Here is a 72,089-nt window from a genome sequence, read left to right as displayed (position 1 = left end):
TGGGAAATTTCACTCAAGACATCTTGAGAAAAAAAGTTTTTCAGAACCTATCTGCATCTAAAAAATCAATAGAAAACCTGGTAAAGGAAAGAAGGCAGAAAACAAGAAACCAGAAGAGAAGCCTTGAAGGGAAAGAGGACCCTGAGTACAATCTGGGGCCTTCTAAAGAGGTGACACAAGAAAAAAAGTGTTGAATTTAAAACTGCTTCTCCTGAAAATTATGTTTTTAAAAGTTTATGTATCTTTTCTTAGAATCTATGAAGGCTAAAATTATGAAATATTGTATACTTGTTCCTATAAACCCACTACATTTTGTCTCAAGAGTAAATTTTGCATTTCTGAGTGAATGATGAGATATGGAGCAAAGTGCTTGGAATTTTGCTTGAATTTTTTTTATACAAGGGTGAGTCAAATGAAAACCTTAAATTTGTAATAAGAAATCGAAATTTCGCGCCGTTATCCTGTAAGTTGGTAAGCGTGCTACAAACAGCGTGCAGAATGGCCTGTAGGTGGCAGCATAGTGCAGGTGCACACATACCGTCGCAGTATCAGTATAAAGATGGCCACCCCACTTGCGACTTGCACCGGGTAAGAACAGCGTTCTGTTATTCGGTTTTTGCGTAGTGAACGTGTGAAACCTATTGGAATTCATCGACGAATGAAGGTTCAGTACGGTGATGCATGATTCTCACAGCAGCAAGTCCACAAATGGAGTAGGAAGTTCGCAAATGGTGTGACTTCAGTGGATGATGCTCCTCGTCCAGGTCAGGCACAACAGTTGAAGCAATAGTGAAGGAAAATCGCCGCATGACACTGAATGACATTGCAGCATATTTACAAATTAGTCATGGGTCAGCACACCACATGGTGCATGATGTGCTCCAGTTTCACAAAGTGTCTGCAAGATGGGTGCCACGGCAGCTGACTCCTCAAATGAGATAACGACGTGTTGATGCTTTTGAAGAACTTGTAAAGACAACAGTGATGAATCTAAATGGAATTTTTATATTTTATGAAGTTGCCAAAGACCGTTAATAGTTATAGTTCATTACTGATAACGTGATGTAATATCTTTAAAATAATTCTTTTTTGTTTATTCTTTGGTAGCAAAGATGTGATGATTCTGAGATGGCTGCTAAGTAGAAATCAATAAAGAAGTCTAAGCAGGCCAAGTGGCGTGTGTTCTTGGTGATTTAAAATTAGCCTAAATATCGTCAAGCAACGTCTTTTGGGAACTGCCGCAAATATTACGTTACAGCAGTTATATTTGGTGACCCCGACGTGATAAGAAGAAGATATGACGACAAACGGGAGCGGTTCCGAAGATCGCCTGGAAGCAAACAAAGTTAGCATCAAAATTCCGCCTTTTTGGAGTGAAAAACCCGAAATTTGGTTCTATCAAGTAGAAGCACAGTTCGGCATCTGCAAAATTGTCACAGAAGAAACTAAATTTAACCACCTAGTGTCGCAATTAAAACCAAAATACATCGAGAATATTTGGGACATTATTTGCGGCACAGATGCGAATAAATATTCGTTGGCTATGGAACGTCTACTGAATATTTTTAAAGAAAGTGAAGATAAGCGTATTAAGAGATTAGTTACTGGAATTGATTTGGGAGACCAGAAACCTAGTCAGTTATTACGCAAAATGCAAGCTTTGGTAGGTGTAGATGTGTCAGAAAAAGTCCTAAAGACACTTTGGCTAGAAGAACTTCCAGATTCTATAAGGACCATTCTAATTGTTAGTGACGAGGGACTTGAAAAGGTGGCTATAATGGCTGATAGAATAACAGAAATAAATTCCCATAACGAATTGTTCGTCACAAAAAGTGGTGCTTGTAGTCAACAGGATGTTTCGATAACCATGAAAGGCTTGATGAGAAGAATTTCGGGGCTAGAGCAACAAATGTTCGCGCTGTCAACTGGTTATCGAGGCAGGTCTCGTAACAGAGGCTGTGAGCGTCAATGTACAAGAAGTCGCAGTAAGTCTCGAAATAAATACAACCCCAAGGGCAAGGACTGTTATTACCACTTTCGCTTTGGGCAGAACTGCAAGCCCGAAAAATGCACACCTCCATGTAGCTGGACTGAAAAGGGAAACGCGACCTAGCAGCTGAATTAGCGGCAAGTTCTGCTGCCCAAGTCCATTGCCGCAAAACCCGCTTATTTGTAACCGACAAAAAAAACGGGATATCAATTTTTAGTCGACAGTGGGGCGGATGTTTCTATAATTCCCGCTCACGCAAATGTTAATGGTAATTCACCATATAAATTGTATGCTCCAAATTGTACCGAAATACATACGCAATCGATCTTCGTACTATTGATCTGGGACTGCGACGTCAATTTCAATGGCCATTTATAGTTGCGAAAATCAATAAAGCTATACTGGGTGCCGATTTTTTGAATAAATTTCAATTATTAGTAGATGTCCATCATAAAAGATTAATAGATGATGTAACCAAGCTCAATGCTGAGTGTAAAGTTATGTCAATCTCAGAGGAAAACGTCCTGAGCACGATGAGCCAAAACACAAAATTTACAGATCTACTGTTACTGTATCCAGACATAGCTAAACCTAATTTGGTACATAGCGAAATTAAACGTATTACCACTGAAGGCCCGCCTGTTTTTTCTAGGGCAAGACAATTAGACCCAAAGCGCATGGCGACGGCAAAACAAGAATTTAAATTCATGTTAGACAATCGCATCATTATACCATCTAAATCTGCATGGGCAAGTCCTCTCCATATTGTACCTAAGAAGGATGGCTCAATATGTCCGTGTGGAGATTATAGACGGTTAAATGAAAGAACAATTCCAGACCGTTATGCTGTACCTAGAATAGAAGATTTCCATTGTATTCTTCAAGGCAAAAACATATTTTCTAAAATCGATCTCTTTAAGGCCTATTATCAAATACCTATGGCTGAAGAAGATAAGCACAAAACAGCTGTAATCACACCATTTGGACTGCATGAATTGAATGTCATGAGCTTTGGCCTGCGGAATGCACCTTCAACGTTCCAGCGATTCATTAATGCAGTTTCCTTACCTCGATGACATTTTAATCGCCTCGTCCAGTATAACACCGAACACACTTGAAACTAGTCCTGGAGCGATTGTCTAATTATGGACTTCGAATCAACATATCAAAATCAACTTTTGGAGTAAACGAAATTGAATTCCTGGGGTACTGGATAACATCAGAGGGATCCCATCCACTACCTGAGAAAGTGCAAGCAATTTTTTGAGTATAAATTACCTGACAAACTGCATGAGCTCCGCAGATTTCTTGGCATTGTCAACTACTACCGTCGCTACCTTAAAGATGTGGCAGAGACTAAGACTGTTTTGCATGACTATCTTAAGGGAGCAAGAAAAAAGGATAATAGACAAATTCAGTGGAATGAAGAAGCAAAGAAAATGTTTGAGAAATCTAAACAAGATATAGCAAATGCTGCATTTTTGGTTTTTCCTAACTCAGAGTTACCCCTAGCATTATGTACAGACGCATCAGATATTGCTGTTGGTCCTGTGCTCCAGCAACTGGAAAATGGAAATTGGAGACCTGTTGCATTCTTTTCTCAGAAACTGAGTAAATCACAGAAGGGTTACAGTACCTATGACAGAGAATTATTGGGAATTTACCTTTCTGTAAAAAAGTTTAAGCATTTACTTGAAGGAAGAGACTTCATAATCTTCACTGATCATAAGCCACTCACATTTGCTTTCAAGCAAAACAATGATAAGGCATCTCCTCGACAGGTGAGACAGTTGCAGTACATTTCACAATTTTCGACCGATATTCGTCGTGTCAGTGGCCATGACAATATTGTTGCAGATGCCCTATCCAGAGTTTATGAAGTAGTAATTCTGGACTATTATGAAATTGCCAAAAACCAGCAACAAGATCAAGAACTACAGCAACTCCGAACAAGGAACAACTCCTTAAACTTCAAGTCATATCAACTTCCATCAGAGAAAACATTGTGGTGTGACACATCCACTGCAAATATCAGACCTTATGTTCCTCAACCTTTTCGTTATCAAATATTTCTTCATTTTCATGGTTAAGCTCATCCTGGCATAAAGACAACAGTGAAACTGTTGAGTAGCAGAGCCATTTGGTCAAGCATCAAAAGTGATGTGCGACAGTGGACTAAATCCTGCGTCAGTTGTCAGAAAACCAAGGTCATTCGCCACACAAAATCACCGCTAGAGAAGTCTGAAGAACCTGATGAGCGTTTCAGTGTTGTACACATTGATCTCATCGGACCTTTTCCTCCTTCTAATGGCATGACTTATTGTTTAACTTGTATTGACCGTTTCACATCTTGGATGGAAGTCATACCACTTAAAGATATTTCAGCTGAAAAAGTGGCAACAGGCTTCTACCAGCAATGGATTGCAAGATTTGGTGTGCCATCACAGGTAATCACTGACCAAGGAACACAGTTTAGATCGCAGTTGTTTAATAATTTGGGCATAATATGTGGAATGAAAATTCAGCACAAAACGCCATACCATCCTCAATGCAACGGTAAAACTGAGCGACTACATAGATCTCTGAAGTCTGCAATCAAGGCCCATAACAGTTCTAATTGGACAGAAATTCTGCCTACTGTTCTATTGGGGTTGCGCACTGCAGTGCGAGAAACATCGAACCATTCCATTGCACAGATGGTATATGGAAAAACTAAAAGACTTCCTGGTGAATTTTTTGAAGAGCCCACAACAAAGATTGGCCTTGATTCATTTGCATCTAATTTGCAAAAGCAAATGCTTCATCTTTATCCTAGTAGGCCTACACTAAGCAAATCAAGATCAGTATTTGTTCCAAAAGATCTGCAAACCTGTTTCCATGTCTTCCTGAGATGTGACAGGGTTAAAAAACCATTAGAACCTACATATGATGGTCCCTTTCCTGTCATTTCAAGACATGAAAAATATTTCACTATTAAAAGGAAGTGCAAACACATAAATGTGTCAGTGGACAGACTTAAACCAGCTTATCTTCTGCAAGAAAAATGGGAATCAGAGAAGGAACTTCCAAACTTTTCCAAGGACACAGAACCACAACATCCCACAGAGGAACCATCTCCAAATATCAGAGTATCCCAGTCAGGACGGACTGTAAGGTTCCCACCTCGATTCTTAGAGCAGTTGTCTCAGTAGAGAATTAATCAAATATCATACCAGACATTGTAAAAAGTTTTTGTAATTATTTTTATCATATCTTTTGTCATTCCAATATGATTAATATACGATAAACGTCAGTTTGCGGATGCGAGTTAAGGGTCTTGAAGAAAACAGTTCTTTTAATGAAAAATTGGCTCTGTTAGCTGCTGTTAATTCCTTGCCTTACACCTTACACCACAGGTGTACAGTCTTACTAGTACTGTGGATCGCAAACGCCTCACCATGATTACGTAAGGACCTAAAGTCAAAAAATAACGTCCAGTGAGACAAGTTATTCTTCGGAACTGGGATCTCTCTACCCCAATGTTAAACACACTGAGCCAACGCCACCTAGACTGAGAAGGCCTGTACGCTGAGCAGCCCACATTCTAAGACTAGTCCAGCAAGTCTTGTCCACCCAAGAACACTTCTAGAAACGTTTTTCTCTAGCTAAATGTTACATTTATAGTGACACATTGTTATCCTCATAAGTTCTTTTAATTTCAGGAGGGTTGAAAATGCTCTTCGCATACCTACAACCAATAATCAAAAATGGTTCAAATGGCTCTGAGCACTATGGGACTCAACTGCTGAGGTCATTAGTCCCCTAGAACTTAGAACTAGTTAAACCTAACCAACCTAAGGACATCACACACATCCATGCCCGAGGCAGGATTCGAACCTGCGACCGTAGCGGTCTCGCGGTTCCAGACGGCAGCGCCAGAACCGCGCGGCCACTTCGTCCGGCCAACCAATAATCTGCTTGGCAGTTACACAGGACTTATTGCCATGATCCTAATAATGAAGAAATAATATTAGTGTGGGACTAGTCTAAAATAAGTTTTTTCAATACTTTCATATTTGTAACTGTTCAGAATTGCATTTTATAAATGTTACTAGTAGGTATCTATGAATTATTAGCTGAATTATGTTAACGACCTCGGTGTGCGGCCATTCATATTAGGCTACCTCCTCTTTCCCAAGTCACGTTATTCAAAAAGCGGCCATTCATATTAGGCTACCTCCTCTTTCCCAAGTCACGTTATTCAAAAAGCGGCCATTCATATTAGGCTACCTCCTCTTTCCCAAGTCACGTTATTCAAAAAGCACCGTTGTTAGTCTGGAACGGCCACATAACAAAACACCAAAATAGAGCCCCTTCTCTAATCGCTTGGCGACAAGACAAAACTGTACTCTTTTTGTCTTACTGTTAACTGTGATTCGAGAACCTTGGCGTTAGTCTGCTGAACCACTAATCCAGCACCTGCTAGATACAATGTCTTCTTAAATTTCTACGAGCAGCTTCGATGACATACTAATACCCCCCCCCCCCCCGCCCCCAATATTTAGTTCTTTAAATCAATAACAAAATAATCTCTCTAAACACGTTACTTGGATCACAACCTTGCACACTGCGGTACATTCTTTATCCCTATCACTTTTCACTTTCATAACAAATAAACAACTAAAGCGTAATCAGGAAATAATAACACGTTGTAAGTAAAAATTCGCAGGCAAATGTTACACACGAAACCCAACAAGAAATTGGTGTTTAGTGTCCTGTAAATTCTGTGGGTACAACTAATGGAAACATTTGTGAAAAATCAAAATTCCGAACTACAAAATTTAAGATATATCAGTGACGATGATAATAATACAGTACTGCCAAAACAGTGACACAGAGAGTACTAAGTTACGTGTAACTCTAAGGGTATGCTTCACGCTACTAACTTCATACAACTTCATAATCATAAAGCAGCTTAAATGATTTACATATGTTGTTTCTCTGTTAGTTGAATTCACCGTTTCCATTTTTCTAATAACTGGTCTTCCTTCGGAAAAGAAAAATACTTGCACTTCCGGTCATGCCGAATAATTTCTTGAGATCTGGTGACATAACATCAGTCGGATATTTTGTCTGTTACTAACACAAGTTTGAACCGTGCATCACATGAATAACATTAAAATATTCTCAAGCAGTCACAATGGGCGACATTCACGTATTCCCATGTTACACAACACTAGTGTATGCTGTTATTAATGGCTGCCCTTGTTATACACATCTCGCTGTTCGCAGGCAGCGGTAGATGAGTGATCATGCGTTGGACACTTGTACCGAAACTCACGAGATAGAATCCACTGGAGGATGGCGATTATTTTTTGTTTCAGACTTTGTAAGTCTACTGCACTTCAAGCCTACATGGTATAAGGATACAGCTTATCTCTAATTTACTCGTGGTTATCCTACATTCCCATGCCCAAATTGTTGCTGGTAGAGAAGGCATGGAAATTAAAATGTCAGAAATTCGACGTCCTTGTAGCACAGTCACTGGTGGGAATGCGATGGCTGTATTTTCATACGATAATTCAGAGTTAGTCAAAATTGCTATTGCTGTATGTTGACGTACAATAATCTTGCCTCTTTCATAATTTGCTGTTGTTTTGCTACTCTTCCATTTCATTATTAAATCTCGCGTAGTTTCATTGAACCCACCTTTGACTCAAATAATTGTTTTATGGCCTACCTAAACGATATGATATTAAAACTACAAGATGTTGTGTTCTACAAACGGGTAAGAACATACTATCACAAAGAGGGTGGCAAACATGTTACTAACCTAGCGCGTCGAAAACCTGTAGTCAACAGTGGGAATAGTGGAACAATACAGAGGATTATATAGCAGGGGCGGATATATAGCCTACATACTCCACCGACAAATTTCTGGATGTGTGACCAGGTTCTCAAATTCTTATAAAAACCATCATATCGGTCACTGGCAAAAGTGGCCTATCGTTCATCTATATAACAACATGACAATAAGATAACATATCAACATATCAGGACGCGTTTTATTGAAGTTGTCGTTTTGTCATAAAAGGGGCCGCCTTTTAAGTTTTTGCAACAAAAAATGAAAGAAAAACTTTATTTAGTACAAATCGATTAAGTGTTTATCAAAATATTCGTCGTTACAGCTTCTACAGGTTTGCATAAATTCGAACAATTTCTAGAAACATTTTATCGTTCTGATGTTGGTTCTTCAGTACCATTGTTTTGGAAGGAGTCAACAGCTACTTAGATGATGCAAATCGGCGTCCACTATTTTCTTGTTTGACGTAAAAGAACAAAATGAAGTCATTAGGTGGTAAGTTATGCAACAGGATGTGACAAGATATAATGATGATTTGATAAGAGAAGTGAAAATAATGAACAGTGTGAAAACAGAACAGGAACTTCTGTTGTGAAGACACCACATTTTACAAATTAAGACAGCAAATGGTACAATAACTGATACTAGAGGCAAAATTATGAAAGCAGTGTTGACAAAGAAGTGGGATTATGTGTAAAAACTTTGAGAACAGAACGTTAACGGAGGCTGTCGTAAGACATGTCGTCATTTGTTGTCTAAATAATGAATCAGCAGTTTGGTATTTTCCAGCTGCAAACTCCATATTTCCAGGCAATAACGAAATTTTAAGCGAAAATCAGTTGCGTGATCCTTCTAATATTGTGCAATAGCTTTGAACTATTTTAAATAGCAAATTATTACATTTGATAATTTTTTTCAAACATCTGTCGCACTGTCTGGTGCCACATGAACAAAGTGGCTGAAAGGTTCGCCCTGGGTTTAGTGCATTACGTGTAGTGTCAGAAATAGATAGAAGAAATCTTAGGCAATAATCAGCTGCCTGCAGATGCTGAAGTCTGCAAATATGAGCACAGTTTAATGGGTGAGATACACTGGCGCAATAGACGTACACAGTTAATACAGGCACATATAAGGTCGGCGTTACACTAGTAGGAGGGAACCAGCCAGAAACAGTCCATGCAAATCCCAGAATCAAAGTCAGTGTAGTCAACTGACAGCAGCCAGTGAAGTGGAACTTCCGTGTAAGCAAGCACACGACAGAATGAATGCTCCGAACTGTGGGCGCACATTTATCGCCATTCGGTGATCATAGGGCCCCACCAGATGACATGAATTGCGCTGTAGAGCCACGGCTTCTTCCCAGAGCGTCAAGAAGTGACTGCTTGCAGGTCGTGGCGCCACCAGTGGTGAGGACTGCAAGTAAGGTCGATCTCCGACAGCTGTCGTAGCTCTAAGTCGCTGTAGGAGCCGGTTACAGCATCCCTCTCCTGGAGAAGGCGCATGGGACAGAATTGGCCCAGCTTGTGCCTGCTCCGTCAAGGTCGCGGGGGCGCTGCACCTGGAACTGAATCTGGGAGCAGCTGCATCTCAACCTCAAAGACTTCAGGCTGAATGGGGGCAGACACAACTAGGTCCACATCACTCGTCGAAGTTAGGTCTGTAGCTGCTGACGCTGTAACAGAGGAATTTGGCAATCTCACAGTCCAGCCTGTGGCCGACTGGTCACATGGGGATATGGTGTTGGCAACGGAGGAAGGAGGCAGTTGTAGCTGATGAGGCCGGCGCCACAGGTTGCACCGACCAGATGGGCACACTGGCAGTCTCTTGGAGTGCAGCTGGTTCTGGTTGTGCCTCCAGAGGTGGCCCTCAGTGGAGGCCTCATACGTCTGGTGGCCTTGTGGAAATTAGATGATGGCCAGAAAACAGGTCACACGGTGTCCAAACAATCATGCCCACTCCAGGGTGCTGGCCTGGTTCTGGTGACGGCCTGGAGACCAGGATAGATGAGTGTCTGGAGGTGAGAGCGGAGAGAGAAGGGTCCAAGGCTGCCTCCCAAAGAGCAATTCAGCTGGGCTCTTTCCCATAATTGGAGCGGCCCTGTGTGGTAGATGCCCAAGAACAGGGTGAGTGCATCTTCAAAGGGGGTGGATTTTGCCAGGGCCACTACCTTCTTTTTGAAGCCCTGCACTATCCGTTCTGCCAACTCATCGGAATGGGAGCGTAATGTCAGCGAGAGAAGTTGTTGCATCCCTCACTGCTCATAGAAATGGGAGAACTGGGAGAAGGTGAACTGCTGGCCACTGTTGGAGATGATAGCCTTCAGAAGGTCATCAATGGCCAAGATTTGTGAAGGCATCTTGATCACATTTGCTATTGTCTTGGAGCACTGGGGTAGACACATAAAAATTTAGAGTATGAGTCTACCACAACGAGCCACACCTGACTCAAAAAAGAACCAGCAAAATCGATGTGGAGGTGCCCCCAAGGACCTGATGGGGGCTAGAGTGAAAACACTTTGGGTGGATCAGATTGCTGCTGAGCACACATGGTGGAAGAATGGGCCATGGTCTTGATGTGCTTGTCGATGGCCAGCCACGATGCACGACAGCATGGAAGCTGTTTCATGTGGAATGTGCCCCCAGTGTCCCGTGTGTTTGTGCACAAGTTTTGTTAGCGCAGCGCCGGAGGAATAATGAGACTAGGCCGTTCGAGTCCTCTTTGCAGAATGAAAGATGATCCTGTTCTTTCAGGCACAGACGTCTTGAGTAGGCTACATGCTACCGCATATATATGCTAGAGCCATCCTCACTTAATCCATTTGGTAACTACGCAGAGAGCATGGTCCACTTTCATTTGGACCTCGATCAATGCAGCATAGACAGGAAAGTCGTTAAGGGCCGACTTCCAAGGTATAAAAGTCAGGATCCAGGTCTGCTGCAAGCCAGGACAAAGCATTGGCTTTGGCGTGGCCCCTTGTCAGCTTATACATGGTATCATAGGCAATGATAAGAATAAAGCGCATCATTGCAGCCTTTGAGCTGTCCTGTCCAGGAGGCTACAGTGCGGCTTATGATTTATCCGTAGCTGGAATTTGACATCATAAAGACAGTTACGATATTTCTTAACGACGTAAACAATATCCAACTCCTGTTTTTCAGTCTGGGTGTAATTGTGTTCGGCTGTGTTGAGTGTCTTTGAAACGAATGAAGTAGGATTTACAGAGACATCAGCTTTCTCGTAGGACAGCAACGTGCCTATCTCATGCTGTATGGCTTCGGTGGCAAGTAGAGACTTTCCAGGCGCAAATGGGGCGCGACATAGCGCCGACTGGGGGGCTCTTTTAAGTGTGAGAAAAGATGCATTGCACTCTGGAGACCAAAGCAATCGCTCTCTGTCATACTGGGTCAAGGGTCCATTCGGCATGTTGTTGGGCCCATCTATAACACGCTGCATGGTGTCGTGGTTGCAAAGATGGACCTCGCCATGGACGTCGGGAGTGAAGTTGCGCATCAAGCAGCCTATTGCGCACAGTTTGAGTCGAAACACGACGTCCTGTGGCTGCACGAAAAGCATTATTCAAACATGGTGGCGTTGCTGTCAGGATTCCTCCGAGCCATAATCCATAGATAGCAGTCATCCACTGCAGTAGTAGCCCTTGGGTGGCCTGAGCGAGGCATGTCATCGACAGTTCCTGTCTCTCTGTGTCTCCCCCATATCCGAACAACATCGCTTTCGTTCACTCCGAGACGCCTGGACACTTCCCTTGTTGAGAGCCCTTCCTGGCACAAAGTAAAAATGCGGACACGATCGAACCGCGTATTGACCGTCTAGGCATGGTTGAACTACAGACAACACGAGCCGTGTACCTCCTTCCTGGTTGAAAGACTGGAACTGGTCGGCTGTCGGATCCCCTCCGTCTAATAGGCGCTGCTCATGCATGGTTGTTTACATCTTTGGGCGGATTTAGTTACATCTCTGAACAGTCAAAGGGACTGTGTCTGTGATACAACATCCACAGACAACATCTGTCTGCAGGTGTTCTGGGAACTGAAGTGATACAAAACTTTTTTTGATGTGTATATGAGGGTTTTTCAATAAGTAATGCAACATATTACCGTTTCTCCATGGAGGATAACACCAAGCAAAGAACCCCTTCAGGGTCCCAGAAGACCGTCGCCATGACTCTACCAGCTGAGGGTATGGTTTTCAACTTTTCCTTCTGAGGAGAGATGGAGTGGCGCTACTCCATGGATCATGGATTTCCATTCTGTATCCGGTTCGAAGTGATGATTTCATGTTTCATAGCGTGTGACGATGTTCGAAAAGAGTTGTCACGATTAGCCTCCTAAGGAGCAAGCAGTTCCGTCCAGATGGTCCTTCGTTGCTCTTTATGCTCTCCCGATAGGCAGCAAGAAATCCAGCGGGCATACTCCTTTCAGTACCCCAACTGGTGGATGGGTGTGTCAGCACTACCAACAAAGCTGTTCAGTTGTTCAGCGAGGTGACTGATTGTGATCTATCGATCAGTTCGAATGAGTGTGTCCCCAACATTGCAGGAGCCACAGCTATGTGCAGCCGGCTGGCACGCGGGAGGTCGGACAGGATTGTGCGACTACGTTGCAATGTTGACAGAGGCCTCGCCCAACGAGTCACCGTGCTTTTGTTCATTGCCAGGTCTCCGTAGAAATTCCATAGAGATCTGCGATGCTCTATTTTTCCACCAAAAGAAGCTAACAGCTCTATGATAAACCTCCGTCAAAGACACAATTTTGAAGGCTATGTATATTGCCGCCACCTATCGGAACTTCATGAAACTATAAAGGCTGAAGAGGGAATATTCCACGACGTCCCGCGACAAAGTCAGCATTTTTCCAACCGAAATTGGCCGAGAAAAAATGTATTGCATTACTTACTGAGCGTCCCTCGTACACTACTGGCCATTAAAATTTCTACACCAAGAAGAAATGCAGATGATAAACGGGTATTCATTGGACAAATATATTATACTAGAACTGACATGTGATTACATTTTCACGCAATTTGGGTGCATAGATCCTGAGGAATCAGTACCCAGAACAACCACCTCTGGCCGTAACAACAACCTTGATACGCCTGGGCATTGAGTCAAACAGAGCTTGGATGGCGTGTACAGGTACAGCTGCCCATGCAGCTTCAACACGATACCACAGTTCAGCAAGAGTAGTGACTGGCGTATTGTGACGAACCAGTTGCTCGGCCACCATTGACCAGACGTTTTCAGTTGGTGAGAGATCTGGAGAATGTGCTGGCCAGGGCGGCAGTCGAACACTTTCTGTATCCAGAAAGGCCCGTACAGGACCTGCAACATGCGGTCGTGCATTATCCTGCTGAAATGTAGGGTTTCACAGGGATCGAATGAAGGGTAGAGCCACGGGTCGTAATACATCTGAAATGTAACGTCCACTGTTCAAAGTGCCGTCAATGCGAACAAGAGGTGACCGAGACGTGTAACCAATGGCACCCCATACCATCACGCCGGGTGATACACCACTATGGCGATGACGAATACACGCTTCCAATGTGCGTTCACCGTGATGTCGCCAAACACGGATGCGACGATCGTGATGCTGTAAACAGAACCTGGATTTATCCGAAAAAATGACGTTTTGCCATTCGTGCACCCAGGTTCGCCGTTGAGTACACCATCGCAGTCGCTCCTGTTTGTGATGCAGCGTCAATGGTAACCGCCGCCATGGTCTCCGAGCTGATAGTCCATGCTGCTGCAAGCGTCGTCGAACTGTTGGTGCAGATGGTTGTTGTCTTGCAAACAAATGGTTCAAATGGCTCTGAGCACTATAGGACTTAACATCTGAGGTCATCAGTCCCCTAGAACTTACAACTACTTAAACCTAACTAACCTAAGGACATCACACACATCCATCCCCGAGGCAGGATTCGAACCTGTGACCGTAGCGGTCGCGCGGTTCCAGACTGCAGCGCCTTTAACCGCTTGGCCACACCAGCCGGCTCTTGCAAACGTCCCCATCTGTTGACTCAGGGATCGAGAACGTGGCTGCACGATCCGTTACAGCCACGCGGATAAGATGCCTGTCATCTCGACTGCTAGTGAAACGAGGCCGTTGGGACCCAGCACGGCGTTCCGCATTACCCTCCTGAACCCACCGATTCCATATTCTGCTAACAGTCATTGGATCTCGACCAACGCGAGCAGCAATGTCGCGATACGATAAACCACAATCGCGATAGGTTACAATCCCACCTTTATCAGTCGGAAACGTGATGGTACGCATTTCTCCTCCTTATACGAGGCATCACAACAACGTTTCACCAGGCAACGCCGGTCAACTGCTGTTTGTGTATGAGAAATCGGTTGGAAACTTTCCTCATGTCAGCACGTTGTAGGCGTCGCCACCGGCGCCAACCTTGTGTGAATGCTCTGAAAAGCTAATCATTTGCATATCACAGCATCTTCTTCCTGTCTGTCAAATTTCGCGTCTGTAGCACGTCATCCTCGAGATGTAGCAATTTTAATGGCCAGTAGTGTATAATCGCCACATCGAAAATAAAATTGTTCAAATGAACCATGAATCACATTATGAGTCGATGTATTTTGCATTTAGTGAGAAATTAATACAGAAGACTGGTGCGAGTAGACGCTGTATGTGAGTTGGTTACAGGAGCCAGGCAGTCAGTAGTTAAACCTGGCGGCCGGGTGCCCCTGCAGGCCGGTGAACACCTGCGCGACGTACTCTAGCAGGTTGGTGTAGTGGCGCAGGATGAGCCAGTCGCGCATGCGCGCCGCGGGCCCGCGCATCTGCCGGCACCCGAAGCTCATGGCCTCGCGGCCGACGGGCCGCGGCTGCTCCAGCCGTAGGAAGCGCACGCCCACGTCCAGCGCCGCCAGCACCTGCGCCAGGGGTTGCAGCTCAGTGGCCGACACGTCAAGCACTTCCTTTCTGTAAGTGTTCAATACTCGCAAGTGCAGTACTACAGCCTTAACGTCGAGTCACTTACTAGACGTCGACAGAATGGGACGGAACGCGACGTCACCGTCGAATACAGATGTAATCACCAGTGCTGTGCTGGATCACGACTCGAACGGCTTGATCTGTTTACATCACTTCCATGGGCACCCATACTCGGAGGCAAGGAAGCCGTGCCCAACCCTTACCCCTCCCTCTAGCTCTTAAAGAAAGGAAAAATTACAGTGAATAAGGTGTTTATCTTTCAGGATGGTATTACGCAGATTTTTAACAGGGTCGCAACTGGAACTTTTTTATGGCTACTTAAAAGTCGCGATTCCTCTTCCAAAATACGAAAAATGCACCATACCCCCAGGTCTTGCCCCCTCCCTCTCTCACCTACAAATTATCCAATTGCCTTCTTCATCACACCTCGAGAAATCTCGTATGCTGCTACAGTTTTCGACTACTCGCAATCTGGCGGCTTCTGCTGGTGCTATCTCTAAGCAGTTTCTTAGGGTTATTACGTACTATGTGTTGTGTACATAGCTCCGCGTAGTCAGCGCGTACACAAATTTCCGACTAGAGCGCGCCCCGCTAAGCACAACAGCGCAGGCGCAGCACTCGTCCGTCTCCGCACTACGAGATGGCGCTGTCTTAGAGACGGACCAAATTCTGCTTCCGCCGATCCGCGTATTAATATGTCACGCAGCCAATGAGATTGCTGCTAACGTAGAACCTTTTCTCCTCGCGGATCACACTCGCGCAGTGATACCTGAACGCGCGAGGTATTATAACGAGTGTACAGACCTCCGGTTAGTCAGTCTGCATTAGTCTGCACCAGTCTATAGTCAAGTTTCAGTCTGTGCCTAATAAGATTATCATATTCCTGTACATAGCCACGAACAGAAATGTATAGACACTTTGTCAAGTATCAGAGATATGTGAGAATAAGATTAACGTACCAAGACCAAAGGAACTTTAGATTATCAATTGTAAATAGCATCCAGAATCAAGTTAAGTAAGATTTATGATTTTTATTATTTTAATAAATGTGTGTGAAAATTAATCAAGTTCTGTTTTAAGGTGGTCACCGTCAATCTGCTACCGTAAGCGTGCAAGTGGCAGTTCTATCGTCTGACCTAACGGCAGAAGATAAACACGCCACGATAAGACCACGAGACATATTGCTGACACTCGCCTACTTCGCTAGAGCGACAAGTCAAACAATCCGATGGTGTGTGTACCGAAGGTCTTACAGTACACACACCACACTACGGCTTTTAACAATAAAAATTACCGTGAAACACGGACTGCCATGTCTTCTAGGCTGCAAGTGATACGTACCAACAGCAACAAACAAAAGATCACAAGCACGATTCACTTCAGTTTTCGAGTTTTCGCTAGTCCCACAATCGAGTGACATGTGTTAGTACTATCTCCACATGTCTTCCTACTGAAATTTAATCACGCGATAGCAGTTACAGTCAATTTAATTTGATTTATCTCGTTCATTGGGCTTTTAATTCTTCCAATCCATATATGGCATATAGCAAACCAGTGCTTAACAGTATTGGTTAAAAACAGTCTTGGTTGCAATTTTAGTTTTTTATTTTTCAACGACGCGTTTCGCCTTATTTAGGCATCATCAGGTTATCTACACAGAAAACAGAGAACAAATACATCTATTTAAGAATCGCGATCGCGATGTGCAGACTTGGATAACCTATAAGCATGTATAAACAGATCAACTACTGAAAGAGCAAATACCTTAATTTGGTATTTATTAGAAGAATCCTTTAGTCAGTGTTGGGGCATCGTCGAATATATCAGGCCAACGTCGCCTTCGTTAAACTCAGTAAAATCTAGAAATATAAAATAGCAAAATCATTACCTGTTCTAGATGGGCGCGGGAGGCACCAAGATCTGCATAACGCGTTCCCGTTCACAGGAGCGAGTAACAGAGTAAGATGGGGGCTCAGGTAGTAAGCATAATGCACCACAGCGTCGTGTGCTAGTACTGAAGCCTAATACAGAACCACCTCAATAGGTGGCGCTGCGACGCAGCAGTGATAAGAATGAGAGATCGTAAACTGGATATACATACCCACTAAAACTTTATAAATGTAATGCATGTAAAACATTGATAAGATGGAATTACTAGGGGCCACACCTGTGCAATAACTTGTCCTAAAATTTTGACGAAGTAAAATATTAATGAAGGCCGTAAATTTAAAATGAGAAAACAAGGTGTATAATACAACACACAGATGCAGTACATAAACAGATTTTTCGTATCATATATCACTAAAACGAGAACATTAAAAACACAGGACCGTAATTTCAGATAAAGAGGCCGCCCATATAACACTCAATACTGCCTCATTCGGAGCTAGAACTTCTAGCAAGAAAACATTTTTTATAAAATATAAGTAAAATTATTAGGCTTAAAAAATACACACCAAGGTGGAAGACGGACGTTATGCGGGTAAACTCCGCTATGGCCCCTATGGCCGACTTGTCAAGCTCCCTTTGTTTCATATGGCGCTTGTGCTCAGTACAACTCTCTGCACCCGTGCGAATTGTTTGTCCGACATATATGCTGCCTCATTCACAGGGTACACAATACACTCCGTACACTCGAAGAGCAATGTCATCTTTAACAGGGCGCAACATATCTCGTATCCTGGGGGCGGGCCGGAACACCGGTCTTAGCCCATGTTTCTGCAGCAGACGTCCTAACTTGCTGCTAGTTTCTCCACAATATGGCAGGAATGCAGTCAGTTTGGCCTCTTCTACTGATTCACCAGGTGTCTTTCGTCGGCGGCCTTTGGAAGCGTTTGCAGTGTCTCTTTTGCTGTATCCATTTTCCCCGAAAACACGTTTCAAGTCCTGCAATTCAGACTGTAGGAGGTCGTCGTCAGAGAAAATCTTGGCTCTACGAACCAACGTGTTCAAGACCGCTTTCTTGTGTACAGTGTGGCGGAAACCATTGGCGTACAAGTACCGATCAGTTTGTGTTGGTTTCCGGTACACTGATTGGGCAAGCTAGCCTCCTGCCTTCCGCTCAACCAACTCAGCCAAGAATGCTAGCTTACCGTGCTCCTCCACCTCGACAGTAAATTTAATGTTGGGATGGACACCATTCATGTGATCGACGAACTGCTGTAGTGTATCTTCATCATGAGGCCATATCAGGAAGGTGTCATCAACGTATCGTAGAAAGCAAGACGGCCGCAATGTCGTAGTTTGCAGAGCCTGCTCCTCAAAGTGCTCCATGAAGAAATTTGCGACTGCTGGAGACAGTGGTGATCCCATGGCTGTGCCGTCCGTCATCTCATAATATTCATCGCAGTACAAAAAGTACGTTGTCGTTAGGACGTGACGGAACAACTTAATGATTCCATATGGAAAATGTTGGGCCAAAAGATCCAGCATATCTTGTATTGGCACTCTCGTAAAAAGTGTCTCAACGTCCAAGCTAACCATTAGATCGTTTGGGTCTATCTTCATTCTCTTGAGTGTCTCAACAAATTTCTGCGAGTTGACAACATGGTGTTCACCATGTCACACTTTTGGTGCTAATAATCCTACCAGATGTTTAGTAAGTCTGTGGGTGGGCGAACTGATTGCGCTAACAATGGGCCTCAGAGGAACACTTTCCTTCTGGATCTTTGGTAATCCATAAGTCTGGGAGGTCTGGCGGCACGAGGCGTTAATTTCTTCACCACTTCATCTAGTAAATCAGAATCCTTTAATAACTTCCCTGTCTTTCTGACAATGGCCTGTGTGGGATCACGACTAAGGTTGCGGTACGTGGCGTCTTCTAATAAATGTAGCGTCTTTAGGTGGTAGTCTGCAGAGTTCAGAACCATATTTATATTATTTTTTAAATGTAGGATGGTCGCTCAAATACAATCTCACTTCTACCGTTCAACTGAACAGCAGAGAGTCCTCACAGCTCAAGCAGTTTGGCACCTTTGGCACTGATATGTAAATGAAAACGACCATTCGCGACATGTGAGACTCAAGGCAGGAATAAAACGCCAGGGGCGCTGCACTAGACTCACTTGCTTAAGCTGTCGATCCAGACAAGAAAGTTTCTCATGTAACAGCGGTTCAACTTCCGGTGTTAGCAGACTATGCCACGCCCCTCCACCAAGTCAACGTCAAACTTTCTTCGCGAGAAAGTTGACGTTATCGCCCTGTTCTGTTGACAGCTTTCTTGAATGCAGCCATTTGAAATGCATTGTTGAATGTTTTGACGCTACGTTCTGTCAAGTGCGACTCAACCTTTAGGGTGTCACGATCAGATAAACAACATCTGGAATTTAGAACTGACAGACCATTCACGTTATTTCAGTCGGAGCCTCCGTGTTGATCCGCTTGAAGATGGAGTGAGGGAATTTCAAACAGCTGGTACATATAGTCCCCCGTTAACGTTGCTTCTCGAATCCCACATATAGGGTCAGACATGTACTTCACCTTAGAATTTTTGATATCCTAAAAAAATTGATAGTTTATTTTCAGTTTGACGAATAGCAACTATAACTTCACAAAATAAAGAGTAGCATTGTATCTTAATCTTACAAACCACTGAGAATGAAATTCGTTTTTTCAAATGAAACTGTGCAACATTTTGGTTCCAGGATATTATTTCTAGATGTATTCTGCAGCTATTTGCTCGGTCTCCACGAGTCAGTACATTTTCAAGTAATTCATCATTGTTGTTGTTGTTGCTGTGTTCAGTCTGAAGAATGGTTTGATGCATCTCTTCATGCTACTCTACGTCGTGCAAGCATCTACATCTCCGAATAACTATTGGAGCCTACATTCTCCTGAATCTGGTTACTATATTCATCTCTTGGTCTGCCTCTACGATTTTTGCTCCCACGCCCCCCCCCCCCTCCCTCCCTCAAATACTAAATTGGTGATATCCCAAAATGCGTCGTATCCACCAAGCCCTTCTTTTAATCAAGTTGTGCCACAAATTGTTCTCCTCGGTTATATTCAGTACGTCCTCATTAGTTATGTGATCTATCCATCTAATCTTCGGCATTCTTCTGTAGCATAACATTTCAAAAGCGTCTATTCTCTTAAACTATTTATCGTTCATGTTTCACTTCCACACATGGTTACACTTCAGACAAATGCCTTCAGAAAAGACTTCCTAACACTTAAGTCTATATTTGATGTCCACAAATTTCTTTTCTCCAGAAACGCTTCTCTTGTCATTGCCAGTCTACATTTTATACACTTCGTCTTTCGGCCATCAGTTATTTTGCAAAACTCAACTGCTACTTTAAGTGTCTCGTTTCCTAACCTGTTCCGTCAGCATCACCTGATTTACTTTGACTACATTCCATTATCGTTGTCTTAATTTTGTTGATGTTCCTCTTATACACTCCTTTCAAGACACTGTCCGTTTCGTTCAATGGCTCGTCCAAATCCTTTGCTGACTGACAGAATTACAATATCATCCGAAAACCTCAAAGTATTTATTTCTTCTCATCGAGTTTTAATTCCTACTCCAAATCTTTCTTTGGTTTCCTTTACTGCTTGCTCAATGCACAGACTGAATAACATCGGGGATAGGCTCCCGTCTCAAGCTCTGCTTCTCTTTCATGCCCCTCGACTCTTATAACTGCCGTCTGGTTCCAGTACAATTTGCAAATAGCGTTTCGCTCCCTGTATTTTACCCCCGATATGTTCAGAATTTTAAAGAGATTAATCTATTCAACATTGTCGAAAGCTTTCTCTAAATCTAAAAATACCACAAACGTAGGTTTACCTTTCCTTAACCTATCCTCTAAGATAAGTCGTAGGGTCAGTAGTGCCTCGTGTGTTCCTAGATTTCTCCGAAATCCAAATTGGTCTTCACCGAGGTCGGCTTCTACCAGTTTTTCCGTTCTTCTGATTTTTCTGTAAAGAATTCGTGATAGTCTTTTGGTAGCATGACTTATGATACTGATAGTTCGGTAATTTTCACACCTGTTAGCAACTCCTTTCTTTGAACTGGAATTATTACATTCTTCATTACTAAAAATTATATTGGCCTCAAAACTGCTGATTTACACTGACTTCTATTCTGGTGTACTTCATTTTAATCATCAGGAGGACAATAGATAATTAATCTGGATCTCCCATATCGGCAAAGCATTTTATTGTTGAGATAAGCACAAACTTCGGGGTAGTGTGTACTAACCTCGCCGCAAGAAAATCAGGGAAATCTAATTTTAAATACATTTTACTGGGTAATTCTGCTTACACCTACGAAATTTTTTATATCGCTCAATTACGATGTGTACACTATTTATGGAAATGCGAGATAACCGCAAATGGTATCCCTACAAAAAGAAGATACATGTACACATCTGTAAAAGTTTCAACAAGTTTGAACAATGTAACCAAAGTTGTGTGACAGGATAGGCAACCTTCAAAGAAGTCATATCACCCGGACTCAAAGCAACCAGCACAGATGATACATCGTTCTTCTTTCTATAGGCTTGGCGAGACAGTCGGTTTTGGATTGGACTGCGGTATGCCGTCGATGCTTAGACTGCAGGATGATGTGAAAGCGTTGATTCTCCCGCCTAATATAGCAGCAAAAATTATCTTGTGGCAGCATGCTACAACTCCTTAGCCCGTCTCATGGTTGCACTTTTATATGGTATATGTACGTATTGATCTAAACCTACGAATTCCTCATACAACGATTCATTGGCCTTATGGCTCATTAGTTTGATAATACTGTTTTAGGTTAATGTTATATGATATGGATACTGCGTACATATTTATAAATGTCTTTGGTCAGCACTATTACTATTCGTATGGTTCACAATCTTTCACGCTGTAGATGAAACAACCCATATCCATAGCATATAACAGAATTATTCAACTGGATTTTTGCAAACTCCATGCTGGAAGAACTATATGTACAACATTGAGAGGCCATATACAAACACGTCGACGTATACACATTTCGCATACTCCAGTCTAATCATAGCCATCTGTAGAACAGCAAATTCACAATAAGAAACAGTATGTAATTCAGTTTTGGGATTGATGTTTAAGTATATCGCTTCATCATGATAGTTTGTAAGCCCTTGTTATATATTTTAGAATAATAATGTTCACTAGAGTTTGTGACACTCAGAGAAGTGAAATGGGTTTGTTACATCAGATTGGCAGGTGGCTGTAGAATTGAATTATGTCTAAACCGACCTGTGCACAGCATCCTAACTTGTAGAAATTATGTTAAATGAATGTTCTGAACTGATAAAAGTTTTAAATTGAAACACAGTTTTATTTCACATAGTTTATGGGTCCTGATCAGTCCCTCTCCGTCCAATATCACTCAGCCTGCTTAGCCACATAGTAAGTTCCTTTAATCTAGTGGGTGTTATGAGTATTTCATCTGTTTGGTTGCTCCTCCCAAAATAGTTTAAGGCTACTTCCAATATCTAACTTTTATGTACCGTGGGATATAGAGAAATTAATTTGTCATATGCTACTAATGGCTGCCACACACATATCACTTCTCGATCTTGAAATTGCTCACGATTCTTCATAATTAGCTTTAACAAATTATTATCCACGAATATTGAGTGGCCATCACGACCCAAATATTCTTCTTATCACTCGGTTCCGAGAGTTCCGGAACCTGTCAGAAAATTGGAATAGAGATCAATATAAACCTCATTTCCACCCTTTTTATTGCTCATGAAAAACATGCATTGCGTGTTGTACCATCACACAGCGAGACCTTCAGAGGTGGTGGTCCACACTGCTGTACACACCGGTAGCTCTAATACCCAGTAGCTCGTCCTCTTGCATTGATGCTTGCCTGTATTAGTCGTGGCATACTATCCACAAGTCCATCAAGGCACTGTTGATTCAGATTGTCCCATTCCTCAACGGCGATTCGGCGTAGGTCCCTCAGAGTGGTTGGTGGGTCACGTCGTCCATAAACAGCCCTTTTCAGTCTATCCCAGATTTGTTCGATAGGGTTTATGTCTGGAGAACATGCTGATCATTCTAGTCGAGCGATGTCGCTATCCTGAAGTAAGCCATTCACAAGATGTGCACGATGGGGGCGCGAATTGTCGTCCATGAATACGAATGCCTCGCCAATATGCTGCGATATGGTTGCACTATCGGTCGGAGGATGGCATTCACGTATGATACAGCCGTTATGGCGCCTTCCATGACCACCAGCGGCGTACGTCGGCCCCACATAATGCCACCCCAAAACAGCATCAAACCTCCACCTTGCTGCACTCACTGGACATTGTGTCTAAGGCGTTCAGCCTCACCGGGTTGCCTCCAAACACGTCTCCGACAATTGTCTGGTTGAAGACAAATGCGACACTCATCGGTGAAGAGAACGTGATGCCAATCCTGAGTGGTCCATTCGGCATGTTGCTGGGCCCATCTGTACCACGCTGCATGGTGTCGTGGTTGCAAAGATGGACCTCGCCATGGACGTTAGGAGTGAAGTTGCGCATCATGCAGTCTATTGCGCACAGTTTGAGTCGTAACACGACGTTCTGTCGCTGCACGAAAAGCATTATTCAACATGGTGGCGTTGCTGTCAGTGGGTTCCTCCGAACCATAATCCGTAGGTAGCGGTCATCCAATGCAATAGTAGCCCTTGGGCGGCCTGAGCGAGGCATGTCATCGACAGTTCCTGTCTCTCTGTATCTCCTCCATGTCCGAACAACATCGCTTTGGTTCACTCCTTCCTGGTGGAATGACCCCCTCCGTCTAATAGGCGCTGCTCATGCATGGTTGTTTACATCTTTGGGCGGGTTTAGTGACATCTCTGAACAGTCAAAGGGACTGTGTCTGTGATACAATATCCACAATCAATGTCTGTCTTCAGGAGTTCTGGGAACCGGGGTGATGCAAAACTTTTTTTGTTGTGTCTGTTATCGATAATGATACCCTTACAATTTGCGATGGCCGACCAATGTAATACCATAGCGTATCAAAATATTATTACTTGCTTTTTAAAACTTGATTTGTTCGTTGCCTTAAAAATACATTTTTCAGAAGATCACTTCACGAATTAATTGGTGGTATTTAAATCAATAAAATTCCCAACCAGAAACTATGGTTGAATTTCACCACGCCGTGGGTTTCAATTAGTTCCATTATGAAATCGAGGTACTGCTGGAAATTCTTATAACGATATACAAACTGTTCCCTCCAGAACTTGTAGTCAACAACCTGAGAAGTTTCGCAGACCTGCATAAACTGAACACCACAATGCTCGTCGTGCATCCTATAAAGATATGCTGAGACGACATTCATCCGAGTCCTGTTGCACACTCAGAAAATATATACCACTTTTTTCTTTTCTTTTTCTTCTCACATGCATGTGCCACTGGATCGTGGGAAGTCTGCAGTAGGTGGAAATTGTAGCATGGCAGACCTGCACAGGTTGCTAACATCCAAATGCAGGATATAACAATGATCGAGGGCTGCGTCATACCGTCCCATCATTTGTTTGTTACAGTATCATCCCTCGTTCAGAGTTTGCGGCAAGGTTCCCCTCTGCAATGTTCAGCGTCAAGGATTAAAGGAGTTACAAACACGAAAACAAAACAACGTGTCATCGGGTAGGTTGATAATATTGTTCGATCCTGTGCTTACTTGCTGCAGAGTGTATAGCTAGGTGTCGATTCCAAACATGTATCACACTCGATGCAGCCTATCCTTGGTATGCCGAAATGTTACAGTGTAAAAAACCATTTCTTGGAAAACGATCATTTTGCTCCGAGTAAGCTAGCCAATACTGTGCTCTTCGGCGTCGATAAGCAATACAACATTTTCTTTCATGCTTCTACTTAGTTTCGTGGCTTTTCAGAGACTTAACTTAGCGTAATACTGACATTTCGCACAATAATTATTCACTTTTCTACAAATCCTCCGATTTTGAATTCATTTGGATTGGTCTTTCTGGGTGTTGAAGTGCTGGACTGTTCATCAATGTTAGCGTCTTATCTCTCATTGCATAGAATCTAGACCAAATGCCTGGTACTCACGCAGAGGAGGTGGTGCTCGGTGTCCTCAAAGTCCTGAGCGAACTGCGTGTGCAGCTCCTCGTGGTCCCAGGCCAGCTGTTCCAGAGCCACGGCGTGTCTTTGCATCAGGTTGTACGTCTTCACCAGCTCCGCGTCTAGCTGCAACACACGCCAACGCAATGAGAGTTAGTGAACATGTGGAGGGAAATGTTATCCCGAGATCTGCAGATGGACAAAGTTCGATTACATATGTAGCCTACCAGCATTTTGCATGACGTTTCACATTCAGAAAATTCCTAAATCCACTACCTGCTAAGCTATTTGCATAAATTAGTAAACGAAATCTAGAACTGAACTTTTTGCACCACAGGTCTTTGAACATCTATTATTACCGCTTTCAACATTTCTACAATGATATGACACAAAGCATATAAAACGCATATGAAATCTAGATCACAGGACGTGACTAAGTAAATGTAGAAACGAACATTTGAACCTTAAATGTAAATAAACACCATAGACAAATCATATTCTAATCACATGTCAAATTATATCTACGGACATTACATATTATCCTCTTCACTCAGTGCTTCACTTTTCATTCTTCATAAGGATCTTCTTTCTTTCTTTCTTGTTTTTTTTCCCCCTCAGGTGTGACTACTGCCACGAAAGCAAAACTGAAAATGTCAGTACATACGTTATAATACAAAACCACGTAGAAAATGCAGAACGCTAAAATTGCTTAATGTCGCAAAACGTATTACGTGTTTGCTGATTCGAGGCGTGCTGCTTCGGGATGTTAGGTTCGCAACTGTATAATATTGAGCAAATTTGATAACTTTTTATTTTGTCCGTCTCAGTTCATGAGTACAATTTTTTGCTGCAGTGGCTACCAATTTCGGGCTGACACGCCCGTTCTCAAACCACGTAAAAATTACAAAGTACATGTACGGACATGTTTACACACAGCATGCTTATCCATATTACAAGTACTTATATACATAGATCGATATTAATGGTAACTAGACACACAACATGATGTCAAATGGCACATATAGCATTTGTACAGAAAGTCAAATTGTGAGCAACAAATATTCTCACTGATAAGATAACCTATATGTCAATTGTTACACATGTAAGACACAACCAGACTGACAAATATAACTCTCAGCAGTCTACAGGACACCTTGGTTAGTGTCACCCTCACACATACGAGTGTGTGCATATGGCTGCCTTTTAGGCTGCTATGGTGCTTCCGCACCCACTGTCATTCATTGATAACATTTTTGAAAAGTAGAAAAATACCAGTTTTACAAGAAATGTTAACAATTCTGTATTACAAAATAAAGTAACATCCAAATGTAACATACAAAATCAGGAGGCGACGACATTGTGCGCCTCAAACTACTAGAGTTGTATTTGTCAGTTTGGTTGTGTCGTTCAGGCGAATCAGTATATTCATAACCTGTCTCATCAATGAGAGAACTTGTTGCTCACAGTTTGACTTTCTTTACAAAAGCTATTCGTGCCTTTTCACATAATGTTGTATAACTAGTTACAGTTAACAACAAGCCATGCCTTTACGCATATAAGTATTTGTAATGTGGACATGCATGCTGTATGTACACTGTTTTTAAATCTATAACCTAGATGTGAAACCATAACCTTTGTGTAAAAATGGACAAATCATGTAATATTTCAGAACACTCACAGAAAATGCCTTGTAAAAAAGGCGAAACGCGTCTGGGTGCATAAATAAAAATAAAAATTTCGATGTGCAGCTTGAAAAAAAGGCATTTAAACAACTGCAATTTGTAATTTTTACGTGTGTAGTTTGAGAATGGCCGTGTCAGCCCCAAACCGGTAACCTCTGCACTAAAATTATATATTCATGTAACTGAGACGGATAAAATAAAAAAATATCAAATTACATCAGTACTACGTACTGTTTCCCAGTTTTTTTCTGAAATATAATTGATTCTATACAGGGAATTCGGGGAGGAAAGGTCAATATTTTACACAGTGATAGTATAAGTAATTCTGAACAAAAAATGGTATATGAACATAGGTCCGCAAATGCTTCGTTAGGGAGGTGCGGGTATTGAAAGGAACTTTAATTCTGCAAAATTGATGTGCACAAAGTGAACGTATATGCAATACATCTGGGCCGTAATGTGATTTTCTTGAAAACAATGTTACAGAAAAGTACAGTTATGTTACACATTTTTACATCATGTTTATTTACTTTGCATTTAGCACGTACTGCATTTCAATATGCATGTTACATGTATTAAGTTAAAAAAGACATAGCACGTCTTTTACAAACAGCTTTAACACTTATCGTACAGATGTTGTACAGTTCACAGAACAGGTTCGAATATGCCACATGAACGTCAATGCACTTTTCCGCTCTAGCGATATCATGTTGTGTTGCTTGTTCAATTGCCTGTGGTTGGTTCCTAAACAATTCAGCAGCGTCCATGATGCGACGAAGCAGTACATCTCGTGTATTTACCTTCACTTTGTGCACCTCTGATTTCATCCAACCCCATGAACAAAGGTCATGTGGTCTTGGAGGCCAGTTAATAGCACTGCCACGGCCAATCCAGCGATTAGGGTAGGTGCGATTGAGATGGTCCCTCACAAGTAAGGTAACATGTGGAGGGCACCGTTATGTTGAAAGTACATTCCAGTTCGCTTGGCTAAAGGAACGTCTTCCAATAGTTCCACAAATGAATTTTCAAAAAAATTGCAGACACCTCTCTGCCTTAAATTGCTGATTGATAATAAATGGACCTACAAAAGGTTATCGATCATGCAGCACCAAACGTTTATGGCAAAACGAACCTGGAAATTGCTCTCCACTAAAGCGTGCGTATTTTCCCGTGTGTTGTTTATTCCACGTCGTGAAAACTGGGCTTCGTCAGTGAATAGTATATATGGAAACAAATGAATATTCTCAATTACCCAGTGACCAAACTGAAGTCGTTGGGTATTGTCGCCAGCGTGGAGATTTTGGACCCGCTGTATGTGAAATGGATACAGGTTTTCCGCATGTAATGTTTCCCATACACGTGTCTGTGGGACATTCATACACAGGGACATTCTTCGTATGCTCGTACTGGCACAATGTTACAGAAAAGTACAGTTATGTTACACATTTTTACATAATGTTTTTTTTTATTTTGCGTTTAGTACGTAATGCATTTCAACATGCATGTTACATGTATTAAGTTGAAAAAGACATACCACGTCTTTTACAAACAGCTTTAAAACTTAACATACTTCCGATAATTTCTTCCTGTTCATGCAAAGTCTGTTGAAGTGCAAGCTCGGACGAAAAACGTCTACTTGGAAGAGAGCCTGTTGCACGCAAAGTGATTACACTTTGGTGAACACCCTGCGATCAGGTAATCGTTGAGTCGGAAAGCGCCTGTGGTATTCTTCTCTCGCAGCGGTAGCTCTACCATCGCAGAATCCATAAACATACGCCATATCTGCGTATTCCTCATTACTGTAGACGTGTGGCATTGTTAGCAGCGCTTGTACGAACGCAATTAACACCCTACACTACTAACCGATCCGTCGCCGATACACTACACAATGCGGCTTACACGGCACAACTGCGCAAACAACGGGTGATTGTACTATGTACGTCACATGACCATAATATGTGGTAGGCTGCATAGCGTAAAAATGGCATGTACCCGTGCATTGTTTGCAAGAAAATCAGGTGACGGTCCATTTGTATTGCGTATACGTTCACGTTGTGCGTATCAAGTTTGCAGTCTTAAGGCTCCTTTCAATACCCATACCTCCCTAACGAAGCATTTGTGCACCAATGTTCATATAACATTTTTTGTTCAGAATTACTTATACTATCACTCTTTAAAATACTGACCTCTCCTCCACAAACGCCCTGTATAACCTCTTTTCAGATAGGGCACTGCAGATTATTGGAGGTTCACAGCAAACGTTTTTCTGATATATGACCTCCCTATGCACTTCTTACTGGAAATCTACAAACCATGTCAGGAAAATCTGAGATACCTAACAGGGCGTATACCACTTTAATCTACGGCTCCACTGCTGTCGTAACTGAAAATAGCAGAGCCGCTCAATCTATAAGCAGTTTCCTTAGCAAAGTGCATATGATATATGGCCACGCTGGTGTACCTTCTCCGGTAAGGATACAACATACAATGTTTGAAATATTTTAATTATCTCTTTAAGGATGAAACTACTTTTACATGTAAAAAGGAAATCAAGACTATAATAATATATTCTACCTACAATATAGTCATTGTGTAAGTAGGCTGTTTAGGTTTTTTTATTGGTAACGCCACGTAGCGCTCTGTATGAAAATCACTGGCTGTGCTGTGTGCAGTCTGTGGCTGGGTGGCATTGTTGTAGTATTCGCTATTGTAGTGTTGGGCGGTTTGCTGTTAACAGCGCATAGCGTTCGGCAGTTGGAGGTGAGCCGCCAGCAGTGGTGGATGTGGGGAGAGAGATGGCGGAGTTTTGAAATTTGTAAGACTGGATGTCATGAACTGCTATATACATTATGACTTTTGAACACTATTGAGGTAAATACATTGTTTGTTCTCTATCAAAATCTTTAATTTGCTAACTATGCCTATTAGAAGTTAATGCCTTCAGTAATTTGAATCTTTTATTTAGCCGGTAGTAGTGGCGCTCGCTGTATTGCAGTAGTTCGAGTAACGAAGATTTTTGGTGAGGTAAGTGATTTGTGAAAGGTATAGGTTAATGTTAGTCAGGGCCATTCTTCTGTAGGGATTTTTGAAAGTCAGATTGCGTTGCGCTAAAAACATTGTGTGTCAGTTTAAGCACAGTCATCTATAATTGTTCTAAGTGGACGTTTCAATTGGAGACAATTTACGTCCAAAACGCTCAGTGTCTCGAAAATGATAGCTGCGTTAGGTACTTACGGAAATGTTATAAAAGTATTCTGAGTTCAGTGTTTCTCCAAGACTTTTTGGTACTTCTTCAGGAGTGTACAGCCACCCAACGTAAAGGGATTTCCATGGGCGATCCACTTGATCAAAATTCATTCCGTGTATCACTTTCGTCTGTAAGAAAACAGAAAAGGTAATTCAGTAAAGTTTATAATTTTCTTTTTTCTTTACATTTCTGGACCTGTAAATGGTGAGACCTGCTCTATCTGATCAAAACCGTCCAGACACCTCTATGTAATGCCAAAATGACACTAGATGTCACAAGAGGTAGACGCGTCAATATAAAAGATTGGCGAGGGCAGTATTTTCTTGTCAGTAGAGAAGCAGTAACAGTACAATCGGTCTGAGCCGTGTCACGGCTCAGCATTTTGATTTACCCGCGAGATTATATCACTTGTTTTCGCCGCAGCGATAGGAGGCGTGTCGATGAGCGCTGGTGCGTTTTGGGAGGACGGCTCGGTCGGTGGATGGCGACAGGACGGAAGCGGCGGGGAGTCAACTTGTGCCTGCCGATTAAGGACTGCGACGAGTGTGGCTGTTTGCGAGCGTGTGCGGAGGACGGAATGCTCGCTTGCTTAGCGTGGTTCTCCATGACCAGCTGTTGTTTGTTGGGCCTAGCGCTCGAGTGTAACAGGAAGCTGCACTGGTGCGGTTCTCGTCACCTGGCTAAGGCCGAAATTTTCATATACTTTTATTATATTTCATGATCATTACTTTATTATGGGGTTGGTACTTGTAGCCAACATTTTGTGATTTGAAATACTTCAGAGAATATCATCATGTGCCAGGTGTCTACTGTGAATAATTCTTAATTTGTTTCATAGTGTGTGGCACGGTATCCACTATCATCGATCATTTTATGAAAGTTCTATCCAAATTATCATTGTGGTGTCACCGCCAGACACCACACTTGCTAGGTGGTAGCTTAAATCGGCCGCGGTCCATTAAGTACATGTCGGACCCGCGTGTCGCCACTGTGTGATCGCAGACCGAGCGCCACCACAAGGCAGGTCTCGAGATACGGAATAGCACTCGCCCCAGTTGTACGACGACTTTGCTAGCGACTACACTGCCGAAGCCTTTCTCTCATTTGCCGAGAGACAGTTAGAATAGCCTTCAGCTTAGTCCATGGCAACGATCTAGCAAGGCGCCATTAGCCTTACATAGTTTGATAGTTATCGTATGAAATGTCACATCAAGAATGCTGTATTCACATGAACTATATAAAAGTTAAGTATAGCAGCTACGTACTTTTCTTGCTACCATTCACTACTTATCCTTTTCCAGAATTCACGCCAGTCGGCGTGTGTGTACGCGTGCCTTTTTTTCGGCTACCCGTCACTGTGGACTGGCTGCCTTGTCAGTCCACTACATTGGCGACGAGGATGGGATATGTCATTAATGCCCAAGGCATACATCCGAGTCCAGAGCACCTCCGTGCCATACAAGAATTGCCTTCGCCATAAAATGTGAAGCAGCTACAGAGTGTGTTGGGTAAAATTAACTATTATCATCGCTTTCTGCGCAATGCCTCTTCCATTTCAGTTCCGCTTCATAGCTTACGCCGTAAGGGTGTTCCGTTCGTCTGGACGACGGAATGCGAACGCGCCTTTCGCCAGTTGAAATCGGCGTTGCTTTCTCATACTTGCCTTACGCCATTCGATCCCCAGAAACCCCTTTTGTTGATGATAGATGTATCGGATTTCGGGATCGGTGCTGTGCTTGCGCACAAAGTTGGCTCGCATGATCGCCCTATTGCCTTTGCGTCAAAATTGCTCTCGTCTGCGCAAAGAAATTATTCACAGATAGAGAAAGAAGCTTTGGCTCTCGTGTTTGGTGTTACTAAGTTCCATGATTTCTTGTATGGTCGTCACTTTACCATCATCACAGACCACAAACCTTTGACGTCGCTTTTTCATCCGAACAAGCCTGTACCTCCACGTACAGCGCAGAAATTCATTCGCTGGTCTATTTTCCTCTCGCAGTACCGCTACGATATCTTGTATCGGTCCACTGCTAAGCATGGAAACGCCGATGCGTTGTCCCGTTTGCCTGTTGCTGAGGATAAAGCATTCGATTCTTCTGAACTTGCTTGCATGTTCATTGATTCGGAAACCGATGAAGTGGTCGAATCGTTTCCGATTGATTTTCGTCGTGTAGCTACAGCCACCGCTGCTGACCCGGTCCTTGCTACCGTTTTGCGTTTTGTTGCAACGCAATGGCCTTTGTCAAAGTCTCGGATCGAGGATCCGTTGGTTCGCCGATTTTTTGCTCATAAGGAGAGACTTTTTGTTCGACATGGTGTTTTGTTGTTGCGTTCTGATAATGATCAGTCCAGAGTCGTGGTCCCACGTTCGTTACAGTTCTCTGTTTTACGGCTTCTTCACCAAGGACATTGGGGTATAGTGCGAACGAAACAACTCGCTCGTCAGCACTGTACTTGGTTCGGAATCGATGCTGCGATTACGAATATGTGTTCTTCTTGCATGGCGTGTGCCGAACAACAATCCGCACCGCCGCGGAAAGTCTTTGCTTGGCCAAAAGCCACTTCCCCTTGGCAACGCTTGCACATCGATTTTGCTGGTCCATTCTGGAATGCTCGATGGTTGGTTCTGGTAGATGCCTTCAGTAATTTTCCTTTTGTTGTCCGGATGTCTTCCACGACGTCCTCTGCCACCATCCAAGCATTGTCTGCTATCTTTTGCATTGAAGGTCTTCCGCAGACTATTGTTTCCGACAATGGCCCACAATTCATGTCCGCAGAATTCCAGTCATTCTGCCAGGCCAATGGTATTCAACATCTGACATCCGCGCCGTTTTCGCCTCAGTCAAACGGTGCCGCTGAACGACTGGTACGGACTTTCAAGTCACAGATGTTGAAGTTGAAAGAGTCGCATTCTCGGGAGGACGCGTTGTTGCTCTTTTTGTCTTCGTATCGCTCTCAGCCCCGAGATGGTCGCTCGTCGGCTGAGTTGCTCCACGGTCGTCCTCATCAAACCTTGATGTCTTTGCTGCATCCGCCGCATCAGGTTCCTGTGCAGCGGCAGACTCCTGCTTTTGCTCCAGGCGACGTTGTATTCTATCGCAACTATCGCGGTTCACAGCGTTGGCTCGCAGGGCGCATTCTTCGCTGCCTCGGCCGCGCGATGTATTTGGTTTTGGGGGCCTCTGGTGAGGTCCGTCGGCATCTCAATCAGCTGCGCCTCTGTCGTCGCACGGGTTCTGCCGCTCCCCGTCTGCTTTCAGCGACGGTGCCGTCCGGTCAGCGCCCTGGGGACCCATCTACTGGCTCGCCTCATCCCCAGGTGTTACCGACGATGCCTTCCATTTTGCCCCATGGCGACGCGCCGCCGCAGCCGCCGCCGCCGCCGCCGCCTGTTCTCCCGCCGGCGCCGCCCGCATTCGGCGCTTCGCTGCAGCCGCCAAACGCCTCCCTGGGTCACGCGCCGCCGATCGCTTCCCGTGACCAGCCGTCCTCCGCCATGGAACTCTTGCCCACTCCGGACCCCATGGAGTCTTCGCGCGTCGGGTACCCCGACGCAATGGAGGTCGACCTTTCGGCCCCTCCTGTCTCTTTCCGGGCGCATACACCGCATGTTGACGTGCACCCTGGACTAGGTTTTCAGGCGTTTCCTAGATCCCCTCGGACCGAATGGCCGGGTGCGGGTGGCACAGCCTTGCCTGTTGTTAGGCTCCCCACCTCCTCGCATACGTCAACATGGGGTCCTCCCCACGGCGGGCGGAAGCCTTATAACACGACCGTTCGCCGATTTGCGGGGGAGGAATGTGGTGTCACCGCCAGACACCACACTTGCTAGGTGGTAGCTTAAATCGGCCGCGGTCCATTTAGTACATGTCGGACCCGCGTGTCGCCACTGTGTGATCGCAGACCGAGCGCCACCACAAGGCAGGTCTTGAGATACGGACGAGCACTCACCCCAGTTGTACGACGACTTTGCTAGCGACTACACTGCCGAAGCCTTCCTCTCATTTGCCGAGAGACAGTTAGAATAGCCTTCAGCTAAGTCCATGGCAACGACCTAGCAAGGCGCCATTAGCCTTACATAGTTTGATAGTTATCGTATGAAATGTCACATCAAGAATGCTGTATTCACATGAACTATATAAAAGTTAAGTATAGCAGCTACGTACTTTTCTTGCTACCATTCACTACTTATCCTTTTCCAGAATTCACGCCAGTCGGCGTGTGTGTACGCGTGCCTTTCTTTCGGCTACCCGTCACTGTGGACTGGCTGCCTTGTCAGTCCACTACAATCATTACATTAGACTTTGTTAAAATTGGTGCGTTTAAATTGCAAATTTCCTAATTCTACTAATATTGCTTGGGATAAACCCATCTATTTCTTGATATTGCCCTATTTGTGTATTAAGTTTTGTTTCTTCTCGAGACTGACTGAATGTATTTTGGAACACATGAGGGGGGGGGAGTATGTAAATGAAAATTTGCTAGATAACACAACAGTCGTGAAATTGAAGACTTGACAGTGTTCACTCATGTCATCAGTCGTTAATGTTATTTCTGTCTTGTAGCTTACTTAACTGATATAAAATAATTTAGGAATTTTGTGTATTTGTCACGAAAGGTGAACTAATGTCACATGACATTGACATTTGTGTAGGGTTTACGTAAGCTTAAGTGAAATCAGGCGGTAAAAAAAAAAATAAAAAAAGCACTGATTATCATTGCCACTTGCCACTTTTTTTTTTTTTAGTGGGCAGTAGGGAATTTGTTGCACTCTTGCCAAATTTTAAGGTTTGATTTACATGTAGTACAATTCATAAGTTCAATATTTTTCTGGTGTAATTGTTAATATTTGTGCATGTTGTACTATTGTATGATATAATATATCTTTTACTAACAGTACCTTTATGTAATGTTTCAGAGTGGGGCTACATGTTCTTCTAGAGAATGTTTAAAAAAAATTTATTGCTAAAATTTCCTTCTAAACTGTTAATTGTATTAACTTGGATGTATAACCAATTATTGTTAAATAACAGATTTGTGTCAACAAGGCTTGGACCAAATAAATGTGCCTACACCTTCCCCATCCTGGCTCTGCTACCGTCGGTACATCACAAGGTCGGTCATGAGCGTTCAGTGACTTGGATCGTGGACTAGTCATTGAATGTTACCTGTGTAACAAATTCACGCTTCTAAAGCTGTCCAAATCGATGGTTCGCTATGTGATTTTGAAGATGGAACATAAATGAACAACCGTAGATTAGCCAAGAGCAGGTAGACCACATGTGCTAACGCACAGGGACCGTCGAGCAATGCGGACGGGTAAAAATAAATAAATAAACACCTCATGAAATCAAAGGAAGAAATCGCTCCTGAGTTCCAAAGTGCTAACAACAGTCTACCTAATACAATGACTGTGAGGATGGAGTTAAAAAGTATGGGGTACTACGGTCGAGCAGCTACTCATAAGCCACATATTTCTGGTAGTCAAGACAATAGGTGCTTGAGTGACGGCACTGGACAGTGGTGACTAAAAATGAGTGACTTGGAGTGCTGAATCATGCAGTACCCTGTGCCATCCGATGGAACGGTTTGGGTCTGGCGAAGGGTTGGGGAACGTTAACTGACATCATCTGTAGTGACAACAGTGAAGGGAGAAGGGGGTGATTTTATGGTGTGAGGTATCGGTGGTTAGGCTGTAGACCCGTTATTGTCGTTAGGAAAACGTTGCGGATGGATATCAACTCATTTTACAGCACTGCGTGGAGAAACATCTCCGAGGCGATGACTGGTTGTATCACCACGACAATGGATCCTATCATAAGGCAGGACCTGTGGGGCGGTGCTTTGTGCGCAATAACATTCGTGAAATGGGCTGGCGTGCCCAGAGTCCTAGTCTGAACTCAGTGGAACACCTTTGGGAGGAGTTGGAACGTCGACTTCGCTCCAGAATACAGTTTCCAACATCGCTACCCTCTCTTGTTTCGACTCTTGCGAAAGAATGGCCTTCCATTCCTCCACAGACTTTCCGAAACCTCACTGAAAGTGTCCCCAGCAGAGCCCTAAAAGTGAAAGGTGGACAAACCCATATTAATGTCCACTAATAGATATCTGGATAATTTTGATCAAATAGTATATGTTTAGCTTTCATAGTGGAATTGTTTACAATTTTTTGACTGAAGTGTGTGATACGTTCAACAAAACTCAACGACGACTTCCAACCCGGAGGCGAACTCCAGAATCGTATAAGTTCACAACAGTACATTGCCTAACCGTTCTAACTACACTACTGGCCATTAAAATTGCTACACCACGAAGATGACGTGCAACAGACGCGAAATTTAACCGACAGGAAGAAGATGCTGTGATATGCAAATGATTAGCTTTTCAGAGCATTCACACAAGGTTGGCGGCGGTGGCGACACCTACAACATGCTGACATGAGGAAAGTTTCCAACCGATTTCACATACACAAACAGCAGTTGACCGGCGTTGCCTGGTGAAACGTTGTTGTGATGCCTCGTGTAAGGAGGAGAAATGCGTACCATCACGTTTCCGACTTTGATAAAGGTCGGATTGTAGCCTATCGCGATTGCGGTTAATCGTATCGCGACATTGCTGCTCGCGTTGGTCGAGATCCAATGACTGTTAGCAGAATATGGAATCAGTGGGTTCAGGAGGGTAATACGGAACGCCGTGCTGGATCCCAACGGCCTCGTATCACTAGCAGTCGAGATGACAGGCATCTTATCCGCATGGCTGTAACGGATAGTGCAGCCACGTCTCGATCCCTGAGTCAACAGACGGGGACGTTTGCAAGACAACAACCATCTGCACGAACAGTTCGACGACGTTTGCAGCAGCATGGACTATCAGCTCGGAGACCATGGCTGCGGTTACCCTTGACGCTGCATCACAGACAGGAGCGCCTGCGATGGTGTACTCAACGATGAACCTGGGTGCACGAATGTCAAAACGTCATTTTTTCGGATGAATTCAGGTTCTGTTTACAGCGTCAAGATGGTCCCATCCGTGTTTGGCGACATCGCGGTGAACGCACATTGGAAGCGTGTATTCGTCATCGCCATACTGGCGTGATGGTATGGGGTGCCATTGGTTACACGTCTCGGTCACCTCTTGTTCGCATTGACGGCACTTTGAACAGTGGACGTTACATTTCAGATGTGTTACGACCCGTGGCTCTACCCTTCATTCGATCCTTGCGAAACCCTACATTTCAGCAGGATAATGCACGACCGCATGTTGCACGTCCTGTACGGGCCTTTCTGGATACAGAAAATGTTCGACTGCTGCCCTGCCAGCACATTCTCCAGATCTCTCACCAATTGAAAACGTCTGGTCAATGGTGGCCGAGCAACTGGCTCGTCACAATACGCCAGTCATTACTCTCGACGAAGTGTGGTATCGTGTTGAAGCTGCATGGGCAGCTGTACCTGTACACACCATCCAAGCTCTGTTTGACTCAATGCACAGGCGTATCAAGGCCGTTATTACGGCCAGAGGTGGTTGTTCTGGGTACTGATTTCTCAGGATCTATGTATCCAAATTGCGTGAAAATGTAATCACTTGTCAGTTCTAGTATAATATATTTGTCCAATGAATACCCATTTATCATCTGCATTTCTTCTTGATGTAGCAATTTTAATGGCCAGTAGTGTATAAAATCTCGTGAGAGCAAAGACAGCAAGTCCGTCCATACCAACAAGAAGCTGATACTGAGCACCCGTCACACACGGGAGCTCAAAACGGAAGACATAAATCCGGCGTTCTCCAGCGGGATCACCTTTCTTTTATACACCTGTACACCGCCGAGGTTGCCGAGGCCAGAGGAAGTGAACACTCACAGTTTTCCTCGACCCATTTGCGACTCCGGTAGGTAAACATCAGGACGCCCAGCGCTGTAGAGCACAGGGAGTCTTCTGGGGAAAAATTGCATCTCATCTCACCGCAGCCTCCGCAAAGAAGCCGCCGTCACTCGGCGAAGAAGACGCCAAACAGCCTATACTCGGATGGCCGGTATATGGGTAAATCTAAGACTCCCAGTAGAGCTATGTTTCCTAAGCGCATCTGAGGCTAGGCGCAAACCATGATCTGGAACGTTATGAAGATAGAAATTGTCTGGGAACTAATGGCTGCAGACTAGAATGATTTTTATGAGGTGTTTCCAGAAAATTATGGAAATTTTTATTTATTTATTTATTTGTATTTTTTTTTTAAGAATTCTATTAAATCGCCTAGCCTCTTGAAAATAGATGTATTGCCATCAGTTGTTGTACGCTAGCAGTAGTGGTATTGGCGGGTTCTGGTCAAATAGGAGGCATTGTCCTCTTTTATAAATAAACCAACCAATTGCCCTAGCCTAATTTAATGACATGTAAACAAACTGCTCGCTTGTGCCTATGTTTTGTTTATTTAGGGCGTACTGAATGGGCAACACCTGACATGACAATGACGATTAATGCTCAATAATTGTAAAGTTAATTTCCATAATTTATGTGCAAGTTGGCAACCGAGTGTGGGACATGCGTACATTTTCACCCAGGTGTTGTAATGCTTTTAACATAACCGAAATGAGTATTCTTATAGGACAACTATCCAAGGAGTTCTACCCGATAATATCCAAACAGCAGACTCTGTACACAATTTATTAAATTGCCAATACTAAACTCTTTTAAATAACAACAAATTCATACAACTTACAAAACTTAACAAATGGTTAAAGAGTGAGCTTAAAAAAAACAATCAAGAACCTTTTACACTAGTGCTTTTAGAGTTCACCCAAATGACAAAACCCAATAATAAGCTATCTTGGCATTACAACTTAAAATGATTTATATATAAAACTTTTAGAAAGATAATGGCGCTTGGCACCGTAAAATGAAAGAAGCGATACAACCAAAGGGCGAAGGCAACTCCCAACGCAATCACAGAGCGAGCTCTCAACACTTTGGAGCCTTCCCACTAGAAACGGTCCCCCAAATAAACCGCTGATAGCTGCCCGACATGCCTCCCACAACCGCCCATCACTTACGCACTTTGGTTATGTTCTGCAACACACGACAGATAATATCAACACAAAATAAATTTCAAAAATACAGTATAACATTCCGACAGCACATGATAACCCCAGCGCCGTTAACTCGGGCGCTCTTAATAAGTGCCGGCCGGAGTGACCGAGCGGTTCTGGCGCTTCAGTTTGGAACCGCGCGACCGCTACGGTCGCAGGTTCGAATCCTACCTCGGGCATGGATGTGTGTGATGTCCTTAGGTTAGTTAGGTTTAAGTAGTTCTAAGTTCTAGGGGACTGATGACCTCAGATGTTAAGTCCCATAGTGCTCAGAACCATCTTAATAAGTGCCGGAAGCCAACACACTAATCTCAAACAATTGTCGCTTCTTAAAACGAAACGATAAAAGCCACGCGCACATGAATAGTCAAACCACAGTCTTAGAAGTGCCTTAACGACACCAAACGCAACTATTCCACCAAGTTAATAACACAGAAAAAAAAGATACAGAACATACCACTAAATGCTATTACACAACCAAATTGACGAGATCGTGATGTTCAGGTCCCAGAAGATCACATATACCAAGCAGCAGTAATTCACTATGTATATACTGTACAAAACCGCCCTTCTTAGGCAGACTTTACCTAACACATCGAATGCCAAATGTACCATACATGAACGCAACTCCGAGCAGGACTCCAGTTGAGCAAATAAATTAGTACCAACAAATATCGTAACGAGCCACACACACAGCAAAAAGTTCCAACAACACCGTCCCACATCAGAAAAGTTCAGAAACCGCTGCTGGAGCTTCCAGGGGAAAATCTGAAGAGCCAACCGAGCCCACACCCTAACCTGGCAGACGACTCCAAAATTCAGCAACTAGTTGTCTCCGGGCCAGAGTACCACAAGACCCCACCGAACCTCCATATCAGACAGGCAGGAAGAACAAGTACGCCGACTCCAATTAATCACCACCGCGTGGCCAGCACAGCAGCGAGTCGTCTCCGCCCCAGACCACTCTGCTCATATTGCGAGGCACAACAACCTTAGCGCTAGTCACTAGCAGGTCAGGCAGAGCGAACTTCACGTTCCGTGCAATACCCGGAAAACCCTCTCGCTTTCCGCCGGCCACCGCAAACACACGCCAGCGACGTCATAGCAAATCGACACCGGAGCGCCACCCCCACCAGGACAGCGAACTTTAATCAATTACAGTGCGCGCTCTGAACAAGATCACAGGATAGCGGCGCGCGTCATATCAATAACCTTGTAACTGTCAATTAGTGATGGTAATTTATGACCCAAAAAGTAGCATGCCCCCTTCCCCTCACCACTGTACTACGACTGGTCCTCCCCCCCACAATTTCCCCCACCTCCCTTTAGTCTCCCCAGCATCCTGAGATTATCATTCATTGTATGGACCACGCTCGAGCAACAGCGGTAGCAGCAGCATCAGAAAATACAAGCGATATAGCAAATTTCCAACATAGTATAGCACCCAGCGGTTCTGGTCCAATTTTCGCGAATTTTTGCGTGAATATCACACCCAATGCTATTTTCTGCAGCATAAAATACCATTACGGTTTTTTGGTTAATTTTACGGAATTTTTAGGAAGATACACATTTCATTGTTATTTCACCAATTTTGCCCCCACATTTTAAGAAGATACTCGTACATGTAAATGAGGGTTTCGTTGCTGGTTTCTCCCATATTATAAGAAGATGCAGCTAAATATGCGTTTCATGACTTAGTTTACAGATTTTTTTTAAGAATTCTCATGTGAAATATGGGTTTAGCACCTATTTCATCCATTTTCAGGTTCAAATGGTTCAAATGGCTCTGAGCACTATGGGACTTAACAGCTATGGTCATCAGTCCCCTAGAACTTAGAACTACTTAAACCTAACTAACCTAAGGACAGCACACAACACCCAGCCATCACGAGGCAGAGAAAATCCCTGACCCCGCCGGGAATCGAACCCGGGAACCCGGGATCCATTTTCAGGAACCTTCCGTAAAATTTAAATGTTTAAAATCCATCAGAACTAACCTATGACGTTATTTAATGTTTTTAGGCAATTTGTTAAAATTTTATCCATTCCACCTCCCCCCCCCCCCCTTAAAACTCTCTGAAAGTACCTACGTTTGCAGGAAGTCTCACAGAGATTTACGTGTATAATAACCAACATCATTGTGCATACTCTGGAAACACAATAGTGTATTAGACTGATCACGGTTTTCAGCAATTCCTTAAAAACCTTTTTATTTTCTTCTAGTACTTCTCAAATAGCCACTTTTTCAGGAACACACACCACAGCAAGAAATACGCAGCAAGTCTATGTTTCGCTTAAAAGCAACTTAGCTCCCTCCTCCTCCCTTTCCCCTCTCCACCGCTCCCCCCCCCCCCCCCCCCCCCCACGCCACTCACACTTTTAGTGTGTGACGTACCTATCAGCTCCCTCAACGCTATACGATTATACTGGACTTGTAAAGACAACAACGGCTGGAACACTTCTACAGAGAAACGTAACTACTTCGCTAATATGCTCCAGACTTGGGACACAACCAGGAGATCTATGACCTGTACTTTAAAAAGAACCAGTTCTCAGTCGCACCGTGGTATTCTCCATGTCTTCGCTGCACGCTCCAGAGCGTCCCTGAGTACGAAAAGCTGCCTCGGCTGAGGGCTGCCACGTGTGAAACAACAAGCAGCGCCATCCCTCCTGCCCACATGCAGCGGGCGTAAAAGGCAGGGACGCAGTGTGCGGCCCGCTGCGACAAATCGCTCGCAGTAGCCCTCTCCTCCGTCTCCGTACGCGAGGCGGCACGCCTTCGTCCAGCTCTATGCAAGCCTTCTACATGTATCACAATAAAAAATTTCCTCTGACCATTTTCCTACCCGTAACACAACGCATTTCAGCATACCGCGTGCGCGAATTTGTGCCCCACCTTGTGGTGCTTTTCGTATCATCCTAGAATAACAACAGCATATAACTCGCACTGAAATAATTTGAAAGACGTTGTTTCATGCATAGCTTTGAGTATAACCACTGACAATCTTCACATACAGCGCAAAAATGTTGTCTAGAAACAAACATCTTCGCTTTACTGACGATTCTTGCTGTTTGTGACAGTTGCGTTCACCCTCAAGCTTGCATTAGACCCGGTAGTTGGGACTGTCCCTCCCTGGCCAAGCATCGAAGAAAGTTGTTTTTTAAACAATATGATTTACCTACAACTAGTAACGGCGTAGAATGTCTCTATTACATTACTCGCCCACTTATATACTATTGCGAAATCTTTACACATTATTTAATCACTTGACCCCATGCTTTTTTCGTAGGTACAGTTCCCCTTCAGCATGGCATCTGCTTTTCCTACTACTTGCTATTTGTTGTCATTACACTTTAAATCGTTGTGGATGCTTGCTTTCAGACATTTTTACGATCATCCATGACGTAACAGAACAACAGCCGGTCTCTTAACCTGCTCCGTGATCTGCATCTTATTTAAAGGGTGTACAAACGTGCAGCTTGTTTAACTACGCGAGCACAGTCAGTAAGATAGTTGCAAAGAGAGAAGAAGGAATGGGCCCCATTAGCAACTGATTCTGAAAAATCACATTTTATTCAAAAAAAAGAAGATGTATTAAGGAAGATTTTATTTTTCATTCGATACGTTTTTAGGATTCCGTTCCTCAATCGGTAAAAACTGAACCCTCATAATATCAATATGTTGTCTGTTTGTCTATCTGGCTGGCTGCCCGACAGTTTAAAACCCTTTTTTTCAGAAAGGGGCAGACGTATCCTTTCGAAATCTATATCGTACACTAAGACGTACGTGTCCTTGGCGGTGTAAAAAGCTGAAGCTTTTAAGTCAATGAAGTCAAAAGATGCGACCATGTATGTCACATATTTTGACACTCGCAAGCTCACTCATCAAAAGCTACAGGGCACTTCCCGTTGGCCTATAGTAATGAAATTTGAGAAGAAAGAAAGTTTCTCAGAACAACCAAAGCCAAAAATCTGAAAACAGCAAATCTGCAATTTATCACAAGAAAAAAAATTTCTCCTTTCTTATCTGACTATCTGCTCATCAGTCTACTTCTTCTCGGGAACAGACAGATGTATCAACTTGAAACTTATGTCTACAGTCTATAGTCCCACAGCGGTGTAATAAATGTAAGCTTCTGAGTTAATGAAAACAAACGATGCGGCTAATTTTTGATACTCGCTAAATCACTCATCAAACCTATGGGGTACTTCCCGTTGTTCTAGAATCGTGAAATTTGCGAAGGAGCAAAGTTTCACAGAACAAGTGAAGGAAAAATACGAAAATTGTTGATTTGTAATTATATCACACGAAAAACACATTTCTTTTTGTCATTTGTTATCTGATGTAAACTTGAAATTAAAACAATCGATAATTGTGCAGTCAGGTTAGCTGTGTCGCAATGGTAAAAGTCAACATCAGACGAAGAATGACTTTATTGCTCGTATGACGTGTTTCGGAATTTATCCATCATCAGATTTCCAGGAACGGTTGCTGCACGTAGATATGGCGACCAGGAAGTGAATGGAGAACTACTGATTATTATAATAATGGTTGCCTGTCTCCTCCATGACTTTGCGCCACATTTATATTATTGAAATTAAAACAGTCTCTAAAATCTTGGAATCGCTGGGATCGATATATTGCCAGTATCAAAATCGATAACAGGCAAAACTGGTCGAGATTCTGGTTTCCAGAATCGATTAACTGTCTGTACACATAATTGAGTTTGCACGGAACCCTCAGTGCGCGAGTCCTACTGGCGACTGACCAGTTTCTTTCAACCATCACAGTGCAGTTTAATAGGAGGTGGGCCGACATTAATTTTTAATATACAAGGATGATACCGGTTTTTCCAACATCCCCACCTTTAACAGTTCCTCCAATGAAACTTCAGCCATAGGTATATAGATGTACAACGCAGCAGTAATATCGTCTTTCTTTCCTATTCCATCCTACTTATTTATTAAGAAGACCAAAGACGTAACTTCAGCTGTTAAATGTCCCTTGGTAAAAGCCTTCGTATTAGCCTAAATTTTGTCAGCCCAATGGGAGGAAGTAATATGCATCTTCAAGGGTCGGTAAAGAGGTCACCACTCAGCACCCCTCGCTTTTGTCACCGAGGTAGAAAATGGCATGCAAGGGATGGGGATAACACTAGACGATTCCAATAAACGAATTCCGCTCAAGAATAAACTCCAAGAGCACCGTGGTTTCCAGGGAAAGCCAAAACATAAAACTGGAAAAATATAAACGAAGCAAGGAAGGAAACGAATGTGAGATTAATAGGCTAAAGCTAAAGTCGAGACACAACGAAAAGGAAATGTGCAGTTGATACAGTATGGCCCGGATATGCGAAAAGAAGGAGAAGAAGAAGAGGAATGACAGTGGGACCCAATATGGAACCATGTGAAACACCAAGAAAAAATGATTTCATATCAGTACTAATGGAATTATCTAACATGCCGACGACCTTGAGAATTTTATGAAACGGTTCTCACCGGATCGCTGAAGTTAAACAACCTCGGGCCCAGTTATTATTTGGATGGGTGACCGCCAGGAAACTCTAGGTCGCATTGGCTCAAGGACACTCAAGTTGCCAAAGTGGCTTCCAATTAAAAGACTTACACCAGGCCGTTGCATCGTAATGTATTATTATTATTATTACTATTATTGCTGTGTATGCAGTCATATGATACACAGAAAAACCTAAAGAGTGTGGCACTTCAGCCGTGGCGCCACACTGAGTTGCTGCCTAGAAGGTGCTCATAGTCTGGAATCAGTATGTGTTTCTGCCACGAAGGCTTCCGCCAGAGGGGGCACTGACACTGGGAACTATCTTTTGTTTTCGCCCACGACGATCACAGATACAAAATTATTCCACCGGTCGCGGATAAACAGAGACGCACCGCACAGACTCAGCAACTGCGGTTTATCAACTCGCCAAGCAACAACTTCACTCTACATTTCCAGCTGACGATTATCATCCGTTGGCACCATTATAGCCAGCCACTATAAACGAGAGATCATCCGGCAGCTAAACGCTACGTGTCAAGCAAAAGTAAGTAGTCAGATCTATACTCAAAACTGTTAAATTACAACTGTGCTTACTGAATATCTATAGACTAGATACTTCACTTTCAATGTGCTAGGTTACCTTAGCGGCAGGACTTGAACTCCAGTGCTATGCACTTTCAATGCTTAAAGCTGAGTAATCGGTACAGTTATTTTAATAAATGTTTATTACATGTCTCATATTTTGTTGCTGTGAACGCACACACTAAGGTGACAGAAATCATGGGATACCTCCAGACATCGAGGTCTGCCTGGTGTAGTGCAGCAACTGGACTCAGTAAGTCGTTGGTAGTCCTCTGTAAAAATATTGAGCCATGCTGCCTCCATAGTCGCCCATAAGTACGAAACTGTTGCCGGTGAGGATTTTGTGCACGAATTGACCTCTCGATTATGTCCCATAAATGTCTGATGGGATTCACGGCGGGCGATCTGAGTCGCCAAATCATTTGTTCGGATTACCCAGAAATTTCTTCAAACCAGTCGGCACCGACCTTGGTTCGTTGATGATGTGATTTGGCAAGACAGCCAAGCCACTAGGAGGTGAAGCCGAAAGGCACGCGTTTAAGCTCACACAGGCTGGCGTGAGGTCTGGAACAGTTAAAGGATTTGAGTCTAGCAAATAAAGTACGTAGCTGTTGGAATACTTAACTTTAATCCATAATTGGTGAACATCGGTCTGACGGTACATGCATCACAAGATAAATAGCAAATGATAATGGCGCCTTGCTAGGTCGTAGCAAATGACGTAGCTGAAGGCTATGCTAACTATCGTCTCGGCAAATGAGAGTGTAATTTGTCAGTGAACCATCGCTAGCAAAGTCGGCTGTACAACTGGGGCGAGTGCTAGGAAGTCTCCCTAGACCTGCCGTGTGGCGGCGCTCGGTCTGCAATCACTGATAGTGGCGACACGCGGGTCCGACGTATACTACCGGACCGCGGCCGATTTAAAGGCTACCACCAAGCAAGTGTGGTGTCTGGTGGTGACACCACAGTTGACATGGCGCTTTGTCATCCATAAAAATGCCATCGTTGTTTAGGGACATGACATAACTGTGTGTGTTGTCCTTAGCGTAATTTAGTTTAAATAGTGTGTAAGTCGAGGAACCGATGACCTCAGCAGTCTGATCCCTTAGGTATTCACAAACATTTGAACATTTGAACCACTTCCAATCAATGATCGGTTCAGTTGGGCCTGAGGACCCAGTCCACTTATGTAAATACAGCCCATTTTGCTATGGTGCTAACAGCTGGTTGCACAGTGCCTTGTTGACAATTTGGATGCATGGCTTCATATGGTCTGCACCTCACTCGAACGCTACCATCAACCCTTACCAAATGAAATTGGGACTCATCTGAAGAGGCCACGGCCTTCCAGTCGTCTATGGTCCAACTAATATGGTCGCAAGCCCAGGCGACGCGCTGTAGGAGATGTGGTGTTGTTAGCAAAGGCACTCGCGTCGCTCTGCTACTGCCATAGCCTCGTCTGCTGTTATAGCCCATTAAAGCCAAATTTCGCGCCAATGTTGTAGTAGTAGTAGTAGCAGCTTTATTCATTCGTAGGTCTCTTGTTACAAGGATATAGGACATGTCAAAGAATTTACAACTTTAGATCAATTTAAAATAAGCTAGTTCGCATACACATATATTTACAGACTTCTAGTTAGAGACAGTCATTAGATTTACTCCTGGTATACAATACTTTTTTTTACAAATAACTTGTTAAATAATTTGATGCCACACTGTTCACTCATATCTCACTATCAGTCACACACATTGTTCCATAACACTTCACTCACTACACACACACACACACACACACACACACACTGGTGACCTCTGGGCCATTTTCTGTACCGCTGGCTTAAAGGATACATTCTTCATAAGTCCCACATTGGTTTCCGCAGTTATTTCACGCAGTGCTGCATGTCTATTAGCACTGACAACACGGTCATTAAGTGAAGGCCATCGGCCACTGTGTTTTCCAAGGTGGGAGGTAATGCCTGCAATTTGGTAATCTCGGCACATTCTTGAGACTTTGGACCTCGGCGTATTGAATTCCCTAACAATTTCCGAAACGGAATGTCCCATGCGTCTAGCTCCAGTTACCATTCCGCGTTAAAAGTCTGCTAATATCCGTCGTGCGACCATAATCACGTCGGAAACCTTCTCACTTGAATTACACTACTGGCCATTAAAATTGCTACACCAAGAAGAAATGCAGATGATAAACGGGTATTCATTGGACAAATATATTATACTAGAACTGACATGTAATTACATTTTCACGCAATTTGGGTGCATAGATCCCGAGAAATCAGTACCCAGAACAACCACCTCTGGCCGTAATAACGGCCTTGATACTCCTGGCCATTGAGTCGAACAGAGCTTGGATGGCGTGTACAGGTGCAGCTGCCCAGGCAGCTCCAACACGGTACCACACTTAATCTAGAGTAGTGACTGGCGTATTATGACGAGCCATTTGCTCAGCCACCATTGACCAAACGTTTTCAATTGATGAGAGATCTGGAGAATGTGCTGGCAGGGCAGCAGTCGAATATTTTCTGTATCCAGAAAGGCCCGTACAGGACGTGCAACATGCGGTCGTGCATTATCCTGCTGAAATGTAGGGTTTCGCAAGGATCGAATGAAGGGTAGAGCCACTGGTCGTAACACATCTGAAATGTAACGTCCACTGCTCAAAGTGCCGTCAATGCGAACAAGAGGTGACCGAGACGTGTAACCAATGGCACCCCATACCATCACGCCGGGTGATACGCCAGTATGGCGATGACGATTACACGCTTCCAATGTGCGTTTACTGCGATGACCCCAAACACGGATGCGACCATCATGTTGCTGCAAACAGAACCTTGATTCTTCCGAAAAAATGACGTTTTGCCATTCGTGCACCCAGGTCCGTCGTCGAGTACACAATCGCAGGCGCTCCTGTCTGTGATGCAGCGTCAAGGGTAACCACAGCCACGGTCTCCGAGCTGATAGTCCATGCTGCTGCAAACGTCATCGAACTGTTCGTGCAGAAGGTTGTTGTCTTGGAAACGTCCCCATTTTTTGACTCAGGGATCGAGACGTGGCTGCACGATCCGTTACAGCCATGCGGATAAGATGCATATCATCTTGACTGCTAGTGATACGAGACCGTTGGGATCCAGCACGGCGTTCGGTATTACCCTCCTGAATCCAACGATTCTATATTCTGCTAACAGTCATTGGATCTCGACCAACGCGGGCAGCAATGTCACGATACGATAAACCGCAATCGTGATAGGATACAATCCGACCTTTATGAAAGTCGGAAACGTGATGGTACGCATTTCTCCTCCTTACGCGAGGCATCACAACAATGTTTCACCAGGCAACGCCGGTCAACTGCTGTTTGTGTATGAGAAATCGTTTGGAAACTTTCCTCATGTCAGCACGTTGTAGGTGTCGCCACTGGCGCCAACCTTGTGTGCATGCTCTGAAAAGCTAGTCATTTGCATATCACAGCATCTTCTTCCTGTCAGTTAAATTTCGCGTCTGTAGCACGTCATCTTCGTGGTGTAGCAATTTTAATGGCCAGTAGAGTACCTGAGTACAAATGGCAGCACCGCCAGTGCACCGTCCTTTTACATCTTGTGTACGCGATGGTACCATCATCTGTATACGTGCATATCCTATGACATACGTCACTTCATTGTACGTTGCGAGGGTACAAGCCATCTGTCCTGTACAGCCTCCCGTCGGGTAGACCGCTCGCCTGGTGCAAGTCTTTCGATTTGACGCCACTTCGGCGACTTGCGCGTCGATGGGGATGGAATGATGATGATTAGGACAACACAACACCCAGTACTTGAGCGGAGAAAATCTCCGACCCAGCCGGGAATAGAAATTGGGCCCTAAGGATTGACAGTCTGTCGCGCTGACCACTTTTTTTTTAATTCCATTTTGTTCGTTTTCTTTCGTTGTATATGATCGGGGCGGACGTCGTAAGACACCCTTTTAAGTTCGTTGTTGATCTATTAACTCAGTTTTTTTTATTACAGAGGGCGGCTAACCATCTGAAATTGGTGCCGGCCCGGGAACTGAACGTGGATTTTCCGCTTATCGCGAGCGCTCGCCTTACCTTCTCTCTCTCTCTCTCTTTTTTTTTTTTTTTTTTCCCAATCTCATTTTGTTCGCTTTTGTTCGTTGTATCTGCTCGGGGCGGACGTCGTAAGACATCCGTTAAAGTTCGTGGTTGATCGTTTAACTCAGTTTTTTTTTTTTTTTTTTTTATTACAGAGGGCTGCTAACCCTGTGACCGAACACGCTGAGCTACCGTGCCGGCAGCACTCAGCTACCGGGGGCAGACTGTACAGCAATGAACAGCTGTGATAGGGGTTCACTTCCTGCTATCTTGGATGTCGGGCAATAGACTTGCTTTAGTGAATAAACGTCAGAGTTATTATTATTATCTCAGCTTTCATTTAGTTGAATACGAGGAAAACCGATTATTACTGGCACCATTTAACAAAAGTTTCTCGAATATAATGTTGCGATTTGTGGTGTAACTGTACTCACGTATCTGTTGAGGAAGTCCCTTAGCTGGCCGAGGGCGTCGTTGGCGGCGGCGACGACGGTCTGGCAGACGTCTGTGGCGCTCTTGAGCGGCACGTCGGTGATGGAGGTGGCGTGGGCGGAGGGGACGGCCAAGGGCGGCCAGCGCGCTGCCTCCCACGGCTTCTCCCACTTGGCGGGCCTCGCCATGCGGACCATCACCGAGGGTCGCACTCGCATCCAGTCGTCTGGCCTGGTGCAAAACAATAAGAAACTCAGTTTGCCTCACACCCATTTGCATGCGTTCAAGAATATGTGTTGTTGAGCTGAGCTCTAAAAATTCAATATACAGGGTGTGTCAAAAAAATGTATACACACTTTGAACTACATATTTACTAAGATGGTATCTGTTCTTTCGGACATGTCCGAAAGAACAGATACCATCAGTAACCAAGCAACTCGTTAGAATGAAATTACAATATCCTCGGTGGCTCTGATGGATACGGCGTCTGCCATGTAAGCAGGAGACCCGGGTTCGAGTCCCGGTCGGGGCATACATTTTCATCTGTCCCCGTTGACGTATGTCAACGCCTGTAGGCAGCTAAGGGTGTTCATTTCATTGTAATTTACACTTTGAACTGTCATAGACAACTTATTTCCCGTTCTACAAGGTTAAATACATGGAGGTAAAAATAAGAGGAGTTGTCATCACGTCACAAACTTGAAGCCCACCCAAGTGAAGATCCGCCATGTTAGCTACCCCAAAACCTTCCCATACATAGTTTCACCTTCATAACAGAAGAGAGTGTCACACTAACAGACTGTATCATAGGAATAAAACTAAGTTCAGAACGTAGCAACATAACAAGTGGCATCCTATTAGATTCAGTTCGCTCTAGCTCTTAATCTACATAAGTAATATTCCAGCGACTGTAAAGGACGGTTCAGAAACTGTATTGATTGCTGATAGTACAATAATACTAGGTTGACTGTTCAGCTTCTGTACGAAATTATTATTATTGTTTTGTAGTGGATGGTGAGAACGCAGCCCTCGTATGATTAGCAATCTATATACATAAAAGGCAATGTCCTGATTGACTACCTCATTATCACTCAGCCCAAACCGCTAAGGACAGAAACTTGAAATTTGAAGAGGGTGTTGATCTTATACTGCAGGTTTCGTTTAAGAAGGGGGTGTAATAGAGGATAATTTTATTTTTTTAATATTTCGTATTAAGGCAATGTTCAAGCTAGACCTAAGAACACTGTATATGATTTCTCAGTGAGGAATAAAGAAAGATGTGTTTCAGCGTTTTGGGGGGGTGAAACAGTGGATGAAAGTTTTTGTAATAAATTATTAAAGAATTACTGATTTTAAAGCTACATCTACGAAAACTGATATATGAGTCTTGGTTAGCTGTAAAAACTGTGTGTTTCAGTGTAACTGTATATTCAATACCCAAAAAAACTCAAATAGGAGCTGAAAGGTTTATGAAATTATTTCATTATGAAGGCGTTTTCAGTACTAATCTATGATCATTTGTATTTGGCTTCTCTGTTAGATAAAAAAAAGTGTTTTTCACTTTTTTTGAAAAATCCACCCCTAAGGGGATAAAACAGAGAATGAAAAGTATTTCGTTATATCAAAAATTTTTGAGGTTGAATCTATGAAAACTGGTAATTCATTTCCGGGTTAGATATAAAGAAATATGTGTTAGATGATGACCTTGGACTCAGCTAACATAACCGCTTTTTGGTGAGAAGTACATTCGGAAGAGAATTTTAGTTTAGAAGGTGTTGCAATATGTGGACTACACAAAATCTCCATAGAGACAAACAAACAAAATCTCTAAAGACCATACGGTCTACGTGAGCGAAGCAGCGGGCGCTAAGCTAGTTATAAAGAAAAGAGACTAATAAAGGGACCAAACTCAATCTTACTAGGCACGGAGTAGATCATAACTGAACAAACCTACACTTGGTTCAAAGCAAACAGTTTTAAATTTACTGGTAGTCGTACACAGTCTCATATTATGCAGTTCCAAACAAGTAGAAATGACCTGCTAATTCCGTAACAGATTATCATAGTGGGAGAATGCTACAACACAGTAAGTGGCCAGAAAATACCTGGTAGAAGATGGCTAGCCGTTCATAAACCTGAAAGGACAAACCAAGAGGAAGTTAAAAGTGAAGTCAAAAAATCGTCAATAACATATAACGAACGCCTAAATAACATACAGAGATAATAACCCAGAAGAAGCGTGTTACAGTGGCCAAATAGCAATATCAGCGACTGGGAAGTTTCAGACACCTAAACAAAACTGGCTGAGGAATGTGCACTCACTTTCCTTGTTGCCTATGCCACCAGAGAATCTTTCCAACTCTGGCGCTGCCCCCGCCACGTATGGTGCGATCTTGAAACCGTCCATCTCTGAATAGACAACGCTGAAGCATTCATCTCGATATGAGTGTCTAAATCTAGCGACGATACTAAAGCTAACATAACTAGAGGACATTAATGGTCATCTGCTAAATGAAACACTTTGTGCGCAATTAATTGGGGCCCACCTAGATCAACAAATAGATGGAGTCGACATATAGATGACTGAATCAAGAAGCTCAGCTCAGATCATCAAAGAAACGTCGCGAAAGAACCCGAGATGCGAGCCAGCAGGCAATATACCAACAAGTGGCTGCAATAGCCTCAATAGCCTTACTGTTTTCTGCAGCTGAATAAACACTTTATTCACTTTAAGTGCACAGCCCAAGAGAAATTTTCACAATACAGTGGGAGAGAAAACATGCAAAATAAGTCAGCGCTCTTGTCCTCTGCCCTCAAGTCAACTTAATGAATGAAACTTGTAAGACATGCTGAGCTGAGCTTCTGATCTGCACGATCAGAGAGCCGCCACCTTTGTTAATACTCTTTTTACGTATTCTCTCCTTCACAGGCTTCCAACAAAAGAATGTTTCCGTTATCAAGATTTACTCTACCTTTGACAAAACCTAAAACGTGAAACATGTAAATTTCTGGTCCCCAAAGCAGATCTTCCGCAAAACATTGGCTTTTTTCAGTAAGCTACTAACCTATTTAATCATAGTGAGTTGCCTAGCTTAAATGGTTATACTATAATGAGATTTATTAATTTTATTATTTCAAATTAAGCTGTTGGTGAAAGGGCACATAATGTGATGTTAATAGCCTCTAGCCTGTTCTACATACCTCTCCTACCTGTGTACTACACGCGCTAACAAAGTTGACACTCGGCGCGATGGCTGATGGGAGCAACCGTAAAGGCATTTCCCATTTACAGTCGCTCCCATCAGCCACCGCGTCGAGTGTCAACTTCGTTTGTGCGAACAATACTCTGCGTTAAGCAAAAGTGGAGCTGTCAAGATACGGACAATATATAACTGTACATCGTGCTTTTCCAATTGAGGAATATTTGCCTGACTTTCAACATTGCTATGGATTTTTTTTTTCAGTATTTAAGCAGCTTGGTTAGATTCGAAACTGGACCCAGGACGTTTTTATTTCTACTCAAAGACGCTGCCCTAGACCACGAATATTAGGTGAACTGCCAAATTAAGGAGTGAAGACGGAGTAGCATGATAGGACATATGATAAAAAATGAGGAAATAACTTCCATGGTACTAAAGGGAGCTGAAGAGAGTGCGAAATGTAGAGGAGGATGGAACAAAATTTGAAAAAGACAAACAAAGGCTACTGCAGCGCTTTTCCTGGAAATGTGTTTATGGTATCAGGAGTAAACCAAAGTCGTTTATCGCAAAATGAAATGTAATAATGTTTATGGGAAAGAAAATGACTAGTACCGAAATAAACTTTGCAACCAGAGAGCAGAACACTGCATAGAGTACAAGCTAAAAAATAAATATTCATCGCAAAACAATCGAAGCTAGTATCATGTAACAAATTTTAGCCGTCTAACTCAAGCAGTGAGTACAATAAACGAAAACGAACGTAAGTATGGATAGAGAAAATGTAAATGGCCATTAGAAAAAAAATTCATCAATATTTATGATAAAGGGAATGATCCGAGTATCTTTGAAATACTCTATAGCTCAAGTGGAGACCATGATCCAGAGTACGAAGTAAAGAAACACGTTTGACCTAAAATAATCGAAGCTAGTATCGCACAATAACTTAAGCTCTTTGATCGAAACGGTATCAACGATACACAGATGTATACATCAGTAGTAAATCCAAACAGTACTTGCAACATGATATATTTTTCAAGAAGTTAACTGAGGTCATTGGGTTTCTGATCTCGCCAACCTATTTCATAATAGTGAAATGCACTTACGGAGATTCGCGATAAATACTTCTGCCATCTTCCAAAATACTAGCAGAATCGGCTACAGTTCTCGGACCTTCAATAACTTTCATTTTTCTCAGTAAAGAAGACTGACAACTCGGTCAAATCTTCAAATTATTGCCTAAACACAAAACAGAGTATTTTTTTCGGATCCACAGCAGAGATAAATCATTATTTGTTTCGATGTAAGCGAAAATGTGAAAACTATCGATCCAGATACGGTACAATACAATACGATCCAGACTATATTTTTCATGGTCTCGTAAATTTTATAGAAATTCAAAATATAAACCAATAGATGAGGTCATAACACCCATTAACTTTATGTCGCTGGTCAAAGCCACTGGCATTTATTGCAAATTCCTGTTGACTCTTACATCGTACCTGAACATGTTCCATATCGAAAAAAAAATTAAAACCTGTTCATTACGGTTGTGCTTTTCTCATGTATTGTATATAACATAGTAAGGCTAGAAATAGCTTAATGAATCTTCGATGTAATATACTCATAAGTCCACGTTAAGTCTAATGTGAAATGTACCACACGAAAATCTATCGGCTGACTGACATTAACAGAATGTGACACAAACATGCAGAGAAAAGCTTCCGGATGCCGACTACGCATGAAACAACTGATTTCATTGCCAAACAGAAAATAGTTGAAAATTATAACTATATAAAAGACTTACATTTTTGATCATCCAACTTGTAAATTTAGCAATACAGCAGAAACTTTGAACAGAGATGCTCTTTATTGATGTTTGAATGTTGCAGTCACATATTTCATGATCGTTGGAAGATATCAGTACCACAGTCTTAGTTCTTTGCACAGGGCTGAAACTTATATGTGAACTTCCAGTAATGCGACCTTGGTTTGCCGCCACGCCACTTCGAGCGCTACAAGTTTAACCATACGTTTGTCGTTTTGTTATTGGTTGAGTCCTCTATATTTGTTTCAGTTTCGTTCTAAGCAGCGAGTAAAAATTATGCAGAATATGAGCAACATATTCAAAACGCAATTCAAAGAGTGCAGCACAACAAGGCCATAATTAGAAAAGCAGTGCGATGAAACTAGCGCTTGTGTCCTGAAATGTAACACGATTTTTAAGTTTTGACATGTGCTAAACTGCAATTATTGCTAATTGATAATGGCCACACGTCGAAACTGCAAGAATATTTGGTTTTACAAATAAATTATTGTACATTCAAAAAGTGATCACGATTTCATTTACAAAGTTTTACGTGACTGTAATCCCGGTTACGAGAAGTCAAGCTTAGTTTTTGAGTGAGATTTCTTGACTATATCAGTTTGCAAGATAACAAAAACATTTCCAGGTATACATTTTACCACCTGGTGCAGCCATAAAGTATAAACGAAAAAAGTTATCATCTAATACTCTCAGTTTCGAGCTGTATTTTCCCGTATCCTAAGTTCGCTGACAGGCCACTAGGAGTACTTCTTATAATTTGGTGTTTTTTTGATACTTTGTAAGCCGTAGGCTAGTTATCTCATTACCCTGCTGGTTTAGTTATTTCGAAAAGTGAAATGAAAACTTCTCAAATATCTTAAAATTCAATTGTTAAACATGACAGAAGTTCTCAGCTCCCTTGTTTTTATAGTACAGAAAACAGAAATACGCTTCAAATATTTAAGGAATTTTTAAAAAGACTCGAAGTATATTTGTAATTTCTTCAGCAGATCTCCAAAAATAATAATCTACCTTGGATGGCAGAGGGTTCTTTGCATCAAAGTTAACCTCCCTGTCCCACCGCCCAAGCATTATGCGAGGGAAAAGCGACGGGCCGCGTGCCACATTGAGTGCTACAATCTGAAAAACGCGTTACGTAGACAGTACGACTGTTTCAAAGCCTACTTCGAATATGTTTTCTAAATTTGGGATTGAATCCCAGCTACTTCCATTAAACTTCCCTTATCGTCTCCGTTATAATCTCGCATGGGCTATGCCTTTTGTCGTCCTTGCAGTGCTACGTCTCAAACGCTGCTGTTAGGCCTAGGTGATAAGTTCCCCAAACAAGACAGTACATTTGAACAGCTAGCAGTACGATCATTAATGGAGTTCCTCTAGCAGACGAGCTACACTTTCACTAAATACTCACATCAAATTTAGCTCTTTCATTCGTCTTCTCTGCTACTGATGAGTTCTTCTGGTAATGATTTCACTTGTGGAACTTTTGAAGTGTGCAGCAGTATATATTTCTTATTGTGAACTATAATTAGAAGTTGTCATTATTAGTTCCTAAGCCATCGCTTTCGTCTCAACACCGGAGTTCTGTTAACAGAAATCGGACGTTGTTTAATAGAGGTAAGTCCTTCTTCCAGCACCATTACTGCAAGGCAGTCTTAAACAACTAAGTTACAAAAAATTTACTTTTTTGATAAAATTTTATAAGGGTAGGATAAAGCAACACCTGAATTGTCGCTTCTGTATACACATTTCATTTTCAGTTGCGTTTTATGGTGCATAAATACCTCTCACTTAAAGTTTTAAAACTATCCCTTATTTCCCCAGCTGCGACATAGTCGCGTATATGAACAGTGATCCAATACTGTCAAATGTTTTTTATTCCAGTCTTTGATCACAATATAAATTCTTTTGACGATGACCGGTTTCAGTCAGTAATGACCATCCTCAGATCTACAATATAAAAATATACACACCTAGTGAGCACTGTGTCTTTCGACACAATATAGCATTACATATCACAACATACTATCATACAACCAGGGAAATGTACAGATAAAATACGGTAAAACGTACCTTTTCTGCACAATGTCCTAAAGTGATAAGGCCGTAATGGCATCGTCAAAACACGGCTTCCAACCCATATAAGGCATTACGATCAATTTTTCCTAATATTCCACTTTTTCGCGAGACAGTGTCCAAGTGGGGGACACCTCTGAAGAAGTCAGGATAGCTGTTACGAATCTGTCAAGCGTCAACGACTCTAGTAGAACATTATTAGAGTTCAATCATTTATTCTCAATGTTTACAAGTCCTCGTTCTTCCATACCATCCTTGGTTGTAACCCATTCAGCTGATTGTTAGATTCTAGCTGATGTCAGTCCAACCAGTTTCACAGTTGTACGCCCAGGCGAGGTTTAGCGACCTCGGTGCTGCAGTGGATTGCCAGCGAGGAGCTGAAGCCATTGATTTGCGTGAAGTGGTCTCGGGCTGTCTGTTACAGTGTCCTTGGTTCCACTCTGACTTCTACAACGACCCCTGATCAACCATCCATGATATACCTGGTGGTGGTAGCCGTGTGGTCAGTTGACATCCTCCCTACTAACTGGTGGGTCTCAGCACCTAGAGGCACCAGAATATTGAACAGGAACGTGGACGCCAAGAGGTCCTGTTGCTGGCTTCCACATTGAAGTTCAGTGTTGCAGCATAACGTGATGTGGTGTTGTTGAAAGATTGTCAGTTTCTCCGTCAGCAGATGGTAGGCGGTGAGCCCCATGAGGATCATCAGTTGAAGGCTGTCATGTCGAATGCATCTTCAACTAGTTCACAGACTGTGCCGCAGCAGCTAGGACATAGATTTACTACAGTATCATAATCATAGGATCAAGTGCCATTATTGTTGATATGTCTGCGTAAGCAGAAGAAACTAGCGATCAAAGTCCGAAAACAATTTATTGGACTGTTCAATTAACCAAAACAAATTCGCCAAGTATAACACCAACACAAAACAGTGATCCGTCTTCGAATCACAACTATACACAAGAATAATATAGAAAACAACTGAAATAATTTCCTACTAGTCTCCACCAGAGACTTCTCCGATATACCAAGCCTAACCCAGAAATCAGCGAGAAGGTCCAAGCCGGGCTGCCGGGGCGGCAGCTATCCACGTCTGCTGGCGGTCGATGAACGGCCGATGTGCGGCCGAGCGTCGGCTTTTACAGCGCTTCGGCGGATGAATACCTCGGAACTATTTTCCATCACGTGGTTTGACGCGTGAAAATAGTTCCGGGATCTGCAGCGACCTTTTCCTTATGTTTATGTGGGCCGGTAGTGGCTCCTGGTGGGCGCTGGTGTCTTTGCTGTGGTGTTGTTGTTGTGGTTGTTGCTGTGGCCGTTCATCAATATTGCCTATCGGTTGTGTAGTGCTTCGGTGTGCCTGCGAGGCGGGCAACCCGCGGCTGCAGACTGTCAGTTTGGTTGCTGATACTCTAGGCGTCGTGATGTCTGGTCGAGAAGGCCACAGCAATTGTGAATGTCATTGATCCCGATGATCGACTCATGACGAGAGCTGGGTTATTCAAAGGCAGCTGGCGTGAGGTTACGACGCAAGGTCTGGTTCATACTGACTGCATGTGTCCTCCTTGTTCTACTTTATTTACTTAACAGGCTGTCAGCTGCCGTGTCAGTTCCTCACTATATGCTCTTTTGAAAGAGATAGAGTTTCTTTCATCACGTCTTACGACCTAACAAATATGCTTGTCTCACTTCCTTTGATTTTCTGTCGCAGTCTCCTTTTCGCTGAAAGCGTATCCTCATTGGACAGACGATATCAGAATGTGTCAATGATCTGACCCACTTGCGACGTACTGTCTCACTTCTTGCTTCCACCTCTCTCTCCAGCATTACTTGACTTTGCCTGTAGCAGTGTAAGTGAATTTTAATAAGTTTCTCCTAATTTCTACCTCTTACTATTCTGTGCGATCACACAGTAGTGCTAGAGATGCAGAAGAGGCACAGGGTTTTCCAGAGTGGAGTGAAGGGTCAGAGAGGCAGTGAGGGGGAAGAGGGTTTGTTCTTTTTTTTAACAGAAACCACTTTATGAAAGCTTTGTTTCCTTTTTTCAAATCATTTTTTCACTCAAATACTTGGGTGATATTTGTTTTCTGTAAGTGTGCCACAAAAAAACCACTATTTTTTTCTCTAAGGTTGAAACATTTCAGCAGATACATTCTCAGATTAATTTTTTGTAATTTTCAAATTCTGATTATCAGACTGCAGGGTATCCCTTTTCAAAAACGATCTTTTGTTTGTTATGTCTAAGAAACATTTCAGTTTTGAATTGACATTGATTTAAATCAGCTATTTTTATTTTGCTATAAATGTATATAAAACTTATTTTAATTTTTCTATGTTTTAGCACGCAAGCTGTGACAGACAAGCTCTGCTTCCCATGACGAAGAGATCCTTAAATACTGAGGAATGAGCAAGTTAGCTGTTGATAATTTGACTCCACTGTGCCCTCACTAATTTCTTTGACTACACGATGGCAGAGCATGTGTGACTCTGTCCCATTCTTTCTGAATGTACCCACAATTTACTGGTTTTCTTTGGTTTTCTACTGCCATGTTCGGTTGCGTTGGTCACTTGTTGAGTTTATACAGTTGTAGATATGTACCTGCAGAACTATGCTATGTGTCCAAGGGTCTCCACTGACTTCATATGATTCCAGGCTATTCATACCAGTAAACATAAGTGCACCAACATCAGATTTGTACTTCTGTTAGTATGAGTTGATTGAGAAAATTAAAGGAGTTCAAGTAGAACTCAGTCTATGGGTACACACATATTGTCCCTCTGCTACAGAGAATTCACGTAGGCTACATATTCACTACAAAAAACGCATGAAAGTAGCGTCCTGTGACTGCATCATTAATGAATGACTTTTAGAATCTATGATCTCATGAAATTAAATGAACGCAAGTACGTCTGTAGAAATTATTCCGCCGGCCGGTGTGGCCGAGCGGTTCTAGGCGCTTCAGTCTGGAACCGCGCGACCGCTACGGTCGCAGGTTCGAGTCCTGCTTCGGACATGGATGTGTGTGATGTCCTTAGGTTAGTTAGGCTTATGTAGTTCTAAGTTCTAGGGGGCTGATGACCTCAGGTGTTAAGTCCCATAGTGCTCAGAGCCATTTTTTTAAAATTATTCCAATGGCGGTGGAGGGGGGGGGGGGACATGATTGAAATCGTGCCACTTTGGAGAACTAAATTTGACAAGAAACAGGCCTAAATAAAATTTATTGTATCTCAAAATATTGATGGTTGACTGCTTAATATTTTAAGGTAGATTAGTCTTATACCTAAGCGCAAGCATGTTTCAATAGTAAATGAAAAGTACATCTTTTTATGTTATTGATTTGAATATGGATGCCACCTTTTTCATTCAACGATCTGAAATTACATCATCATATGAATAAATCTACAGTCTGCGAGATGCTGGATGGCAACGAAAGTGCCACAATAATACCCCTCGAAGTGAAGAAAAGCGTTATCTAATTTTGATGTCATCTATAACATTTCGTTTGCTGTTCATACTGATGGATTTATAGCATCAGTTCCATTATTCCTATTTTTTAGCGCCGACTTGCATAACTGACGTAGAACAAACGTGTTTTGAAAGCTACAGTTATTTGGATTGGTTAGATAAGGTGTAGTCCAAGGCCACTATACGAGTAGATGAATGAGGGAAACACCCCAAAACCACCCTCAAATTGGCCAGTAGAATCACCTTTTAGCAGCCTATAACTGCACCTGGCCTCTCAAGTTTGTCACGCTACTGTGGATCACGCCAGTCGGAATGCAGAATTCGTAGCATCTTGACTGCATTTGACGCTGTGTTGCAACCACAGATTGTGGAATGTTCCTAATCCTGGAGACCACATTTTTTCCTCCTCGAAATTTCACACTGCCCCCCCCCCCCCCTTCTAGCACAAACGTAGCACTTTCTTTTTTCTACTGATGTGGTTTGGGGTCAACATCTACACATCTACAATAACTCTGTCGTTTGAAACGAAATGCAGAATCTGCAAGCCATCTTGGGTTTCCTTTTTCCACAGGCAACTGGTAAACTATAAATGTGGTTCCGTTGCGCACTAAGGAGGCGTCCTGATGGGAACTCAGGACTGATGACTGGTACGTATACAGCTGCTATGTTTGTGCGTTCGGATCGGGAAGGGGTGAGGGAATCCGCAGGCCAGGGAAGCAACGTAGAAGATATTGAACAAAGTGAGCCAAATGATTTTCCTTCGAATTTTGAAGCTTAAACTTGGGAATTTATGATTAAAATAAGAAGCAATAACTTGTGGCGATAAGGCCAAAGCTTCTCCTTCGCCTTGTGCTCTAGCTTAGGCCTTAGGAAAAAAGGGTGTGAGTAAAACGAAGCTCTGGCTTCAATCTGGAAGCAATAGCTCCTAAAATGTGAAGGCTGGACAGTAATACACTCACGTTTGCAGAGTGTAGATGCGGCTCAAGTAGCAGCATGCATACGCCATGAAAAATGCTACAGAAGACGTCGATGTCCAGCTAGAGAGCATAACAAAGTTCTAAATCCTTTCAACTAAGTAGAAGTTCAAATGAATTGTGAGTCATTTCTGCCACACACAGTAATAGGAAGAGGTGAATAACCATCGCCAAAACAGAGGATGAAGATTTTCCTTCGGTATGTAGCTGATCCAGGATTCCAGTCCCGACATACTAGAAGAGAAGGGACACAATCAAACTACAGTATGTAGAGCAGTGAGGAGTGTTTCTATATATATGTATATATATACACGGAAAAATGACTTGTTGATCAAATTTCCGTCGTCACCACATGATGTGATTGTGACAAGAAACGAGTGGTCGTTAGTGCAATTGACTGCACACATGTGCGAATTCCGAAACCTATGCAGTACGGCGACGAATATTGAAACAGATTACTCTAGTACAAAAATGTAGGCTACATGCAGTGTAAGGGAACAGTTCTTTAGCGTTGGGGGTAGCTGGCCTGGGTCAGTGCGTGACAATCGAATATGGAGAAATTCAAGTGTTCGGCAAGTATTAAGGGAATATAAGAACACTGTTCTTTTGTGTGATAAAGGCAATGGCCTAGAGTCCTGGTTGATGACCCAATCCCATAATCTGACAGAAGAGAGTCACAGATCAATCAAAAACCTTTCAAAAAAAGAGAGGGTCGTGACAGCGCGTTGTTTTGGTCAGTTGAAGAGGCGAATTCCTATTTTGCAGTTCGTGTGTATACTTTCCTTATCAAATGTTCCACTAATTATAGCTTGCTGCTTTGTACTGCATAGTGTTACCTACAGGATGAAGTTTATCTACTACTACAGCTACATCTATATCAACATACTTTCTCCGCAAGCCACCATCTGGTGCATGGAGGAGGGAATCTTGTATCACTACTACAGTTCCTTTCCCGTTTTACTCGCAAATAGAGCGAGGGAAAAGCAACTGTTTTTGTAGCACCGTACGAGCCCTAATTTATCTTATCTTCGTGGTCCTTACGTGAAATGTACGTTGGCAGCAGTAGAATCGTTCTGCAGTCAGTTTCAAGTGCCTGTTCTCTAAACTTTCTGAATGGTGTTCCGCGAAAAGAACATCATCATTCCTTCAATTGAGTTCACGAAGCATCGTCGTAACACTCGCATTTTCGTCAAACTTACTGGTAATAAATCTAACAGCCTGCCTTCGGCCTTCGACGTCTTCCTTTAATCCGACTTGGTGGGGATCCCAAAGTATCGAGCTGTATAAGAGTGGATCGCACTAGTATTATGTATGTGCTCCTTTGCAGATGAACCACACTTCCCTAAAAATTTTCCGTAAACCGAAGTCTACCTGTCGCCTTCTCCACTACCATCCTACGTGCTCGTTCTGTACGGGATTTCCATGACGATGGCGATAATGAAGAGAAGCCTGCAACTAAAAAGGAAATTTTTAAATGAGGACGGGAAAAAAGACAACAAATTGCAGCTGCAGTACAAAAAGTAGGATTTGGAATTATTTTATTGATGAAAACAAACAAAGCTGCCGATCTTCTACAACAAGGTACTGGTAACATAGTCTAAAGAACAGTGCATACATTAAAACTATTCCAATTTTCCTTCCCTTACGCATTGTTTTTGTTGTTCGTCTTTGCGTTAAGGAAGTTCATCGTCACAGCTTTTTTTCCATTTGCATCATTGCCAATTTCAGTTGCTTCAGTACCACCAACCTGCATAATTCTGTGATAATTAGCACCTTTGTCTCCTCTGTTTCTGGCAAATATTTTGCTTTCTTCAAGGGTGATGGCCTGTTTTACGTACTTGCTCTAGGTGAAGAGAATGATGGCACAGCATGAGGTACAACATATTTTCCTTGAAACATGTATGTATGCCAAACATGTTTTTTTACTGCGATAGAACTTCACGTATGTTTGCATTTGCATAAAGAAGTATTTTCAAAGATATTGATAGAAACTTTCCTTCGCAAAGGGCTCCAAAATGTTGGTGGCATCAGTTAACTATTACTACTACAAGTAATAATAATAATAATAACATTGGTTATCATACAATTACATAGAGAGAACATTTTGTTTTTCCCTCGCAAATAAGTTTCCGCTTCTGTCTCTACAAGGTAGTTGTGATTAATTTTGTTTGCCTATTACAAATTGGAACTAAATCGTACCACATGACTACATGTGATTACAGGCTGTGGTGTTAATGTGGACGGTGCAAGTCCGTTACTGTTTCAGTAAATTACAATTTGAAGAAAAAACCGTAGAACACTTAAATTTTAGTATAACAGATTTTGTGTAATTTGTTTAACCTGCATCATAATGAATATTAGTAATACACCAGTTTATGTTTTAACCCTTTTGGTCATGGCGTCCTCTTATAAGGACATACTAAATAAATGCTTACTATATTAAAATTCGTTAAATTTTACCATTTGTAATTGTTGTCCTCATATTGTCACAAGCAGAGAGTTTATTTGAGAACATTGTCGACATCTCCTGTCAATCTGTGGCACCACAAAACAAAAGTGAATGTGCACAGTCACATGGACGCTTCCCAGTAATCTTTGTACCTCCCATCAGCCGGTTAATATCTTCTGAGTTTATGTAAAAAAAAAATTATTTGTGCGTAGGAAGGTGCATTTCGGAGATGAAAAGTAAAGGCGTCTTTCATAACGAAAAGTACGTGACATACTTATAACTTCATACATGTCTCCAAATGAAGACATTGTGATTGAAAGTGGCCGAGGGGTTCTAGGCGCTTCAGTCCGAAACCGCGCTGCTGCTACGCTCGCAGGTTCGAATCCTGCCTCGGGCATGGATGTGTGTGATGTCCTTAGGTTAGTTAGGTTTAGTTAGTTCTAAGTCTAGGGGACTGATGACCTCAGATGTTAAGTCCCATAGTGCTTAGAGCCATTTGAACCATTTTGTGGTTGAAAGGTTGTAGGCCTAATAGCTTAGAAATTTAGGGCATTATTTCGCTGGCTTCTTAGTCATCTTACGATGGTTTCACAATGCCCCGTGTCGAAGATAGACGAAGGCAACTTACAGAAGAAGAAATTATAGAGTACCTAAATTTATCTGAAATTGACGATCTATCCGATGATCCTCGCGAAAATTTTTGAACAAGACGACAATGATGGAAGTAATGTTCGACGTTTTATATCATACGGTGTATTGTAGCTGAGTAGCCTAGACGCAAAGCCCGCTAACTGCATGATAAGTGACACTGAGATAATCACGAAACACTCGCCCCATCCAAACGACAATGCATTGGCAGCGAGAATGTTATTGCTGCATACGAACTTGTAACAGCGCAGCCAACGTAAAGCTGAATAAGAAAAATATCCATTCTATCGTAACAGACTGAAAGGTAGCTTTGAATGTCCAGACTGCTAAGTCTGTTCACGTGTTTTGTATCCGGACATGGCAGGGTGACAGCCACACCTATTGGGCATTTAGCAGGCCTTGCACCTGAAGGCAACATGCAGGTAGCTGCTTTTGAAACCGAACACGATTTTCGACAGCCATTTTCGACTGTTTATAGCACGTTTGCTCATACAATTGATATTCTATGTGTAAATGCATGGACTGAGTACAAGAAAAACGCATCAGAATTACGTGCTCCTAAAAATAAGACCTTTGATTTGCTTCACTTTAGGGTAAGTGCGGCCAAAGTACTGACAAAAATAGATAAGCCAGCTGCCAGGAAAAGGGGGCGTCCCACTAGTGAGCGTCCAAGTACTTCAAAACGAGCCATAGCGGGAGTTCGTCCAGAAGCTGAAGTTCATTTGGACAACGTTGCGCATCTTCCAGTGGTCAGTGACAAAAAATCATTTGACAGGTGCAAGAAACCGGGTTGCAAAGGCAAAACCAAATTTTATTGTGTAGAATGTAATATTCACTTATGTCTGTGTAGAAAAACAATGGTTTCATTGATTATCATTCTTCACAAGTCTAAAACCATACTTTATATACATATATAATCATTAACTAAGCTTTGTGTAATTTATGTATTTTGGTGAAATAAAATCAAATAAAATACTTTGACTTTTCAACTTATAATGCACCCACTTGAACACAATGTCCTCATTTGGGGACCCGTTTATCCTGCCTTGGCAGGCACCTCGGAGTATTTTATTCATCTGACAAATCACAATTTAGTTTGAAGAACTGGATACCAAAGCCGTGAATTTTTTCAGGATAAAATAATTCGTGACCGAAAGGGTTAACTTACCTGGAATATCGTTCACTGTTGGATTACTATTTCCTTGTAGAAGACTATAAAGCTTTTTCCCTCAAACATTTCAAGCATATAGTTTATTTTCTGTTTTGTTCCTATCCATTTACCCTTTCAACCTATTATCGTGTTACTAACTCTCTGTGTGCCGAAATGAGATTCAAATAAGTGTATTACTTTCCGTGTTGAATCCTCTATCTCTCCTTTTGCTTCCGTAAGTTGTAGTTTCTCTAACAATTCAGGATACGTTTCTAAAGCCATGATAAAACACCACTGTACTTTCTGTAAATACTGAGATTTCATCTGACTCGGATGAGGACATCGTTAATTGATAAGCCACACGTGTGAACGGAAGAATTACAAGTAATAAAAATAATAAATACGAACTAAATAATGCGAAATAAATAAAATAAAAGGAGGTCTTATGACCAACAAAACACCGAGATCAGATGCCTACGCTTACTCAACAAAGGTCACAGACAATGCAGACGAAGCAGATCGCTAGATGCTTTTGTGAAAAGATAGGAGGACAAGGTAAAGGTTATTCATAAATTTTGAAGCAAAAGCTTCGCTTCTTTCTCTTTTTTGCATGTAAATCCTTCGCCTCCTATCTTTATTTTCCAGCTTTGACTGCAGATCAGTGTGGAACCTACAGTCACTCCAAGGAATCGGCATAATTTCCGGTGAACCTGTGAACAGAGCGATAACTAGGAAATTCCAAGATGCATAGTGATAGGTAAAACTGTATTATTTCTCTTCGCAATCTACATCTACTCCACATGGATACTCTGCAAATCACGTTTAAGTGCCTGGCAGAGGGTTTATCGAAACAATAATTGTCCGCAGCTCGTGGTCGTGCGGTAGCGTTCTCGCTTCCCGCGCCCGGGTTCCCGGGTTCGATTCCTGGCGGGGTCAGGGATTTTCTCTGCCTCGTGATGACTGGGTGTTGTGTGATGTCCTTAGGTTAGTTAGGTTTAAGTAGTTCTCTAAGTTCTAGAGGACTGATTACCATACATGTTAAGTCCCATAGTGCTCAGAGCCATTTGAACCATTTTTTTGAAACAATAATTCTCTATTATTCCAATCTCGTACAGCGCGCGAAAAAAAAAACGGACGCTTATATCCATCCGCGCGAGCTCCAATTTCCCTTATTTTATTATGATGATCGTTTCTACCTCTGTAGGTCCGCGTCAACAAAATATTTTCGTATTCGGAGGAGAAAATTGGTGATTGAAATTTCGTGAGAAGATTCTGTCGCAACGAAGAACGCTTCTGTTTAAGGACTTCCACCCCAAATCCTGTATCATTTCAGTGACACTCTCTCCCCTGATTGTTCTGGTCTTCCGTCCGGAGACTGGTTTAATGCAGCTCTCCATGCTACTCCATCCTGTGCAAGCTTCTTCGTCTCCCAGTACTTACTGCAACCTACATCCTTCTGCATCTGCATCTGCTTAGTTTATTCATCTCTTCGTCTCCTTCTACGATTTTTACCCTCTACGTTGTCCTCCCATACTAAACTGGTGATCCCTAGATGCCTCAGAATATGTTCTACCAACCGATCCCTTCCTCTAGTCAAGTTGTGCCACAAATTCCTCTCCTCCCCAGTTCTGTTCAGTACCTCCTCATTAGTTACGTAATCTACCCATCTAATCTTTAGCATTCTTCTGTAGCACCACATTTCGAAAGCTTTTATTCTTTTGTCGTCCAAACTATTTATCGCTGATGTTTCACTTCCATACACGGCTACACTTGATACAAATACTTTCAGAAAAGACTTCTCCCCTATTTCGCTATAATTCAAAACGTGCTGCATTTCTTTGAACTTTCTCGATGCATGTACTTCGTCAATCCCATCTGGTAAGGATCCACACCGCGCAGCAGTATTCTAAACGAGGACGGACAAGCGTAGTGTTGGCAGTCTCTCTAATAGAAATGTTACATTTTCTAAGTCCGTCTTTGGTTATCCTTCCCCACAACATTTTCTGTGTGTTCCTTCCAATTTAAGTTGTTCTTAATTGTAATTCCTAGGGATACAGTTCAATTGATGGCCTTTAGATTTGACTTATGTATCGTGGAACCGTAGTTTAACGGATTCCTTGTAGCACTCAGGTGGATAACCTCACACTTTTTGTCATTTAGGGTCAATTGCAAATTTTTGCACCATACAGACATCTTTTCTAAGTCGTTTTGCAATTTGTTTTGACCTTCTGATGGCTTTACCAGATGATAAAACGACAGCATCGTCCGCAAACAACCAAAGACAGCTGCTCAGATTGTTTCCCAAACCGTTTATATAGATAAGGAACAGCAAAGGGCCTATAACACTACCATGGCGCACGCCAGAAATCACATCTGCTTTACTCGATGACTTTCCGTCAGCTTCTTCGAACTGTGTCCTCTCTGACAGGGAATCACGAATCCAGTTATATAACTGAGACGATATTCCACAAGCACGCAATTTCACTACAAGCCGCTTCTGAGGTACAGTGTCAAAATCCTTCTGAATATCTAGAAATACGGGACCTTGTCAATAGCACTCAACACTTTATCTGAGAAAAGAGCTAGTTGTGTTTCACAAGAACGATATTTTCTAAGTCCGTGTTGACAGTGTGTACTTTTTGACACTAATTTTATACACATTTTTAAATTGTGAAAATTACTAACTTAATATTACTGACTACTTTTACTGATATAATTTCAAGTTCAAAAAGGCAGATACATTTAATCATGGTTCAATATCTAATGATTGAAACCAACTAACGGCAGAGGGAGTAGCATTAATAAAGTCAGTATATGGGTCAGGATACTTCCTCTGAGGAAAGTCTCTAACAATATGTTGAACAGTTTGTTCTTGCGCCCCACAATCACAGGCTGGAGAATCTCGGAGTCCCCACTTGTGCATCAAAGCGTTGCACCTGGCGTGGCCAGCTCTTATTCTGTTCAGCCTTGTCCACTCACTTCTCTGCAGATGAAACACTGGTAGGCTGGCAGTTGGGTCTTGGATACCTCGATGTGCTATTGTTGCAGCATTCCACCTCTTGCGCCACTCTTCTTTAATGTCGAACTTCTTATCGTTCCTTCCATTACGTCACAGTGGATTGTGAGATTTTAAGCGGTTTGGGGGAGGGTTGTTTAAGACTGAATTGGGAGGTCTTGTAGGTAGTCGGGGTGGTGAAGTTTCCTCCATTCTCGATTGATTGCTTCTTGGCGTCTTAATTCAGGTGGTGGATTGTTGCTGATGGTGTGTAGCCAGGGGCTCGGGGTGGATTTTAATGTGCCTGTAAGAAACCTCATTGACTCGTTCAGGTGTACGTCCAGCTTCCTCGTGTGGACACTATGTTGCCACGCTGGAGCACAGTATTCGGCAACTGGGTACACCAGCGTTAGTACTGTGGTACATAGAGTTAATGCGTCGGCACCCCATGTTGTACCAGCTAGTTCCTTTACCATGTTGTTTCGGGTCTAGTTTTTGGCTTGTTTTTTTCCAAGTGTTTTTTATACGCCAGAGACCGATCTAGTGTGACACCAAGGTGTTTAGGCTGGAAATTATGTCTAACCTTTTGTTGGCAGAAGCTCACATTTAACTGCTGTTTTGCAATTCTGTTGCCGGCCGGTGTGGCCGTGCGGTTCTAGGCGCTTCAGTCTGGGACCGCATGACCGCTACGGTCGCAGGTTCGAATCCTGCCTCGGGCATGGATGTGTATCATGTCGTTAGGTTAGTTAGGTTTAAGTAGTTCTAAGTTCTAGGGGACTGATGACCACAGATGTTAAGTCCCATAGTGCTCAGAGCCATTTGAACCATTTTTTTGCAATTCTGTTGTTTAGATGGAATGCGCAGACCTGTCTTTGCTGCATTTGGATGGAGTTACCATGCTTTGTAGTATGTGTTGAGAGTTTCTAAGTTGCTACATAAAATACGTTCTCCTTTCACAAGTGTACTAGTTTGTACAGCTATGGCAAGGTCTTTGGCATAGCAAAACTTTGCGCTGGCAGTGTTTGGCATGTCATTGGTGTACAGACTGAAGAGCAGGGGTGCTAGGATGGACCCTTGGGGGAGCCCATTTTTCAAGGTAAATGACTTGCTCTGTTTTTGTCCAATACTAACCTTGAAGTAGCGGTTGGTTAACATATTTCCAGCAAGTGTCGTCAGTTTCTTACTTGGGACATGCTTTTTTAACTTCAACAGGAGTCCATCTAGTCACACAGTGTCGTATGCTGCTGACAGATCAACAAAGGCCAATGATGTCTTTAGTTTCTTTTGGAATCCAGCTTCAATGTAGGATGTCAAGGCTAGGACCTGCTCACAGCAGCTCTGCTTGCTTTTGAACCCAGCCTGATATGTTGGGGTTATGTTGTTTATTATTCCTTGTATTCTGTTACAGATGAGTCGTTCCAGTAGTTTGAAGCACACGCTCAGCAGTGCAATAGCCCAGTAACTTGAGGGGTCATGTACTGGCTTTCCAGATTTGAGGATTGCTAATGTGTGTGCGATCTTGAACTGTTGAGGCACCCTTCCGGTCTTGAGTATATCGTTGTAGAACTTCTTCATCGAAGTTCTTCTCTGTTCCCCTACGTGTTTTATACATTCAGGGAATATGCCATCGTCCTGTGGCTTTTCTCATTTTCAATGTTTTGATGGCCTCATTTATATCTATTTCAGAAAAGGGGTCTGATAGTGTGGTGTTATCATGGAGCTTCCTATTGACTTCATTCAGTTCGTTCCTTGCTTTTTCTTTCATGGTTGTGTCAACAGGGACCTTCTCAGCTCTTGATTTTATGTGTAGTGCCAGTTCTGATGGTGTTATCTTCGGTTGCTGATTGCAGACGTTGTTTGTAGTGCCAAGTTTTCTTAATAATCCCCATGACGTTCTGCTTGAATGGGTTAAATTTAAACTAGACGTCAGGTCCATCCATTTCGGCTTTCTTGCTTCATTTAGTTGTTCTAGTATTATTTTACATCAGGGTTTTCAGTTTGTTGGTATTCTACATACAAGTTTTCTATGGTGTCGTCCCAGCAGGGGATGTATTGTTTCATGAGCCCTCGAGGTACATCACGTTTGGCTGCACCAATTATGACTCCCACGAATCTTCTGTAGTTTTCTGCTTTAGGAGCTACCCAGCATAGGTTGCTGTCAACTTCTGGTCCCAGTCAGCTTTCTTGAAATTCCATCTTGGCTTGTTAATGTAATTTATTATGGGTATCCCCAGCCCAGTTTTGAATATTGTTGGACAGTGTCGGCTTCTTGGGAAGCCCTTTAGAACTTTCCTTGTATGACTAAAGGGGAGAGTGGTTTCATCAGAGGAGAGGAAACACAGGTCAGGATTAGTGTCAGTGTTCCACCTACCAGAGTGGAAGGTTTCTGGTTCTCTGGCATCATAGCTGAGATAGAGTTGTTCTCCTTCTGCCAATACCACTAGTTTTTCTCCATTTATGTCACTGTTTGGTTAACCCCAGGTTGTGTGGTGGCTCTTGAAATCACCTAGATATATGCATGACTGGGGTACAGATGGCAAGACTGGGGTGGGCCACTGGTTTGTAGACTGAGTCAACTGTTAGGCCATTTACCAGCTCCAAGGTTATCACTTCTGTGTCACTGATAACTTGGGAGCACACTCTTTTAATATCAGAAACACTGTTTTTGGCGTACATGATAGAGCGATGTGTAGATGATGGCAAGTATCCTATCATTTTGTAACCTGTAACCTTTCCATTTGCTATATTGTCTTCATTTAGATGGGATTCCTGGAGGGCTATGATATCAATGCCATGGTCTGCGGCCAGTTTGCTCAAGTAGTCACATTTGTCTTTTGTCAGTCCTTCTACATTGATTTGTAAAATACTAATACTTTGTCCAAAATTCTTCATACTCTGCCTGGCTCTAAGAAGAGTCTTTGTTGCAGTTTTTTCGTGCTGTTGTCTTGAGTAGTCGTAAGTTAATTTATTTGGTATAAATCTCTAGTTTGCTGCCAATACTAATTCTTTGAATTCAAGCGACAACTGGTCTACACTTATATTTGGAAGGAGATTGTCTCTCAAAAAGGCATCAAGTGAATATTTATTTGCTTTTCTGAATAGGTATATTTTTCGTTTAGTTTTGGAGGATTTGGGGGTTACAATATTCAGTCTCGCTACGACAGCCCTGTGTTCGCTAATCCCTGTATCCGTTTTGATGCTTGTTATTAGCCCAGGATTACTTGTTGCTAAGAGGTCAAGTGTGTTTTCACAGCCGTTTACTAGACGCGTGGGCTCATGAACTAACTGCTCGACATAATTTTCAGAGAACGCGTTTAGCACAATTACGGATGATGTTTATGCCTACCTCCGGCTTTGAACATGTATTTTCGCCAACATATCGAGGGTAAATTAAAGTCACACCAACTACAATTGTATGAGTCGCGTACGTACTTGAAATTAAACTCAATTTTTCTTTGAAACTTTCAGAAATTGTATCATTTGAATTGGGAGGTCGGTAAAAGGATCCAATTATTATTTTGTTCCGGTATCCAAGAATGACTTCTTCCCACACTAACTCACAGGGACTATCTACTTCAATTTCGCAACAAGATAAACTACTTGTAACAGCAACAGACATGCCACTGCCAACTGTGTTTAGCCTATCCTTTTGGAACATTGTTAAATTTTTCGCAAAAAACTCTGCTGAACTTATCTCCGTCTTTAGCCAGCTTTCAGTGCCTATAACGTTTTGAGCATCAGTGCTTTCTATTAGTGCTTGGAGCTCTGATACTTCCCCAATATAACTACGACAATTTACAACTGTTATA

General features: G+C 42.7%; 1 protein-coding gene across 1 annotated transcript; it reads right to left on the bottom strand.

Moving 5' to 3' along the window:
* Window positions 1–14,520: 14,520 nt before the first annotated feature.
* LOC126482193 (uncharacterized) lies at window positions 14,521–49,688 on the bottom strand. The gene is made up of 4 exons (XM_050106172.1): window positions 49,503–49,688; window positions 29,772–29,912; window positions 24,844–24,981; window positions 14,521–14,739 (listed from the first exon to the last, which is right to left on the bottom strand). The coding sequence occupies exons 1-4, from the start codon at window positions 49,686–49,688 to the stop codon at window positions 14,521–14,523; spliced, it is 684 nt and encodes a 227-aa protein (XP_049962129.1).
* Between the last annotated feature and the right edge of the window lie 22,401 nt (window positions 49,689–72,089).

Source organism: Schistocerca serialis, chromosome 5 (assembly GCF_023864345.2).
Source record: "Schistocerca serialis cubense isolate TAMUIC-IGC-003099 chromosome 5, iqSchSeri2.2, whole genome shotgun sequence".
NCBI classification, from domain to species: domain Eukaryota; kingdom Metazoa; phylum Arthropoda; class Insecta; order Orthoptera; family Acrididae; genus Schistocerca; species Schistocerca serialis.
This window is presented reverse-complemented; position numbering and strand designations above follow the sequence as displayed.

Excerpts from the sequence above, each read along its gene's own strand:
- LOC126482193 (XM_050106172.1), bottom strand. The coding sequence starts at position 49,688 with ATGGCGAGGCCCGCCAAGTGGGAGAAGCCGTGGGAGGCAGCGCGCTGG. Across the intron at positions 29,913-49,502 it reads GGGACTTCCTCAACAGATAC|ACGAAAGTGATACACGGAAT; the intron begins GTGAGTACAGTT and ends GTTTTCTTACAG. Across the intron at positions 14,740-24,843 it reads CCGAGCACCACCTCCTCTGC|GTGCTGGCGGCGCTGGACGT; the intron begins GTGAGTACCAGG and ends CCCCTGGCGCAG.